The following is a 71,366-nucleotide window of genomic DNA, read 5'->3' on the forward strand; positions in this document are numbered from 1 at the left end:
ATAGTCATATTAACCACTTCAGAAAAGTCTTCTCCGGAGCTGTAGAATTAACTTGACCTAAACCTACTAAAGCCTTGTTCGCCTCCAGGGCTGATGACATCAGGATAAAGACAACTAAGACAGCATCCTAGTCCAGGGCAGTGGAGCCTTGTCTACACCTGGTCCAGGTCAGTGGAGCATGTCTAAAGGTCTCTTTCTTGCCTATGGTTCCAGCTCCTCTTTCTCTCCCTGTAACACAGGGAACACACCTTAGTTCTCCGAGAGTTTGTGTTGGTCTTACCTCCCATCTTTGATTTGATGGCTTTTTAAGTAAGTCTTTTTCCTTGGCCCAACAACCTGTACTTGAGTCATTGGCTTTTTGAGTGGTGTAGTACCCAAACATGGTTTGGTAGCAGTATTTTAAATATGTATCTTCTATTTCTTTGTTGGGGCTCTGTAATTGTTGGTGTTGGAAATGAACTTGGGGCCTCACACATACTAGGCAAGTGCTCTACACTTCGGGTTATTCCCAGCCTGACTCTGTGTTCTGTTTGCTTCGCATAGGTTTATAATTGCTCAATGAAACATTTTTTTTTTTTTTCAAGACAGAGTTTCTCTGTGTAGTTTTGGAGCCTGTCTTGGATCTCCCTCTGTAGACCAGGTTGGCCTTGAATTCACAGAGAGCTGCCTGGCTGAGTTCATCATCTTGGAACTGAGTGTTTATGTTGATATAGTCCAGCTTGAGATGTTCTGGATTCTTGATATGGTGAGGGAGTTTTGATTGATACCTGAACATTTTTGCAGTGTGTTACAATACTCTGGGTCTTATATAAGCCTTCTACTTCAACTAATTCCCCCCCCCCACCTCCCAGACAGGGTTTTGCTGTGTAGCTTTGGTGCCTGTCCTGGATCTCTCTCTGTAGACCAGGCTGGCCTCAAACTCACAGAGATCTGCCTGCCTCTGTCTCCCGAGTGCTGGGATTAAAGGAGTGTACCACCATCGCCTGGCTGGCACACACCCTTGGGAGGCAGAGATCTGGATCTCTGTGAGTTCAGGGCTACACTGGAAACAGCCAGGCAGTGGTGGCGTACAACTTTAGTCCCAGTATTGGGAAGCACACATGCCTTTAATCCCAGGAAGTGACGGCAGGGCGGAGAAAGGTATATAAGGCCTGAGGAAACAGGAACTAAGGCAGTTCAGCTAAGACCCTTTTTGGTGAAGGCTCAGAGGATTTCAGTCAGAGGATTCGGGGAGTTGGTGAGGTAATAAATAGGTGATGGCTGTGGTTGCTCTGCTTCTCTGATCTTTCAGCTTTCAGCCTGATATCTGGCTCTGGTTATTTATTATAAGACCATTTAGCACTCGAACAACAACTCTCCATCATGATTGGGATTAGGACTTGTGGAAAGAGATTCCAAAGACACAGTTAGCCTCTTATTTCTGTGGGATGCAGAGGCACAGTGTGATGAGGAGGCAAGAGCCACATCAGACACTGAACCTGCTGGTGCTTTGAGCTTGTCTATAAGTCACCCAGGCTAGGTGTTTTATTACAGCAGGTGGGATGGGCTAAGACACAGGGGTAAAGGGTGTGTGCACTCCGTTCTTCTCTGGGGAAATTCCCTGGTGGACTGACGGGGTGGTGGTGGTGGTGGTGGTGGTGGTGGGAGGTGGGGAGTGGGGGAGGGGTGGAGGAAGGTACTTTGAGTCCAAACCTAGGTGGATAGTGCTGGCCATGCCTTGGACTTTCTACTTACTGCTACTTGGAGCAAGTAAAGCAGACTGTGATTTCCCAGGTGTGTTCTGGGGGGCCTGGCTTTGGAGGTGGCTGCATCTTCCACGCACACACCTTTCTTCTGTTGCCTCATCGCCTCTGTCAGTGAGGACCACTGAGGCTGAAAGGAGTGATGGGCAATGGTAACCAACACATCTTTCCAAATGTGCCTGTGTGAAGACTGAACCTTGGTTTGCAATTTCTAGAGTATGGAGTATGGCGACTACTTGTATTTCTCCGCATCTGTCTAATTAAAATACTGAAGAAACAGAGCTGGGGGCAGTAACTGGGAGAGCACTAGTGTAGTATGGCAAGGCCCTGGGTTGGAGCCTCCAATTTATTTAGTTTTTATTTTTGGAGACAGGTTATTTCTACATAGCCCTAGCTGTCCTGGGACTTACTATGTGGACTAGGCTGGCCTCAAACTCGCAGAGAGCTGCCTGCCTCTGCCTCCCGAGTGCTGAGATCAAAGATGTGTGCCACCTGGCTGGGTTCTTATCTTGACCAAAACAAAACAAGAAGAACAAGAAGCCAAAGCATCCCCCTCCAACAGAAAAGAATGTGGACTTGAAAACATACGAAATTTGTTTATCCAAGTGAAATTGTGTGAATTATTGGCACTTAGAGGTCACAAACTAGGCAAAGTTGTGACATGAGTTAGATTTCATTATTGGTTAGGGAATTGGCCTAGGGATCCATGGCAGGGACAGAGCTCATCTCTGAAAAAGAGGGTAATGGGCTAGATACGGTGTCACATGTGTGCAAGTCTAGCACTCAGAAGGTAGAAACAGGACCAGGAATTCAAGACCAGCCTGGGCTACATGAGAAGGATCATAATGTGTTGTCCTCTAGACATAGCTGCTCGTGTCCATGATCCTAGCACACATGGTGCTGAGGCAGGAGGACGGCAGCAAGTTTGAGGCTGGCTTGGGCTGCACAGTGAGACCCTGTTACAAAGACAAAAATAAACCAAACAAAAAAGGAAAGGACAGTATATCCTCCTCTTTAAGAATATGGATGCCGGTTGTGGTGGCTCATGCCAGTACGATTTGCTGAAGGAGGCAGAGGCAGGAGGATCAAGAGTTTGAGGCCATCCTGGGCCACATATTTAAACGGGGCTGGAGAGATGGCTCAGCAGTTGAGATCACTGACTGCTCTTGTAGAGGACCAGGGTTCAATTCCCAGCACCAACATGGCAGCTCACAATTGTCTGTAACTCCAGGATCCAACACCCTCATACAGACATATACAGGCAAAGCACCAATCGGAAAAAAAAAAAAAGAATATGGACTCTGGAACTGGAATCTCTAGGTCAGAGGTCAGCAAAGCAGGGCCTGGCCTGCTCCCTGTTTCTGCAGAGTCTAAAAGCTAAGAGTTTATTTATTTATTTTTGACATTTTGAAACACCTTTACTTCAAAGTCAAAAGAATGGCATGCCATAAAAATGATATAAAACTGTAGCTGCAGAGCTCATAAGAACCTTGAATGGAACACAGCCATCCATGCTCGTCCCACGGCTCTATTGTGAAACGACAGAGGAGCCGGGACAGACTGCCTGGATCCAAATGTCTTCATTGTTGGGCTCTTTACAAAGTTTGATGGCACTGGCTTGGGTTCAAATCGCAGCTTCTAAAACTCATATCACAATCCTGGACAAATCCCAGCATTTCTGAGTCTCAACCTCCTCACCTGTTAAATGGGGACCGCTTAATATTAATAGTCATTAAGTGGAGTACACAAATCGATATTTAAAAAGTGCTTGTAATCACGCCTGGCAAACATGTGTCTGAAAATTAGAGGTTTCAGCCTGTTGAATCAGCTAAATATTAAGGAATATTTACCTTTATTTTATAAAAATTAAATTTTTTATGGATAAAATATGATTTTAAAGTTGAACTTTGATGGAGGAGATTTAATTTCACATTTAGTACCTTAATAGCTAAATACCAAAATATTAAGCACCTACATAACTTACTTAGTCTTTTCCCAACACCACTGGGACTGTGGGCCAGGCTCTGTGAAGTCTTTGGCTTATATCAAAGTTCTCTAGGGTCTACAAGGAAGACCTCTCCAAGTCTGGGAGGCAGGATTGGGTACGGTTCAGTGCCTGGAGTTATGCTTGCATTGATTAAAATGTGATGTTTGTGCGTGCGTGTGAGTAGAGGTCAGAGGACAACTCTCAGGGGTAATCATTTCTCTCTGCCACTTTGTGAGACCAGAGGATTAAGCATAGGCCATCAAGCCTGTGTGGAAATGCCTCTACCCACTAGGCTATCTTGCCAGATCTGCTTGTGTGGATTCTGACTTCTTACATATTTGATTTTCAGGCGAGTCTTATTTGTATAACAGGGTTAGTAATATCTTTTTCATAGGAGTATTATGAAGATTATGATGATTAAAAGTGCTAATGTTCACCAAGTGTTTAGTGTAACACATGGGGTTTAGCATGCATTTCATAAGCTTCAGTTATTATTACAATCATTCTCCCAAGAGCTTGGCTTAGTGAATTACTGCTAATCAGTTACTAAGCTCCTAGCAGAGCAGAAGGTTGAATGTGTTGTGTGCTTTGAGTGCTATTGGGAGATGCTTTCCTGCTTCCCTGATGTTCTGAAATTCAAAACATCACATGCTTTTCTTAAACACTGCTTTCTCCAGGGAGCCTCCTGTTTAAAATGTTCATCTTCCAAGAGGGCGTCCTTTTCTCCTTGGTGCGGTTTAGTTGATTAGATCCTAGGTTTCTTTTCTTTACAACGGTAGCCTGGCAACAGTGGACACCCGAGAGCTGGGATTTGTGGTCAGTAGGAGACTGGGTAAGGACCTCTGAAAGATAGCGACAATGTACTAAAGACAGAAACACTGCACAATATCCTTGTTCCCATTGTAGTTTATAAGGGAAATTTCTATCTGCCTCGGGATGAATTGACACAGCCTGTATTTCCCAAGCAAGGCTACCTTTGCGGCAAAGATCAAACCTGCCCCAGGGCGCCACCTGCTGACTACGTGATTCCGCTCCCGCATTCCGGGCTGGGACAGTCCTGCCTTCCTAACACCAAGCTCATCCGACTCGCCCACCTACCAACACTCTGAACCCTTCCCCTTCCCCACGACGTCAAGGCGTCCCTTGGTCTTGGACCTAGGTGAGATACCAAGGCTGGTTTCCCAGTGACCTCGAGGTTTGGCATCCAAGCCAGCTCTCTGGCAGATGGCGGACCCTGAGGCTTAGGTTCACATTCCCTGATCAGAGGCGTTTCTTGACACGTTTCCCCAACTTGGAGCTGCGAGAATCAGGCCATCATGACCTTGACCAGTAGTGGATGCTGGAAGGAGGAGGGAGGAGTGACTCACTGCGCCGTCCCCATGCATCGCCGGTTTGAGGTCTCAGAATGCGTAGGACCCTATTTTAGTCACCAGGATTTGTCATCATCCGGCGCTATTTCCCTCGTTACCCAGGCATGGGAGAGGAACTGGGGGCAAGCCTCTGTCTCCTTGGGGGCTGTGGCGCTGTCCTGAAGGGGCACCTTGGAAAGGGGTCAGGTCTAGAAGGACGAAGCAGGTCGCAGATTTGACCCCCGGAATCTCCCAGGTTGTTTGGGCGATTTAGAGAAAGAGGAGACCCAGGAAAGAGAGCTGAGCCTTGGATCTTGCCCCCCTTGGTTTTCCTCCAAAGTCCCGAGCAGCCTCTCTTAGCTCCATTCCTCTGAATTTTCCACAAAATAAAGCCTGGCGTTCCAGGGACGGCTGGAGAGCTTGCCAAACCGACTGTCCAGGACTTCCCCTTTAAGGCTCTCGGCCCCGCCCATCACGCCGCGCCGCTTGAGGCCCCGCCCCCTCGCCCGCTTCCGTTGAGCTGGGCCGCAGCGCGCCGGCCCCGGCCCCTTTAAGGCCGGGCCCCGCCCCCTGGCTCCCGCCCCCTCCCCTCCCCCAGCCCACCCCGGGTGCCCCGGCGGGTCCTACGGTGCGGCCCGCGGCGGTGAGCCTTGGAGCCTAGGGGGCGCGGGGCCGGGGCCCGCGAGACTCCGCTGCTGCGGCGGCCTTGCGGGGCGGGGGCGGGGCTGGGCCAGCGGGACCGGGGGACCTGGGGCGCTGGGCCGGGACCGGTACGGCGCGGGAGGGGCTCAGGCGACGCGGGCCGGGATCGAGTCCCGCCGCGCACCCCAGACTTGGAGTGTGGGTCCCGGTGTACCGTCGGCGGCGTTCCCGCTCTCCCGTGTCCGGTCAGAGTCCCCGTCTAGTCGGGTTGATGACGCGTTACCCGTGCTCCCCGGGGGTCCAGGCCCCTGCGTCGGGCTGCTGTCGGCGGGTGGTGTCTGAGATGCAGCCGTGACAGCTGCGGAGGAACCCCCCGGGCCGAAACCCCAAGCCGAGAGCAGGAGGATACAGACTCCCTTTTGGACTCGGGACACAGCCGGGGGGGGTGGCCAGCGGCAGGGCGGCCGGCCCCGGAGGCCTGGCCCGGTGTGGGACCGTCGTGGGCCCACCTGCTCTAGACAGGGGCCGGAGGCGTGCGTTGGGAAAGTCTGGCTCTGGGACCACAGTTGTCATCTTCCGTCTGTCCATCAGGGAGCTGGTGGTCACCATGGCAATGCGGGAGCTGGTGGAGGGCGAATGTGGGGGTGCCAACCCGCTCATGAAGCTGGCCACCCACTTCACCCAGGACAAGGCCCTTCGGCAGGAGGGACTGAGGCCTGGCCCCTGGCCCCCAGGAGCCACAGCCGGGGAGACGGTGAGTGTCCTAGAGCCGGGGGCCCATTTCATCAGCCCACCAGCTGCTGTCTCTGTTGTTACAAGTAATAGCAGTTCCGGCTCAGCGGCACTGGCGTGAGCACCGTGCATCTTTACACAGATAACTATTTAATAGACAAAGACGCCGGGGCTTTGTGAAGGCTCCTGACTTGCCTCAGGTCACCTAAGCAGTAGATAGAGTTGGGCTCTACTCCGTGGCCTTCCTCACTGCATTTTGCCTCTTTTCTTCCTTTCGTAGGTTTCCAAACCTTTGGGAGTAGGTTCTGAAGATGAGGTAAATAAAACAAGTTTCTTTTCTCTCTCTTTCTGGTCCATGGTATTTTTTTTTTTTTTTAACCTTTAAACAGTCCACTCATACTTCACTTTGAACTCTCTTCACCAAATGAGATTTCTTCTACTCTTTTTGGTTTCCAAATTTACAGATAGATTTTTTTCTTCTTTATTGTTTCCAGTTTCTGTTTTTCTTTCTGTCTGAAATCAGTACCCCATCCAATCGGCCCTGCCCCTTTGCTGAGGCCCCCGATCCTAATGGTTCATCTCACCATCTCTCTGTAATAGTTGGTGGCAGAATTCCTGCAGGATCAGAATGCACCCCTTGTATCCCGTGCACCTCAGACCTTCAAGATGGATGATCTCCTGGCAGAGATGCAGGAGATTGAACAGTCAAACTTTCGCCAGGCTCCTCAGAGAGGTGGGTTGAGGGCCCGTGAGACCAGTGTTTTCTGTGCACCGAGGCCAGAGGGCTCCCTTCTTTGGTTTTGCTGGCCTCAGCGGACTGAGGAGACAAAGGAGGTGGCATCCAGGAGTGATGGTGGAGGAGTGAGGGGTACTTGTTTTCTATTTTCTTAGTTATCTCTTGTCTCTTTTCAGCCCCTGGTGTAGCAGACTTGGCCTTGTCTGAGAACTGGGCCCAGGAGTTTCTTGCTGCTGGGGATGCTGTGGATGTAGCACAGGATTATAATGAGACTGACTGGTCCCAAGAATTCATTGCCGAAGTTACAGGTGAGGCTTGTGGGAAAATCTGTACTAGTTGTTACGGAGTGTTTGAAAGTTCTTAATGAACTGAAGTCTTAATTCCTCTTAGGTCTAAGGTGATTTTGGCTGTAATGAGTTTTCTGACTTCTTGATTCATTTCTGTAGGACGTTAGATGTGACTTCTTGTAGCAATGGTAGGGGATCAAAACATATTAAAGAGAAAACTGAGTTTGAATGAAAAAAAAATGAGAGAGGGGAGAGGGGCATGAGAACATGAGTGAGAGCTTAGGACTGCCTCCTTATCAGAAACCTGACTGCTTCAGTCTAGTGCAGAGGAGCTAGAGATTAGATGGATGGCCCAAAGAGAGAAATCGGCACTGTAGCACCTGGAAGTCTGGCGTTCAGCCATCTTGAGTAGAATTGGGATCTGGGAAAGTAGGATTGTGGGGTTCAGAAGCTGAAGTATAGCTAGGCCGTCTGTATATCTGTAGGGTTCTCATCTGTAGATTGAACAAATTGTGGATGGAAAATGTTTGGAAAACATTATGTCTGTACTAAAAATATACATACTTTTTGAGTTTTTAGACAGGGTCTCTTGTAGACCAGGCTATCCTCTAAATCCCTATGTAACTGAGATCTTCCTATCTTAACCTCTTAAGTGCTGGGATTCCAGGTATAAACCATGGTGCCTGGCCATTTTGTGTGTGTGTGTGTGTGTGTGTGTATGTATTCATTACTTCCTAATCTGTGTAATTACTCTATACATAGCATTTATATTACATTGGGTATTATAAGTCATCTAGAGATGTTGAAATAACGGGAGGATGTGTGTGGGATATATGCAAATATATGATTTCATATAAGAGATTTGGATCTGCAGAATCTTGTGTCTGAGTTTCAGGAACCATTCTTTTGTGGATAGTGAGGAGCGAATGGTCTTTGAGGGTGAAGATCATCTGTGATGATAAAATAACATTAGCTTTGTATACTTACTGTGTTCTGAGCTCTGTGTTAGGTGCATTGAATATGTTGTTGATTTAAACTCCAGGAGAACCCAAGTTCTAACTATTGTTTTTAGAACCACTTTACAGATAGGAATACTGAGTTTTTGAGGTAGAGGACTTACTTAAAGTAACACAATATTGTAAGTGGTTTGGCTTTTTTTTTTTTTTAATAGAATAGCTTTTATTTATTCTTAGGCATTTTCGTAAACGTAAACAGTACATCTTGATCATATATAACCCCAACTCTCTGGAAGAACTCCCAACCCCCCCCCCTCTAGATACCCCAAATACGTCCTGCTTCCCTTTCATGTCCTTTGCTCTTTTTTCTTTTTGTTAATAACACTGCCGGTCAGATGTCACCTGATCTTGTTGACTTGATCTTGTGCAGGTGACCACAGCTGAAATGAGTCCATGGGTGCCATGGGCCTGTCATGTCCTGAGGACGGTGCTTCCCAGCACCCCACTCCACCTCTGCTTCCTGCCTCCTTCCCACCCTGTTCTGAGATGGTCCCTTGGTGAGGGGGATTAGGATAGATGTCCCACTGAGGGCTGAGTGCTCCCTAGTCACTTATTCTCACTCAGCACTGTGTCAGTTCTGAGTCTCTGCCTTCCCTGCTGACCACTGCAGAGAGAAGCTTCTCTGGCCAAGGTTGAGGGCAGCACCAATCTATGGCTGAGCACAAGTGTTTGGAAGGCAGGCAGTTTGACAAGGCAGTGTTTAGGTTTCTCCCTAGGGTGTCATTGGGGTTTGACTGTGGACCGAGCTGTCCTTCTGTCCTGCCAGGCCTGTATTTTATGCTCTTTTTTTTTTTTTTTTTTTTTTTTTTTTTTTTTTAAATTTTATTTTATTTTATTTTATTTTTTTCCATCACAGGCCATTTATTTTGTTCTATTCATTCACAGTTAATACAGAAAATACTTGGAAACATTTCCATATAATGTTTGACACAGAAATCATCAAATAGAAGTATACAATGTTGACAGGAGGCAGTACATTTATAATTTATAACCCCAAATGTATTTATAAATTAGAAATGGAAAGATCTACAAATGAAATTATGAAGGTTCACCAAAGTCATTTAATCTGTCAGTTTCTCATTCATTGTTATGTCTTAATAATATTCTATTGTATGAATAAGCCACATTTTATTTCTCTCCAGTATTTGATAGCTATTTGAGTTGTTTTAACTTTTTTACTATTAGCAACACACTGCTGTAAACCTTCATGTACATGTTTCATAGGTGCACATTTTCAGTAGTTTGAGGATATATTCCTAAGGGTAGAATTGTTGAGTAACAGAGTAACAATGTTTTGCATTTTGAACCAACCACCAAACTGTTTTGCCAAAGTGGCACACCGTTTTACAATCTCACCAAATCCTTGTTTTTAAGGCTCTGATTTTTGTACAAAAGCATTCAATCATTCTGTCAGACCAAACCAGGAAAAGTAAGCTATAGTTCAGAGCTGTTCTATTCCATTTACTATGCAAAGCCATTCTTGGCGTTTGCAACTCTCAGCCCCTTTGAGTATTCTTGCAGTGTTCACCTTTTCCTCTACCACTTTTTTTTTTCTTCTTTTTTTTTTCCTGGTTTATTTCTATCTATTACAAATATATAAAAAAATCCTCCATCAACGCTGCTGATAGCAGCAGAACCTTGAGAAATATACCTTTGGTTTGCCTCAGAAATGGAACACATATTGCACTGTAAAGTTTATAAAATTGGCGCAAAACATTGTGATAATGTTACAATACCAGTTTTAAGAGTTCAGTGACTAATGGGGAGCCGATGGGATACATGCAGCACTGTGAAAGCGATCTCACTTAGCCAGCTGTACACGTAGACTGTAAATCTACATTCAGATCATTTCTGAACTAAGACTATCATCTCAGTTTATCTGTTGAGGTCAACCAGGAAACCCTAGAATATACCTTGATTTTTGCAAAAAAACAAAATAGGGGGAGGGGTTTCTTCAGCATCTCAGTTCACGAGTAACAGTATCCTAACAGGCAAAGTGTTCTCTCACTGTCAACATAGAATGAACTGCTGCTGGAGGTCAACTTGGGCTTTAATTTGCATTAGCACTTACATGCATAGTAGTCCAAGTTGTTGATCTCATGACTTTAAAAAGTAACTCTAAAAAAGTAAAATGGCCCTTCTTGGAAGACTAAAGAAAGACATCCAGCCACAGTTGTAAAAAGTCTCATCAAAACAATATACCCTTTTATGAATTATACCTCAATTTAAAAAAAAAAAAAAAAAGTAGCCCCAAATAAGAAGCAGCTCTGAAAAAGAAAATATAACTTAAGATATTTGAAAAAAACAACGTGAATACAGGTTCAAAAATAATTAAGATACATTTTCTTAAGGCTACCTAGAATTAGGCTTTAAAGAATTCTACCATTTCAAGTTTACCACTAGTTACTAGATACCTATTTACAAACAAGATGTTCACTTTTTTTGTTCCTTTATCAAGAGAAAAATCTACCTTCAGACTATGAGGATGGTGATGGGGAGGGACTAGAAAACAAGATTCAAACAATCCCATGCAAATATCACATTTTTCAAATGGAAGAACTCCAAACTGCACTAGAAGTTCCAATCACTAAGACACTTTCCATTGGAATGATTTAAGTACAACTACATGGCACCAAGGTTTAGGCCTAATATAGGCCTGACAACCAAGTCCTTGTTTTCTGGAAGAAAGGCCTCAAAAGTCCCACTCAATTCCACATAACAATACTTCAAAGATCAATTAGGTTTTCCTTTCCTTAATATTTTTGTTTTTGACTTCTAATCTTAAAGACTAGATTAAAACTTAGCTCATTTCCCAGAAGGCATTGCTTCCCTTTGCTCTATGAAAGAGTCCACCAAGACCTCTTTCTCAAAACCATCTAGCCCCCAGCCTCCAGCCTGTGCTTGTGATGCATCTTTCTCAACATCCTGAAAAGGTAATGTAGGTAAAATATGCTCATAAACATTAAAGCTAGTTGTTAGAAAGACGTAACTAGCTTTATAATTTAAGTTTTAAAACATAAATACTTACAGCTTGATCTGCACTGACAATGATTGTCGAAGCCTAGAATTCAACATTTACAAATTGTCATTCACACACACAAAACACACTATTATCACACAAGTTGTGTCTTGAGAGAATCTTCTGCTTTTTAAATCTTTGGCCTCCCAGTCAATCCCAAGTTCAACCAACTTTAACTAAAACTTCACTCAGAATTTCACCAAGCTTTTCACCCACACATTAATGCTTGTCGTATCTTTCATCAACTGTCAAAATCTGAAGCCTGCTCAGAGATCGCCAGGTATAGGTGAGTTGAGACTATTGATATTGATGGATATTAATGACCAGTGATTGTTAATTCCTGTTATTTTTTGTGGTTGTGTTGTGTTGTCCTTCTGTGGTGTATGTTGGTGTGGGATTATCTATTGCTTGATTTTTCATGGATGTGTTTAGCTTCTTTGGGTTGAATTTTCCCTTCTAGTGCTTTCTGTAGGGCTGGGTTTGTAGACAGGTATTGATTAAATCTGGTTTTATCCTGGAATATTTTTGTTTACTCCGCCTATGGTGATTAAGAGTTTTGCTGGGTATAACAGTCTGGGTTGGCATCCGTGGTCTCTTAGTGTCTGCATGAGATTTGTCCATGATCTTCTAGCTTTCATAGTCTCTATTGAGTAGTCTGGTGTTATTCTGATGGGTTTACCTTTATATGTTACTTGGTCTTTTTCCTTTGCGGCTCTTAATATTTTTTCTTTGTTCTGTGTGTTTAGTGTTTTGATTATTATGTGGCGAGGGGACTTTTTTTTTGGATCCAGCCTATTCGGTGTTCTGTAAGCTTCTTGTATCTTCATAGGTATTTCTTTCTTTAGGTTAGGAAAGTTTTCTTCTATGATTTTGTTGAATATATTTTCTGTGCCTTTGAGTTGGAATTCTTCTCCTTCTTCTACCCCTATTATTCTTAGGTTTGGTCTTTTCATGGTGTCCCAAATTTCCTGGACATTTTGTGTTACAACTTTTTTGTCTTTAGTGTTTTGTTTGACTGACGAATCTATTTTCTCTATCGTGTCTTCAGTGTCAGAGATTCTCTGTTCCATCTCTTGCAATCGGTTGGTTATGCTTGTTTCTGTAGTTCCTGTTCGTTTTGTCAGGATTTCTATTTCCAGCATTCCCTCAGCATGTGTTTTCTTTATTATCTCAAATTCATTTTTCAGATCTTGGAATGTTTCTTTCATCTGTTTAATTGCTTTTTCTTGGCTTGATTTGATTTCTTCCCATTTTTTTGTTCATTTTTTCTTCCATTTCTTTAAGGGAGTTTTTTTATTTCCCCTTTAATGGAGTTTTTTCATTTCCTCTTTAAGGGAAGTTTTTATTTCCTCTTTAAGAGAGTTTTTCATTTCCTCTTTAAGGAAAGTTTTTATTTCCTCTTTAAGGTAGTTTTTCATTTCCTCTTTAAGGAAAGTTTTTATTTCCTCATTGAGGGAATGTTTTATTTCTTCTTTAAGGGCCTCTATCATCTTCTTAAAGTCATTTTTAGGGTTGATTTCTTCTGTTTCTTCTGTCATGGTATGTTTAGGTCTTGCAGGTGTAGAATCACTAGGTTCTGATGTTGCCATATAGGTCTTTATGTTGTTGCCTGTATTTTTGCTCTGGCGTCTACTCATCTTTTCCTCTGTGCGGTGCAGGTGGTGTCTGTGTCTGAGAGTGCCTCTCTTGTTCTAATTTTTAGTCTTGGTTTAGTAGGGGTTCTTGGTTAAATTGGTGCTATTGGGCTGTTTCTTCAGGGACAGCTGATTTCAGTCGGTGAATTATATACTTATGATTCTGGTGATCTGGTTTAGTGGCTGGGTAGCGCCTTCTTCTGTGTTCCCAGGTCACGTTTTATTCATTTGTCAACTCCTCAGCTGATCTTGTTTCTTCAGACTTCAACTGTAGGCATCTGAATCCTCTCCCAGATGGGTTTCAGCTGAGCAGGGTAGTCTCACCAACACCTCCAAGTTGTTGGGTTTCACAGGATCAGCAGTTGGGCCCTGGGTTGTCCCCAGACGGAATGCCCAGACTTGCCCTGGTTCCGACCCACAGAGATAGTCTCTTCCCAGGTGTTGGGGCTAGGGGCGTCCCTGCTCCAAGCTGCGTCCGCCCCTCTCCGTCCCCGTGCCTGTCCACCCCTGTGGCCCGCCGCCACAGGCCCACCTGCGTCCACTTGTCTCTGCTGCCGGGCCTGTATGTCCCTGTCAACGGCCGCTGGGTCTGTCCACCTCCGCGGGCCGCCAACGGGCCTGTATGTCTCTGCCGGCTGCCACTGGGCCTGTATGTCCCTGTCGGCCGCTGCCACCGGGCCCGTCCACCTCCGCAGGTCGCCGACCTGCGTCCACCCCTGTGGGCCGCCGCCCGGCCTTTCCACCTCAGTCTGCTTATCTCTGCCACAGGGCCCGTCCACCTCCGTGGACCGCCACTGGGCCTGAATGTCTCCGCCAGCTGCTGCCGGGCCTAAATGTCCCTGTCGGCCGCTGCCACTGGGCCCATCCACCTCCGCGGCCCGCCGCCACAGGCCTACCTGCGTCTGCTTGTCTCCGCCGTATTTTATGCTCTTTCTCTCTTGGTTGCACACTTGGTTGTAGCCTGATAGGTGTCTTTGGGGCATCGTCTGCTCACTGCCTCCTTGCGGATTGGTTTTTCTCCCCCATGCCTATCAGATTAGGGCAAAGGGGAAGAACAGAGACTTCAGCCTTCCTCTTCCTGATTGCTCACTGAGAGAAGCATTGTTTGCCTTTTCTACATTGAGAAATCCAAGGATGAGAAGAGATACGAATGGAGAAAGTTACAAAGATTCTAGCCTCTCAGGCAGTCACAGTGTCCTGAATAGTTGATGGTTTTTGAGCTAATGGGACTTAGTGGACTTCTCCTCTGACTGCTCCTTACACTCCTGAAGGTAGGGATTCCTCCTCACACAGGAGAAATGCCCCAGAACCCAACAACTAGTCTAAGCTGTTAGGTCATTTCACCCAGATTCTCTTTCCTAAAGTAAGATCGGCAGACAGTGTTCTAGGGTTTGCTATTAGTTCTAAGCTGAGATTTGGAAACCTCTTACAAAGTGTCAGGAGGAGACATGATATCCAAACTCATGCCTGTTTGTACCCAGGTGCCATGCCTTTCGAACTATTATTCTAAAACCTCAATTTTAGAATACTCTCAAGTCTTCCCTGTGGAATTGCCTCAAGCCAAAATCTGAGCTATCCAATGACCCTCTGCTGGACAGAACCTTTCAGGTGTCCACACAAACCTTAACCTTAAGGGATACATCTTAGTATAGAGAGAATTCTGTTGGAATGGGTGGACATTAGTCATTTTCCATAATTTAAAACTAACAGACAAAACAACACAAAACAAAACACCAAACCGTTTGTGCAGCAAGCACAATGTGAGCCCGATTTTATTATGATTAATTGCTTCCTGCCCATGAAATCTCCCCGAACTCACCAGTGCGAGCAGCCTTAGAGAAACGTGTCAGACTTGCCCCACCTGTCTGGTTGTCTTTGGAGAGCTCATCTGTTTTGCACATTCATTTGCAACTATGCCTGCTTCACAGAGAGAGCCCGGATGTGGGTACCTGGGACCGTGCTGTATAGAATTGGTCTCTGTAAGATCGTCCTGTTGTAGTAGGCCTTTAATAGTGAATGAATGAATGAATGAATGAATGGAGATTTGGGAGCAAACGCTAAAACAAATTGATTTTCTAGGAATTCATATTTTATTTATTTCAAAGATTGATTATTATTTTCTGTGTAGGGGTCTTTTGCCTGAATGGTTGTCTGTGCATCATATATATGCACTACCTGCAGAAACCAGAAAAGGGTGTCTAATCCCCCAGCACTGGAGTTTGAGACTGTTGTTAGCTGCCAAATGGGGCCTGGAAATTGAACCCAGGTCATCTGGAAGAACCCTTAAGTAAGCCAGTGCCTCTAACCACTGAGCCATCTCTGTAGCCCCAAAATTCATGTTTTAAAACATCTTTCTCAGTGTTTGTAGCTGATATATCAGGTATAAAAGTTAACTATTGTTTTATGGATAGGTAGATTTAAGACAAAATACTATACTTTTTAAGGTCTTTTTTTTTTTTTTTTTTTTTTTTTGGTTTTTCGAGACAGGGTTTCTCTGTGTAGCTTTGCACCTTTCCTGGATCTCACTCTGTAGACCAGGCTGGCCTCAAACTCACAAAGATCCGCCTGCCTCTGCCTCCCGAGTGCTGGGATTAAAGGCGTGCGCCACCACTGCCCGGCTTTTAAGGTCTTATTAATTATTTTTTGGTGTTTGTAAGACAATAATCTCACTCTAGCCCTGGCGTCCCTCCAACTTGATTTTGTATGCCAGCCTGGCTCGAATTTGTGACTGTCTCTGCCACCTGTTGGGATCATTGGCACTTGCCTTACACATGGCTCATTTTTTTTTTTTTTTTTTTTGTTGTTGTTGTTTTGTTTTTTGAGAAAAGGTCTTACTATGTAGCCCAAGTTGTCTTTGAACTTATAGTTCTGCCTCTGTATCCCAAGTGCTGGAATTATGAGCATGCTTTGTAGCTTCTCTTTATCTTTTAAATTCCCATGTTTAATATTCTAGAATTATTCAAAAGGAACCTTGAAGGTCATCTTACTTTGGTTGTTTTTTATATGGAAAATTTTATAGTCTTATTGGTAATTATGAATAAATAAATAGAAAGAAGACACACAAGAAAGTTCTGTGTTACTACCTCAGATTCTCCCAATGGTGATCAGGAGATCCACTCTGGTACAGTCTGTAGAGCTCATTGGTTTTCTTCAGGTTTGCATGCTACTATCTGTGTGTGAATAGTTTTATGCAACTTTATCAGATGGGTAGATTTGCATAAGCACCATCTCAGTCAAGAGCTAGTCCATCACCATACAAGACCCATCCCCCTTTTTTGGTCTGTCATACTGTTGAAGAAGCCTCTATTGTGTTTTCTGGCCAGTCTGCACCTTGGACTTACTCAGATCTGGAGATAAAACTCAGCCTACAGGTATTCTGAATTAGACAGACTCAGTTGATATACTGTGTGTATTACTCAGGGTTCTCTAGAGGAACAGAAACTTACAGAACACACACACGCGCGCGCACACACACACACACACACACACACACACATAGAAAGGGGATTTATTAGAGTGGCTACAGAACACACACACACACACACACACACACACACACACACAATTTGTGTGTGTGTATAGAAAGGAGATTTAGTAGAGTGGCTTACAGGCTGTGGCCCATCTAGTCCAACAATGTTTACCAACAGGAGGTCTAAGAATCCAGTAGTTGTTTAGTTCATGAGGTTAGATGTCTCAGCTGGTCTTCAGTATATGCCACAATTCCAAAGATGGAGGTTCTAATGTCAGTAAAGGAATGGGCTTGCCTGTGAGAAGGAGAGCAAACAAAGAGAGCAAGCTTCCTTCTTACATGTCTGGAATAGACTAGACTTCCAGCCGTAATATACAGGCAGCCAGTAGAAGGTATGGCCCAGATTAAAGTTAGATCTTGGCCAGCCTGGGCTACCAAGTGAGTTCCAGGAAAAGGCGCAAAGCTACACAGAGAAACCCTGTCTCGAAAAACCAAAAAAAAAAAAAAAAAAAAAAAAAAAAAAAAAAAAAAAAAAAAAAAACACCAAAACAAAAAACAAAAAACAAATAAAGTGAAAAAAAAAGTTAGATCTTCCCATCTCAAAAGATCTAGATTAAAAGTAGGTCTTCCCACTTCAAATGATTTAATTAAGAAAAAGTCCCTCACAGGTCTACCCAGCGTCTTGGGTTTTAGTTAGTTCTAGATGTAGTCAAGATGACAACCAAGAATAGCCATCACAGTGTGTGAGGTTCATAGAGCAGCTATGAAATACAAGTTGTGCTGTTACAGGAATTGTAGGAAGCAGTGGCAGAAGGTGGTTGGTGATAGCTGCTCTTCCCTGAATAGAGGAGGAGGAGGAGGAGCTGTGGAATATAGGGAGCAACAGTCTCCATGATGTTAAGGTTTGCCCTCCCCAGACAGTCATGGTAGCAGCCCCTTTTGTTACTGTGTTTTATTTTTGCAGAAACCCCTCTGAGCTGTCTGTTATTATCTGTTTTATAGATAAGTTAAAGTAACTACTCTGAAGTTCACAGTGAATGATGTGTGGAGCTGAGGTTTGAATGTGGGTAACCCTAGGCTCACTCTAGAACCTACACTGTTTCCCACAGAGCTCTCACTGCTCAGAGGAGGGGGTTCTGAGTCCTTGACTTTTCAACTTGCAGGAGTTGTGCTCAGTGAGAAGTATGATGCAGACATGAAAGTGATATCTAGATCGTTGGCTCTAACTCTGCTTACTTATTATATGTGACCTAAGACAATCATTTTCTCCCCTTTGGCCTTTATTGCTTCAATTTCAGCTGTGTCCAGATGGATCTGGTTTTCTGTAAGAATTTCTCAAAAAGGCTGTGGAGCCAAATGTTGTTCATTTGGTTTTTTGTTTAAATCGAATTCCTTTGTTGGGACAGGTTCCCAGTGTTGGGAAATTCAGGGTCTTGAGAGCAGTATGTATGACCCAGAGCCAAACTGTGGTAGGTCATTGTTGCTATTACTGTTGTGAGGTGCTGAGGATTGAACTCAGGCCCTTTCAGATGCTAGGCAGGCATTGAACACTGATGTGCATACCTAGTCCACAGAAATGGTTTGTGACTTTGTGGTCTCGGGATCGCTAGAGTGAGAGTAAGGAGGAAATGGAGAGTGAGCAGGGAAGAGTGGTTCTTTTTCAACCAGGACTAAGGAGCAGGGAGGTGTTACTGAAACCTGTTTTGATATTAAACATTTGTTTTTCAATCTTCACATGTAAGCCACAGTCTAGTTATAGTAAGGGAAGAAAAAATGTTACCTACAGGACCTGAGATGTGGCCTGTAGCTGTTGAGGGTCTTTGAAATTAAAACACTGGATCTGTAAACCCAAACAGTTGCCAACTGTACTTCCCCCTCCCCCCTTTGGAGAGCCAGCAGGTGCAAAGCCACACTAGCTAACTGTACTTTTTATTATGCTAATTTTGCATGACTTCCTCACAATTAGGTGTGTATATTCTGAGACCTTTGGTTCTTTTTTTTTCTTTAAGATTTTGACATTATTTTCTCAGCTTTTGAGATTGCTTTGTTGAAATTATTCAGGCCAAGTCTTAAGTAAAGTGGAATGTACGTCAATACTAAGGGTGTGAGAAGCCTTCTCAGGGTTAAAACAGGGCAGTCAGATCTTCCAGTTGGGGATTGGATTACCATGTGTGTCAGCAACTGGGATGTAAAGATGGGAGACACAGAGTAGAAGGCCGAACGTGGGCTGCTGCCTTCTCTGCTACCTCGGCAACACTAATCTGCTCGCTGCTTGGTAGGCCAAAGTCCAAGGAGTTGAGAAACAGTTCAGCGCCCTCATCCAGTGTTTGTTCCCATGTTCATGGTGCCCTTTGTCCCTGGAGTTTCTAAGATAACTTGAGAGTTTGACTGAAAAACATGGCCTCTTAAATGAATCAAATGGCTCTTGCCTATTACCCCAGCTGCGACAGAAGATCTTGAGTTTAAGGTCAGCTTGGGCTACATAGTGAGACCCTATCTTAAAAAACCTCAAACAGCGAGAACACAGTGACAAGAGCCAGAAGAGTGTTTATCTCTGGGTGTAGGGGCCTGAGGCATCCTATGAGGATGCAAGCACCCTTGACTTCCGTGGGCAGGGGGGTAGCTGTGAGTGTTGTGGTGTGCCCAGGTTTGGCACATACTTTATTTATACTTCATATATAGTTCCCGTAAGGAAGCCCGGATGCTCCCTACCTCTTACTGAGGACTGTAGACTTCAAGGAAAAGGATTTGGAAGGATGAGGAAGGGAAAAGGAAGAAAGAGGAGGGAAGTTGGAAAGTAAAGGGTGTGTGTGTGGGGGGGGTGCGGGCGTGGGCATGGTGGCTCCTGACTTTTATCCTAGCCATAGGCAGGTGGATCTCTGTGAATTTGAGGCCAGCCTGGTCTACGTAGTGAGCTCCAGGACAACCAGGACTATATAGAGAGACATCCTAATTACCTCTATCCCCCCAAAAAGGAAGATGGAGTTTATATGATCAAAACTCATTATATGGATGTGTGGAAATGGTGTATTGAAGCCCCAACTTTGTACAACTGGTATACACTAATAAAGATTAAAAAAAAAACCTTTAATTTTATTTTATGTGTATTTTTTTCCCTACGTGTCTGTGCACTACTGTGTGCTTGGTTCCCTTAAGGTCAGAAGAGGACACGGGGTTCTCCTGGAACTAAAATTACAGTCGGTTGTGAACTACCATGTGGGTTTGGGAATTGAACCCTGAGTCATCTCTCCACCGACCTTCCTTTAAAGATAGGCTCTTTCTATAGCCTTCAACTTTCCAGTCTTCTGGTTCAGCCTTGGGAGTGCTGAATTCTTTCCTGATCCTCCTTAGGAGGTCTCCTGTTCCCAGCTCTCCATCAGCTTCCCTTCAGCCCCTTGGGAATGGCTCAGCCACTGAAGAGGCTGTTAGGGTGGAGGAAGGACTCTCAGGACTCCACAGGGTTCGGTTTGGTTTGGTTAAGTGGGTCAGTGAGTCTGTACTACCTTCTCTTTCTCTGACCTTACACTGAAGCCTTGATGAGTTCCACAACTGCTCTTTCTTTGCAGACCCCTTGTCTGTGTCCCCTGCCCGATGGGCTGAGGAGTATCTGGAGCAGTCTGAGGAGAAGCTGTGGTTGGGAGAGCCGGAAGGAACATCTACCGCCGATCGATGGTAAGTCCAGCATCTTCCTTGGGTGGCCATGAAGAGAGTATAGTTTGGGCAGTTTTCCATCCTCCTCCATCCACATTCTCACCAGCTTGCAGTTTGTTCTTTTCTACTTCATTTATTAACTAGTGTTACTGGTATTTCACTTATTGGTGAAATAAGTAATCCTAACTGTTCCATTAGGAAGTTTTAAGTGTCTTGATGGGCCGTGTTTCCTTGAGCATGCTCTTCTTTTCTCCCTCCCTGCAGAGCTGTTTTGGGAAAGGAAAAAGTAAAAAGACTTTCCCACTTCCACTGAGATAGCCTTCTTTATCCTAACTTGGAGCTTGTAGCTCCTTAAGGTAGTGGGATAGCATTATTGTTCTTCCTCCAAGAATTCTGTTTGCTGTAAGCCAGGATTCGGAAGGAGCATGGGCAGTGGGGTGGATGACTTGATCTTTCTTCCTCGCCACAGGTATGATGAATATCATCCCGAGGAGGACCTGCAGCACACAGCCAGTGACTTTGTGTCCAAGGTGGATGACCCCAAATTGGCTAACTCTGAGGTGAGTAGCCTCCTGCTGCTGTGCTCAGCAGAGCTGTGCCTGAAGGCAGAAGCCTTCTTTCCCTCATCCTACTGTGCTGTAAAGAGGGGAAGAGATTTTAGAACTGTCTCCCCTCTGGAGAACGAAGACTTTGGATCTGGCTGCATCTTCCCACTATTTCCCTCATTCCTTTATCACTAACCCTTTGTCTTTTCTGTGTCTTCTCAACTCTGCAGAGGCAGAAATCCCCCTGTGTTTGATCGCTGTTGTTTTTTTTTTTTCAGGGTCTTTAGTATTATCTTGATGCAGCTAGAGATGTTCAGGGAGGGGCGAGTGCAGGGTCTCCTTGGGCATAGTTGAGAGTGTGCACCTAGAAGTCCTGTCCCAAGGTGCCTATGTGTGTCTCTGTGCCCCAGTTCCTGAAATTCGTGCGGCAGATTGGCGAGGGGCAGGTGTCCCTGGAGTCCGCTGCAGGGTCGGGCCGAGCTCAGGCAGAACAGTGGGCAGCAGAGTTTATGCAGCAGCAGGTAGGACATTGTCGCTCGCTCCCCAGCCCACCTCAGACTGCTGCCTGAGGCCGGATCAGTGTGCAGTGGGAAGGGATCTTATAGACAGTTTGCCTTGTGGCAGGCATTTAGACCGTGAGTGGGTGGGGAAAGAGTCTGACAGCGTCCAGGCTGGTGGTGGTTAGTGGGTTTTCCGTCACTCTGTGTTAATGGGAAGGAAGTTGGTGGAGGTGGCACTGATCCTCCTTTGTCACAGGACACCTCAGAGGCCTGGGTTGATCAGTTCACAAGACCAGGAAACAACACGTCTGCCCTTGATGTGGAATTTGAACGAGCCAAGTCAGCTATAGAGGTGAGAGCAGCTGGTGTGGACCCAAGCGCTCCAGGACCATGCCTTCCCTCCATGGAGAGTATGGCTTTATTAGTGTCAGAGGCGATGGGCATTGTGTACTGGATCATCTGTGTCGGAACTGCGTAGGTGTGGGATGAGTGCTTTTTAAAAAATGCAGATTCTAGCTGGGCATGGTGGCACACACCTTTAATCCCGGCACTCAGGAGGCAGAGGCAGGCAGATCTCTTGAGTTCGAGGCCAACCTGGGCTACAGAGTGGGTTCCAGGAAAGGTGCAAAGCTACACAGAGAAACCCTGTCTCGAAAAACCCAAAAAACAAAAAACAAATTCTTGGACATCATTCCAGATTCCTGCAACAGAATCTGGGGGTAGGATCAGGAATTTGCATTTTATAAAAGCTTCTCTGATGATTGCTGAATACATTGAAATTTAAGACCTATTGCCCTAGGGACTACATCCCAGTAGAGTGGAGAGTTGGGGGTGGTCACGAAGCACCTCCTTTCTCTATCTGCCTTCCCTTCCTTACAGTCTGATGTCGATTTCTGGGACAAGTTGCAGGCAGAGTTGGAGGAGATGGCAAAACGGGATGCTGAGGCACACCCCTGGCTTTCTGACTATGATGACCTCACATCTGCTTCCTATGACAAGGTAGGAGCCCTGGCTTTCCAGGTTCTAGAATTTGAAGAGTTTCCACGTGGCAGCTGTTACTGTTTTTGAGCCTCTTTCTATGAGAAGAAGTCTGATTGACACCTTGGCTCCTGCTATCCAGTAACTGAATGTGTACTATGTTCTTGAGACTACAAGGTTAGTAAGAATACCTTTGCAAATCACACAGTGACAGAATGCCCACAAGGGAGGCTCACACATGATGCACTAAGAACAGAGGAGTAGCTAGCTCCTCTTTGGAGGTTGCACTGGTGTAGCTAGAGTTTTCCTGCCTGGCCCACAGTCAGGACAAATCTTTGTCACCCGCCAGTCCCACAGCCACTCAGACCCAACCAAGTAAACACAGAGACTTATATTGTTTACAAACTGTATGGCTGTGGCAGGCTTCTTTCTAACTGTTCTTATAGCTTAGATTAATCTATTTCCATAAATCTATACCTTGCCACGTGGCTCGTGGCTTACCGGCATCTTCACATGCTGCTTGTCCTGGCGGTGGCTGGCAGTGACTCCTTCTGCCTTCCTGTTCTTTCTTTTCTCCTCTCTGTTAGTCCCACCTATACTTCCTGCCTGGCCACTGGCCAATCAGTGTTTTATTTATTGACCAATCAGAGCAACACATTTGCCATACAGAACATCCCACAGCACACTGGGACAATTTATCTGTTGCTGACCCTTCTGCTGGACAGTGGTAGTTGATGGATCATTCCTCTGTCCACACTGTGACATGTATTTTTTTAGTGCATGAGTTCAGACACCTGCTATCCCCCACCCCCCAAATATTGGGGATCAAACCAGGGGTGGTGTGTGCTAGGAACGACCAGCTCTCCCACTGAGCTACATCCTCAGCTCTCATTGAAGTTCTGATCTCTTCCTGTAGGAATCAGGCTCTTGTCCTGATTCAGGATTTCAAAGAATTACATTGAATCATTTAAACAGTAGGAAAATTTTCCAGTAGTCTGTGGTGAAGATGTTTGGATTTTGCATGTCGTGTGTGCTTTTGGCTTAGATGTTTGTGATGTTTGTCTCGCTGTGAATTCACCTGCTTGTGAGTTGCAGGATCACTGGGGACGTGGCTGATGATTGAGTCTCTGAGTTGAGGCATGTGAGGGAAGGAAAAGAGAATTGCTTGGTTTTCACAGAGACAGAATAGGAACTGAGTAACACCCCTTTCTCACCACAGATGTGGAGGAGGAAGACCCAGATCCTGAGGTGTGAAGCTGGGTGGTGGAGGTGATGTTGACGTAGGGAGCTGTGCAAAGTGGGAGACATCCAGGGGACTTTAGGGCTCAAGAGCGTCAGAAAAACTGACTGCCAAGAAATGGGACTGTGCTGACCCATCTGTTCTGGGCTTGCCCAAGAGTGGTCTTGTGTGGTACATTGAGGGGCTGCTTACTTCTAGGGACCTCTCCTTGTTACTTTGCCACAGTATAAATTCCTCTTACAGAATAACCTCACTGTCCCATTAATCATTTGATATATTGTTAATTTATAATTGACATTTCCATACATTTGATAGATGAAGACATAAGTCCTACTTTCATATGGGTAATATTTCTTCTTAGTGTTTATTACTTCGGTATTTATTTGGTATGACATGCTAAGCAGAATAACTTTTTTGTTTTTTGAGACAGGGTTTCTCTGTGTAGCTTTGGTGCCTATCCTGGATCTCGCTCTGTAGACCAGGCTGGCCTTGAACTCACAGAGATCTGCCTGGCTCTGCCTCCTGAGTGCTGGGATTAAAGGCGTGGGCCACCACCGCCTGGCTGCAGAATAACTTTTTAAGCTGAAAGCTTAATTTAGCACTTATTTTTTCCATATTTATGACATGCTGGGCCAAATATGCCTTTAAATTAAAAGCCTGAAAATATAATGAGGGAACCAGGTATGATGGTACACACCTGTAATCCTAGTACTTGAGAGGCTGAGGCAGGAGGACTATAAATTAGGCTAACTTGGGGTTAGTGAGATTGTGTTTCAAAATCTCAACATCTTACAAAAAAAAAAAAAAACTATAATGAAGTTATTAGATCCATGAACCCTATTTAAGTCAGTGATACCTTGAAATATTGCAAAACTAGGCTTCAAAACCCTTGTCCTAATGCTTCACAACAGTGCTCCACTTCTTATTCACTATTAGTGAAAAGTGAAGTTCTGTCTGTCCCTAAGCTAAGTTGTACTGAATTATACGGAATACTTGAATAGTGTGGGTATGAGTTCATTGTCAAATAAACTCATGGGCCTTTTTATGCTTTTTATTTGTTACTTATTTTTTTTTTTTGCATGTGTCTCTGGAGTACATGTGTGTGCTGAGGCCAGATATTAACATGGGTGTCTTCCTTATTGCTTCCCACTTTCCTGTCTGGGGCAGAGTCTCTCACTGAACCCAGAGCTCACTGACACAGCTCTCTTCTAGCTGGCCAGCTTGCCCTGTGGATCCCCTCTCTGAGTGGACCGTCATACCTGCCTGGTTTTTATTGTGGAAGTTGGGGATCCAGGCTCTGGTCCTCCCGCTTGCCTGCAAGTGTGTTGTCCACTGAGCTGTCTCCTCACCCCTCTTTATACTTGTTTATAATTAAACATTTTTATTGATAACCCTTAGATTTTCCAGAGGCTACATACAACTGTAGCTTAAAAGGACGCTGTACACTGTTCCTAAGAGAGTTTCTGGGATGTAGAGACTCTCTGAAGCAGTGCTCTCTCCACAGTGTGATCCTGTGCGGTTTTAGAACAGCCCAAGGCAGGGGTCAGACACTATGTCTGGCTGGGCTAGAGCTTTCAGAATGCGAAGCAGTGCTCAGCTTTCTGTAGGCTGTGAAGCGTTCTTTCAGAGTATTCTTTTTCCATCTATGCACAGGGGACTAACAGTTAATTCCTCTTTGAGTAATTGATGAGACCTTAACAATGAAGGTAACGGGTCGAGAGGAAACTCATGTTTGAAAAATGATGGCATCCGTTTGTCCCATTGTCTCCTAAAGACATGTGAGAACATTCATCACTGCTGACTGCTACCACAGGCATTGTACTTTAAGGAAGTCGCTACAGCCACCACTAGTGAACAGTGTTTTAAGACCTTCAGTAAGGCTGTCAGCAGCTTTGAGGCATCAATTACTTTCATTAGGAAGTTATATGTGGTAACAATCTCTGTTTCCCACAGAGTGGCTTAAAGGATGGATGGATTGATGATGGGCAGCAGTTAAGGTTGAGTGTAGAATATTCTATTGAATTCAGATGGTCTAGAGTGTGAGTGGCCTGTGGAATAAATGGGTTTGCCACTCATTTGTAAATGGTTCAGTAGCTGAGAATTGCTTTAGTATTTTTAAATGGCTGGAAGAAGTCGAAAGAGTAATACATTTTGTAATACCTAAAAATTTAAATCTAAATTTCAGTGTCCATGAGTAAAATTTGGTGGTGACTTAGCCATGCTCGTTGCTTACATACTGCACCTGGCTGATTCTGCCCTCCTGTGGTGGAGTTGGGTAGTTGCAGTAGGATCTGCAAGGTGTGAAGTATTTGTTGTCTGGTCATTCACCGAGAAGGCATGCTATCTCTTGCAGTAGGGTCGTTACTGAAGTTTTAATATTTCCCAACTATCCCTGTGACGAGTTCCCACAAATCCATCTCCAGCAGTGAGTCTCATGATTTGAATCCCAGCTGCAGTTGTTAATTGTCCTTGGTAGCCGATGACCCGTGGTTTAGAATGTAGTACGTCTGATTCTTTGTTTCACAATGATAATCACACAGGAGATCTTGCCTTTATTTTGTACAGTTTACTGCTAAGTTCTCCATGTCTGTGCTGTGTTTGAAACGGTGTTTACCAAACTCTGTCTGGTGAGCTACATATGGTCTTCGTTCTTTTTTGTGATGGTAACTGTTTATTTCCCCCAAAGGAATATTTTACTTGTCCAAAGCCTTGTGGCTCACCATGACTTTGACCTTGCCTTGTTATTTTCCTACTTCATATCAAATGCCAGTTGGCAAAGCTTTTTAGGTGGCACCATAACTTTCTCAGTTGAGAACCCCCCAGATGGAAGAGAGCAGTGTCTTGTAGAAGCATTCCCTGCCAGCCAGATTTTGGGGTCCAAGTTGTATTTAAAATCTAGAAGCCTGAAATGGTGACTTATATCTGTAAAGTCAGCACTTGGAAGGTGAGGCAAGAAGATAGCTGTGAGTTAGAGGCCAGCCAAGGCCACATAGCAAGACTGTGCCTCAAAAGCAAAAGAAACAACCAAACTCAGTTATGGGGAATCAATGAAGCACTTCTGATGTACCCAGCCAGTTTGTGCGGTCCCCTAAGTTGGGCAAGCCTTGCCTTGAAGGCGGAGCCCCTGACTCACGTCACACCCACCTCATCTGCATCACACTAGGAGTAGGGCACTGAAGAGAACTCTCACTGTGATCAACAGCTGCTGCTGAGAGGCATGCTCTGTCCAGGGGAGAGAAGGTTCGGATATGGAAGTGTAGGCATGGGAAGACTTCCTCAAATAAGTTTATAATCCCGGCATGGACACTTACAGCCTCATCCCTATTCTCAGCTACTGTAAATGGGAGACGGATGGCAGCCGAGCTGATGCCCACCTTTGTTTTGTCATGGATGGTCTTCATAATTCGGAGACTTTGCTACACTTGTGTGGAAGGACGCCGCCTTCACCTTCTCCACCACGGTGGCCGTCGTTGTCCCAGCCCGGCTGCCCTGGCTGTCTGGATTCCCTCTTAGGAGTTCCTCCACTCAATTCCTTTCCTTCCAGGGGTACCAGTTTGAGGAAGAGAACCCCCTGCGTGACCACCCTCAGCCTTTTGAAGAGGGGATGCATCGACTTGAGGAGGGAGATCTGCCCAATGCTGTGTTGCTTTTTGAGGCTGCTGTGCAGCAGGATCCTAAGCACATGGAAGTGAGTGGGGCTTCGTCCAGGTCTGGGGGAGGCCCAAAGAGGCATGAAGATGGGGTGTGGTCTCCTCCGGGGTGCAGGTGAGATGGTGAGTGGGGGAAGCCAGTGGAGGAGAGGACGCAAAGTCAGTGATGGAATTGTCAACTTCTCTCTAGGCTTGGCAGTACCTGGGTACCACCCAGGCTGAGAATGAGCAAGAGCTCCTGGCTATCAGTGCCCTGCGGAGGTAAGTGTGCTGCTGTGATGGCAGGTAGATATAGGCTTCTGCAAGTAACCTTTAGCCTAATAGGCACCAGAACCAGCTCCTTGTCTTTTCTGACCGCTAGCATACAATTGAACCTGCCATATTGTTCTGAGTCAACATGGCTCAGTAATGGCTAGAAAAATGGGTGGAAGAGGCTTGATTCTGGTCAACTTAGATTAGGACATTTATTTATTATTTATTTACATTTTATAAAATCTTTATTGACAAATAATTCATATAGTATACAATTTGCCTCTTTGCACAATTTGATAGACTTTAGTCCAGCATCCTCATAGGCCCATGACACCATCTCCTCTTTCTATTTTAGAACATCGCTCTCCTCAATTTCATACACACATATAATGTATGGTGATTACATTCCACCTTATTTTTTTTAAATGAACATAATATTTTCAGTTGTAACCATTTTTAAGTTCACAATTCAGTGGCTTGAATTACATTCAAGATATTAATTACACTCATGATATTCATTAATTACACTCATGATATTCATTACATTTAATATTCCCTCGAAGGCCAGAGGAGCCTTGTCTATATTAGGCTGAGAGGCAGACGTGAGGCCTCCATGAGTGCGTTTCAAAGCTTGGCTGTGGACCCCTGGTGCCGAGGGCTGCTGGTGTCATTGGCAGATTTTCAGTCTGCTCGTCTTTGTCCCTTCAGGTGTCTGGAGCTAAAGCCAGACAACCGGACAGCGCTGATGGCTCTGGCTGTGAGCTTCACCAACGAGTCCCTGCAGCGACAGGCCTGTGAGACCCTGCGAGACTGGCTGCGCTACTCACCAGCCTATGCCCACCTGGTGGCTCCTGGGGAAGAGGGGGCGAGCGGGGCAGGACTGGGGCCCAGCAAGCGTGTCTTGGGCTCTCTGCTGTCTGAGTGAGTGCATGGGGTTCCTGGGATGAGGAGGGTGACGTGAGGCCGAGTAGGAACATGACCTTGATTTGGGGAGTTTTGGTATGCTGAGATCCAATGGTCTAGGAGTGTAGGGGTTACTCAGGGTCATCTCGAAGGAGGTCAGCATTCCGCCGTGCAGTGCTGTGATGAATCAAGGCAGATGGTGAGGTGGAATTGGGGTAAATGAAATGACTGACACATTGATGAGTCTTGGGAATGTGATTGACTTTTGAAGGGATTGTGTGGAGGCTAGGAGTACAGATAGACCCATCTACCTACCTGTCTGCTTTTTCTTCTCCTTACCTAGCTCCCTGTTCCTTGAAGTGAAAGAACTCTTCCTGGCAGCTGTGCGTCTGGACCCTACCTCCATTGACCCTGATGTGCAGTGTGGCTTAGGAGTACTCTTCAACCTGAGTGGGGAGTACGAAAAGGCTGTGGACTGTTTCACGGCTGCCCTCAGTGTTCGCCCCAATGTGAGCCTCAGGGAAAGAAGAGTCATTTGCACATGGGAGATTTCATGAAAGCCTTGGGAAGACTGGGAAATGAAAGGGGGTTCACGGGGAGAGCAAGAGTGTATGGACATGGGACAGGGGTTTGCATGGGGTGACCTGGTGAGCACACTGGGAGCTGCTGAGGGCAAGAGAGTGGGTTAGTAACCGACATTAACCCAACAGTAGTGAAGCAGGTGACGAGATGGGCAGAAGTTGATCCAGGCCCGGCTCATGTCCCAGGCCTCTCTCTCTGTCCCAGGACTATTTGCTGTGGAACAAACTTGGGGCCACCCTGGCCAACGGGAACCAGAGTGAAGAAGCCGTGGCTGCATACCGCAGAGCGCTTGAGCTACAGCCTGGCTATATCCGGTCTCGATATAACCTGGGCATCAGCTGCATCAACCTTGGGGCTCACCGGTGAGTATGGATTCCTGTGTGAGCAGATGAACCTTGTCTTCTTGGCTTTGCTTTCTAATGTTCTGATCCTCCCTCCCCATGCCCCATCTGCCTCATCCACTGTGCTTCTGCTCACTAGTTCTCATTCCTCTTCCCTACAGTGAGGCTGTGGAACACTTTCTGGAGGCCCTGAACATGCAGAGGAAGAGCCGGGGCCCTCGGGGTGAGGGGGGCGCCATGTCCGAGAACATCTGGAGTACCCTGCGATTGGCGTTGTCTATGTTAGGCCAGAGTGATGCCTATGGGGCAGCTGACGCTCGGGATCTGGGTGCCCTCCTAGCCATGTTTGGCCTGCCCCAGTGACAGTGGGACGGGCTGCCCTGTGAGTGTCTGCCTAGAGGGGCTCTCGCTCTGGGTGTGACTCCCTCTCCTTCAATGGGCCTACCAGGGGGTTGGGCTGATGACCACAAGCGGTACGACCTCTCAGGAGCTGCCTCCTCGATGTAGGGGTGCATAGTCTGTGTCCTAGGTCCTACATAATTGTAGGGAATGAGCTGTCTCTGTCCCTTGGTAATTCAAGGGCTGTATATCCAGCTACAGATCTCTTTCTGCTCATCATGCCCTTTCTTGGTGCTGCTTTTTGGGTAGGACCCAATGACATGGGGAAATTGTTGTCATCAGCTGCCATAATTTATGATAGGGTCTACCACATTTGTAAGTCTTTCCTTACCCTACTCTTACTGGGAATTGGTGGCAGTCCAGCTTCTTCAGGCAGTTGTGTGTAAGAGGTTCTCCTGAGCAGTTGTGTGCTGCTGTGTGGGATGGATGTTCGCAGTTGGCCTGTTAACCGCAGCGTTGATGCGACTCCACAGAGCCGAGCTTGGGACAGGTGCTCATGGTTCTGTCTCTCGTGGGAGTGAGCTGGGATTCTCTGTGGATGGACACTGACCAGTGGATGCTCCTGTGGTCACTGGTGTCCTCAGGGCCGGGCTCATCACTGCAGGCTACGAGGGAGGGAGGCTCATTGGTGGAGTGAGCCCAGAATCTGAGGTGGGACAGTAGGGGGTGTGGTCAGTACTGCAGTCCCCTCTTCTCCTTGAGAAGTAGGAACTGAACAAACTCTTGTAGCAAACTGCCTCAGATGTTGTATTCTTGCCAAATTCCCAACAAAGGGAGGGGTCAGAGTTACCATAAGCCTTCCTGAAACGTTTGTAGGGGACGGCACTGAAAAATCCCCTCCCCCATATTACCTCCACAAGGCGAAGATCAAGGGACACTGAGGGAGCAGCTGGATCCTTCTCCACTGTCCTGTGTGGGGACACACAGGCCCCACAAGTGACCGCTGAGCCTCTTGCCCTGTCTTCAGGAGCTAATGATCGGAGATGTTTTTTTTAAGCTGCCATGGTCCCCAAGGTTCCATCTTGAAATTTATTTTTCTTTGTATGCATATGTGTAAATGATTTAAAAATAAAACTGTAAAATATTTGTATGAAGAATAAATTGAGCTGATGTGGGCAGGATTCTGCTGCTGGCTGAAGTTGGGGTGATGGGAGGCTGGTCAGTGTTTGGTAGATTGATGTTCTCTGTCTTCTAGATTTGCACTGGCGTACTGATTACTTATCCATCCCTCCAGAATGGATATTATTGAGTGTCAGCAACCTACCATGGCTCAAAAGTGTTTTAACATTCACTTTTTTCCCTCCCTCTCTCCTACCCTCCCTCCCTTCTTCCTTCCCTCCCTCCCTCCTTCCCTTCTTCCTTCCCTCCCTCCCTCCCTCCTCTCTTTCCTCTCCTTCCCCCCTTTTCCTTTTCCTTTTTTTTTTTTTAACATTTGTGCTGCTGTTACAAAGAGAATTGTGTGGTGCTGTGTAATCTTGAGTCTTTTTGTCTTCAGAGCTGTGGATTTCCTTCTGCTCTTAACCTAACTGGAATTTAACCAGATGCTATACCCCTCCTGGTTGTGCAGGTCCGCATGGTTCTGGGGTGGGGATGCCATCACCATAGCCCATGTGGGTGGTGGACTGCAGTGTGCGTTGTGAAATCTATATGGCTGTGGCCAGTGGACCTGCATGGGTGGCCACTTTTTCTTCCAGGTCTCCACCCGGCTCTCCTTTATGTGTCCCTGCCTGCTCATTGGCTAGTGGTTGTCCTCAGGACTCTGTCTTTGTCCATCATTTTGAGGAGCCCTCATCTACACCTGTGGGTATGACTACTATATAATGCTGGTCCAGCCTACATCTCCACCCCAGGTCTCAGACACTTTATATACTATGTTTTTGTCCCCTGCATGAGGATATTTCCAGGCACCGTGGACTCAGTAAGTTCAAATTAGTTTCCTTCCAAAAATCTTTTGTGTTCTTGGAAATCTTAGGAGGAAACAGAGTAGATCTGCCCCTCTCTTGTTACCCCACAAGAACCTGTTAGCCCCCTAGTTCTGCAGTACTGGCCTGCTCCATGGCTCATGGAGGTCTTCTGGGATTTAGGCCTTAAATTTTTTTTTTTTTAATTGAGTCTCATCGTCTTTTCAGGATTACCATGGAAACTTATTTTGTTTCCTCATTCACTCCTGAGCACTGGGGCTGATGTGGCACAGTGGCATGATATGGTGTCTGACTGCTGCCTGCACAGTTGTGGACACACACACACACACACACACACACACACACACACACACACACACGTTTGCTCCACGCCTGCTGAGTGAGCAGTGTGCACTGGAAGTGTGTTAAAGAATCAAGAAATGCTGAATTGTGGAGGCGATGATTCCGTTCTTCCCTGTTTGGGGAGGATGGTTGAACTTCCTGGTCACTGAATCTTGTTCCCCCAAGGGAATGTGCCTTGAGTCAAGAGCACACGTAAGGGCTTATTTTTCCTCAGAGCAAAGCCTCAGTTTGAGCCACACTCACTCACTTTCTGAGCAGAAGGGAGAACCCCAGTCCCGGAGAGAGAATTCCACAGCCAGTGAGGTGCATGTGCGCAGGGCAGCCTCAGAGCTCCAGATCACATGCTATTGAGGTTCCTGGCAAGAGCTCTGTGCAAGCAAGTGGTGGCTCTGGGGACCAAGGCTGCAGCTGGCCACAGAGTATGTGCAGGTAGTGAGGGCCTGATGCTGGGTACCACAAGACAGCAGGGTGGGGACACAGACAGAAGGATGTGTTTGGAGTGAGTGGCCAGCCACTGTCTTGACCACTGCTGGTTTTACAGAGACACAGGCATCCAGGTGGACTGCTTTCTAATACTAGTTTTTATCACACATAAATTTATCCCTAAACAATAGCATGCTTAATTTTTAATGTATTTTTGAGAATTTCATACATAGATTTTGATCACACTCTTCCCCACTCCCAGCTCCTTCCAAATTCTCCCACCCACTTACCTATCCAGCTATTCAGAAAATGCAGTCAGAGGGTTCCAGGTAAGATGGTATATTAGAAGTTACCTGCCCATCTTCCAGAGGTTACCTGAGCCTTATGGGTAGAGATTGATACAGACGGTCCATTGAGGGCTGGGCACCTCAATAGCTACTTATTCTCAGTGCTTTGATCAGTTCTGAGTCTCTGCCTTACCTCTGACCACTGCAGAGAGAAGCTTCTCCAGCCAAGGTTGAGGGCAGCACCAATCTATGGGCATAAGCATAAATATTCAGGAGGTGTTTGACAGCATGTCCATTTAGCAAAGCAACAGTAATGGATCCTTATAAGACCCTATGACCTCCAGACTTGTGGGCTTTTGACCAGGTTTACAGTACCAAGCCTGAATTCCTTCTTGTAGAACAGACCTCAAAAACAATCCAAAACACCAGGTGGTGGTGGCGCACACCTTTGATCCCAGCACTTGGGAGACAGAGGCAGGTGGATCTTTGTGAGTTCGAGGCCAGCCTGGTCTACAGAGCAAGTTCTAGGACAGCCAAGGGTCTTACACAGTGAAACTCTGCCTCAAAAAGCAAGTAAACAAACAAAACTACAAAACCCACTCCCAAACAAACAAACAAAAAAACAAAAACAAGAAAGCAAACAGCAAAAAACAACAAAACCGTAAAAAACCCCAAAGCTGTTGGTTATCCCCATAATCTCCATGCCACGATTATTGCACCAGTGAGCACATCTTGCCTAGCAGGCTGGTACTGTAGCACGCAGGAATGACTGCAGAGATACTACGTTTTTTACTCTCTGAGTGGCCTGCATAGCATCTTCCAGCCCTATTACATATATTTTCGAAAGTTTCAAAGCATTTTCACATGAAATCAGTTTTCTGGAAATTTTTACAATTAAATTTTTAATTTAAAAATTATCTTGGACACTAGACATTGTAGGCAGTCTTGCATTTAAAGAAAAAAAAAGAAAAAGAAGAAGTGAAATCATAGACAATCCCACAAACTCATGCATCGTCTCAGGATAAAACACCTAAACAGCTGGTATTTCTGGTGGCTCGCAGCGTTTGGCCTGTTCTGACCTATACTTTAGCTGAAGTGTGCCAAGCCATCTGGGAACTAAATTCCCAAACTGGAAATAAGAATTCCCAATTCTTCCTGAATAGCTAGAAAATGTCACAAGTAAACTTTGTCTTAAGTTGACATTTCTTTGTAACTTGATAAAAATATGCATGTGGGGGAGGGGCTTATAAGACCCCACTCGGAGCTCTTAGAAGTTAGTGTTTGCTGGGGGAGGGGAGTCATTTCCCTCAGGGCTGGAGCCTCTGGCAAGTGCTCAAGTGTCAGGAAGTAAGTGTGGTCCAGGAGAGCAACCCTAACTGAACCCACTGGGCCCCCCAACCTCAAACAAACAATAAAGGACATGAGAACAGGAGAGGGGCTTGTTGGGAAGGAAGAGTCACTATGATTGGGATGGATAAGGACACCTAGATTATACATGTGTAAAATTGCCAAATAATAACAAATAATCTTAAAATTCTAGAAAATAACATCACTTCAAGAGGAAGAGTACCTACTTCTCTTCAGTGTTTGACCACACAGGTTTCACTCTCCAAAAAACTTTTGCCACTAACACCTTGAGACATCTAGTAGGCAGCGTAAACTATCAATCATTCCTACTACACAATGCGATTTTTTTTTTTTTGAGGTTTGCTAGTCATCTCAGACTAGTTTTGAACTCATGAGACTCTTGCTTCAATTCCCTTGAGTGCTGGGATCACAACACCTGGGTACTTTTGATGAATCAGAAAGTGTCCTAAGTTGTTTGGATTGTGTTACAAGTGAGTACGATGTCAGACGACTTTCAACACTCAAAAGGAAGTGAGCACCAACACTCTTTGACTTGGGAGCCACCGTGGCACATTTTGGTGATGGTGGCATCATCATCCTCCTCACCATCGTTAACACCATCATCATCATCACTGTTGTACCCAGAGTCCCCTAAAGACCACCAAGAGACCGAATCCGATGCAAAAGCAAAGAGTCTTTGTATTGTTATGAGTTAACTCTGGACTCTCTGTCTAACGCAGCAGCAGAGCAGGAGAGACCCTGCGTAGCAATGGGGCAGGGTTTTTAAAGCAAAGGAGGCTTGGGGTCTCAGACTACATAGGAACAGACTCAGGATTGGTTTATGCAAGTGGCAATCATGTTAGTAACTTTTAATTGGCTGGGGTTAGTTGGGGGTTACAGTCACCATTTTTGGGCAGGCTGGAACAAGGCCCAGGCTTTGTCTGTGAGCTGCCATGAAAGCTGGCTGGCCTAGCACATACTGATTGTGGGGGCTGACTCAGTGGCCCAGGCTCTGTCCTTGACCCATGCATGTAGCTCTAAGTTGGTGAGGGGTCCCAGACAATAAACAACTGGCTGAACCTTGAGCGGTCAGATTACAGGCAGCAAGGGAGCTACTGCAAGGACTATGTCTTTTGTTCATGGCCCTCCCAGAAACTGCTTGCTTAAGTCTCAGGAAACTGAAATTGAGGCCTGATCTCTGAGAGAAGACTGAGCAGCCTGTTATGGCATCTGCCTGGTCCTTTCAATCACCACTACTACCATCACCAGCAATCATCATCATCATCATCATCATCATCATCATCATCATCATCATCGATACCACCACCACCACCACCACCCCCCCGCCCCCACCGCCACCCTCAATCACAATCATCATTATTCACTTCTTCTTCCTCATTTTCATTAGCAAATTTGAGTCACATTTTAGTGTGAAATGAGAATCATCTCAGTTTCTTCGAGAATTAGGCACCAGTGGAGCAGAAAACAACCATGTTGCAATAAGAGGAAGGAGAGCACATCAGTGCAGAGGTCCTGTTTGGAACAGCCTACCCTAGATCAACAGCAGATGTCACCAAAGGACCTTAAGATCAGTTAAGAGACTTGGTGCTGTTGTTATTAGAGCCCGATTTCTGCTTCACCTCCCAAAGATTCTTCTGGTATGAAGTTCTGGTTAAGAACACAGTCTCAGGTGTGTAGCTGGGCATAGTGTGTGATCAAGTCATACTTTTTGAGGTTATTGTGAATGGGACTTTGTTCAATGATAACTTTCTCAGCTTGTTGGTATATAGAAAGGCTACTGGCTTTTTCTTTCTTTCTTTCTTTCTTTCTTTCTTTCTTTCTTTCTTTCTTTCTTTCTTTCTTTCTTTCTTTCTTTCTTTCTTTCTTTCTTTTTTGACTACTGGTTTTTCTAAGTTGATTTTGTTGGCCATTCCTAGAAATTTTCTGGTGAATTTTTGGGATCTCATATATATATATCATCTGTAAATGGGAGTAATTTGATTTCTTTTCCTGTTTGTATCCGTTTAATGTCTGACATCAAGAGATGCTCTGGCCTAAGTTTCTGTGCTGTACATAGTCTTTCGGTGTTCATCCCTGGCTTTAGGGAAGATGTGTTTCTATAACTGTGTTCTTAGCTCTCTGGGGAAGGGTAGTATCTACTATTCTGTATGTCCTCAAGCATCAGTCTTACTGATGAAAATAGTCAGCTCTTGAGTTACCAGGTCTGAAAGTCTGTGGCTTTTGCAAGAGAACTTTTAATTTCAATTATAGGCTCACAGGGTAGTGAAAAAATGGTACAAAGAGTGCTTTATGAATGTGTGCTCTTTCTCCCACAGAGCTACATTGAATATAGCTGTGACGTAATCAAATGAGGGAGTTAGCACTGGCCTGTCACTGTTAACTAAACTGTAGACCTAATACCATTTTCACTTATTTTAAATAGCCTTTCTGTCTCTGTGTGCTTGCATATGCATGCACACAATCACTATTGGTTTGTTTTCTCTCCCATTTTGATTGTTTTAGTCAACCATCTGAATCTAAGCACCATAGAATGAATATTATTCTTTATTTCCCTATTCTGCCCCAACCCTCTTATCTCCTCCAACTAAAAACTTATTCTCCACCTCCACAGTGTTGCTGTCTCAAAAATTTTATATAAATGAAATTGCATCATATGTAATCTTTCAAAATAGACCTTTTTTGTTAATACAATAATCTTGAGGCCTGCCTAAATTCTTGTATGTATCAGTAGTTATTTCTTTTCATTTCTGGGTAGTATTCCATTGTATGAAATAAAATTGCTAAGGGTATTTGTGTACCGGCATTTTATGAATGTTGTTCCCCCCCCACCCCCAGGACTAAGGTTTAGGAGAAGACAGGGTTCTGTGTGCCTGTTCCCTGAGCAGTTTCTGATCACTTCTTGACTCTAGGTCTCTGTAGTAAGCTCCCTGGAGAGGCCCATGAAGATGAGATTGTGAGTGGATGTGAAGTCCCCAGGGTCTCAAGTCCTCGGCATTTCTAAACTGATAAGTAATTCTGTATCTGTAGGATTTCATTAGAATGTCATCATAGGGGCTGGTTTCTCTGTGGACCACCCCTGTGGGCATTAGGATTACTTGACTGTCTTGTGAATCCAGCTGGAGGCATGAGAAAAGAGGAAGATGTGCATTTGGAGCTTGTCCAACTCCTAAGTCACCAGATGAGGAAAATGGCCCTTCAGCTCAGGGCACAGGCAGATGTCATTGCTTCTGGGATGGGCAGAGAACCAAACAAGCTTAAGTCTTGCTTCCCAGATATAAACAAAGGCCATTGCTCTACCTCTAGACTAGGTGCAAGAAGTCATCCTGAACCCAGGAACCAATGCTAGTGCCAAGCAAAGTCTTCTGACCACAGAGAGAGAAGCACAAACAGCTGTGTAGATCAGCCATAGACACACTGCCTGGCCCAGCAACTTTGAAAAGAAATGCAGTTTCTGCAGAGTTCAGGACCGTCCACAGTTTTAGGCATCTGCCACAAGTTAGGAGTCAGTAACAGAGGTCTGAGATGTGGAAACTAAATAACACACCCAGAAACAATGAACCTAATAAGTTGGATGTTAAATTAGGAACTATTTAGAGATCAGTGCAGATGCAACCACAGCATCCCGAAGCCATGGGACGCAATGGAAGCAGTGTTGAGAGGATTTTTAACTATTCATGTGTACATTAAGGCACCTTCCCCATGGAATCTCAAATCAACAGTGTAACTGCAGGTTTGGGGTGACTAGGAATTGAAGAGCCAACTAGCACAGAGACAGAAATAATAGCATAGAGCAAAGATAAAGACACTATGAATAGAGAAAGGAAAAGGAAAGCTGTAGGAAACTGAAAACAAGTTTGTTTTGTTTTAAGGGTCCACAGACCTGATGGATCTCTAGCTAGTTGAAGGCGACGGTTGATCTTCATCGTCAACCTGACTGGGTTTGGAGTCACCTAGGAGACACATTTCTGGGTATGTCTGTGGAGGTGTCTCTAGAGAGGTCTGACTCACTGTGAATGTGAGCAGAACCATTCCAAGTACTGGAGTCCCAGACTGAACGAAACAGACAAAAGAAGTCAGCTGAGCACCAATTTCTTGTGCCTTTTGTTTGCTGGTCTCCCTAGGTTTGATAAGCACACACTGCTGTGACACCCTTCCACACTTCTGTGATGTTGTCTTCTAATTCTTTCTCTTCATTTTCTCAGTCAACTGACATTCCAACCATTTGTTCTTCTGTGATATCTGTCCAACTTTTAAAGTGTTCTCTTTAACATACTGGTAATGCGTGGACTTCCTTGCCGTGAGTATGAACACAGCAAGTAGCCTAGATTGTGGGCAGCTACTTTGGAAGTACAGAACAGATGATGAAATGAATTAGAAGATAAAGATCTTCTAATCCTTTCTACCCTGTCTACCCTTTTGCTTTTATTCTTTGCAGTCTCTTGCTAGGCCAAAGCCCTTCACCAGTCCCTCCCTACTGTCTGCCATGCATCGAGGTCCACTGAGGCTCCGGTCAACTTCAAGAAGGGGCTCACAGGGATGCAGTCAGTTCCTCCCTCACAGGGATGCTCCTGACGATCTCTTCACAGTTGATTTTGGCTCTAGTGAGTTTACCGTTTTGGTGGGAATAGGAAACTGGCTTAGAAAACAAACTATCCCAGTTAGGAAGACATATTTGAGAATGCAATACTTGAAGTCATCTTTTTGTTTGTTTGCTTTTTTGATACAGGGTCTCATTATATAGCATTGACAGGCCTGAAACTTACTATGTAGACCACTCTGGCCTCGAACTCATGGAGATCCACCTGCCTCTGCCTCCCAGTGTTAGGGTTAAAGGTGTGCACTACCACACCCAATTGTAGTAATTTTTGAGTTGTTATATGAAATGTAATTATAGATACATGCAATTGAGATTTCCTACATCCAGTGCCCCTTTACCTCTGTGGCGGGTCAGCAGCGAGCCTGCCAGCTTAGGAAACTCTGAAGACACTAAGTCTTTCGGAGAAATTTAGGATTACATGGCACACTCCCCTGCCAAGTGCCGACCAGCAAGGCCTCCTCTCCACTATGCTTATTGGGCAGCACCCAAGAGGCAGGGTGCTTTCCTGTTCGTTGACACAGCCATTCTCACTCAACTGCTGTGGTTTCTAAGAGGAAGGAAAAGTTGGCTACACCCAAAGAAGTGGCAGCGGTTGCCTTTGTATTCAGGAAAAAGCGAGCATCTGTGGCAGTTAGCGTGGACACTGTGTACTATGTTACAGCCAGGCCGTGCCTAATTGTGGCAGTTAGCATGGACACCGTGTACTGTGCCGCAGCGGGCCAGCCAATGCCTAATTACTAGAGTTTGGATTATAGTCTGGGAGTAAGTTGGCTGTGGACAGGTTCCTGTTCTGAACTGCAAACCCTACGGTTTATGTGCGAAAACTGCCCTGTTGTTCTGCAGAAAGCTTGGCAGTCCCTGCTGGAGCCAAGTCCAGGCTGGACTCCAACAGGCAGAATGAATGCACAGACCCTGTTTAGTGGGGTCAGCCAGAGGATGAGATACCTCAAATAGGAGAAACATTGGGCAATCAGTGACTGGAGAAAGCATAAAATTTTTATCTTTTTTTTTTTTTTAACCTATGAACAAAGCGTAAGATCAGGAGTAGGACAGAATTCTACTTTGCCTCTGTGGGAGGAGGGCCTTAATTGGCCTCCCCTCTGGTCACCTCTGTACATCCATGGCTGGAAAGTGAGTCTGAAGAAGACTGACCGGAAAGTCTTTTCAAAACTTGTAAAAGGGGGAAAATGAGGAAAGGCTCTAGAGAGACTGTGCTCCACGTGGGGGCCACAGAGCGAGAGGAGAAGGGCACAGAGAGATTCATTCTGGGCCGGGAGGGGCAGGGCCAGCGGGATAGCAAGGTTAGGCATGCTAACAGTTACATCCTGCCCCAGGCTGTGTTCTGTCATGTCTTCGTCTATTAAATTCAAGTTACTGGAAAGTATCCAATGAAAGATGTAATATATGAGAGCACAGCACATGTTTGGCATGTTTGAGAGACTTACTTGGAACTCATCTGGACCCAACATCTCCCTGTGTCTGAGCACAGGCCACTCACCAGGGCTTCAGAAGCGAAGACAAAGATGAGCCCTGGCGGCTGCATTACCATCTATGAAATCTATGAAATCATATCCTTAGCTGTTCACAAAAAGCTTCAATTACAGAGACCTGTTGAGTAGGACCAAAGTGTTTATTATTGGAGAACTTATGTAAAAAAGGGGCCACAGTGCACCATGGCCTTATCTGGATGCCACCGTGGCCGTCTCTGGACCTCTAGCCTGGACCATCGTGTAGCTTGTTTTAGTACAGGCACACCGATTCATCCATCGAGAGCGTAGAGTCTCTGAAGTCAGCAATATGAATTCTGGAGTCCTCCATTCCCTCCTCCAGGAGTTTCACCTTTCCCTGGTGGTCCTCTGAGCAGTGTGAAAAACAACCAGAAATAGCCAATTTAGGGCTGCGTTATATTTAATAAGACCAAGCTGTCAGATAGTCTCATGGAGCCATGAAATTCATGGGCAAGGCAAAGCAGCATGCCTAGGTCACCAGGCTGGTGTCTGGAGAACATGAAATGCTCAGGAAAGAAAAACTGTTTAAAGGGGTCCCAGGTCACAGGGCATATTCCAGATCTACCCTGAAAATTGTAATGACTTTAGAACAGGGATCCCCATTTCCCTCTTCGATTAGGGGCCTGTACATTATGTAACTAGGCCTACTTTGGATCTTAAAAGAACTAGGGGGTGATTCTCCAACTCCAAAGCCTGCTTCACGAAAACCCACACTTCTCAGAGCATTCCTAATATATTGTAACTCTAGAGTATCAAAATTTGAGCAGGTCAGTGTCAGTGGTGTCTTTTAAACTGCATTTCTCTTATTTTTCTTTCATCTGAATGAGCCCCAAACACCTTTTCATAACCCATGTGACTGTTGTAACAGGGAACCACAAACTCCAATGTTTTTACATCCTCTCTCAAATCACCCAGAAGTAACAAAGATGATGTGGGAAGGGAATCTTGGCTGAAACAGGAAGTAATGAATATGCCCAAATCTTGTCTTTAAAGGAAGGATTGACACTGAAGAGCTCAAATATATCTCTCCAGGAGCAGGACTAGGAATAAATAATAGGTAACAGGAACAAGTACTTCTAGAGGCCGACCTCCCTTTAACCTGTCTTTGGCATATGGAAGCTGAAGACAGGACTGAAAAAGAGAGTCTCTTGTTCAAAACAGTTCAGATTTTCAACACAGTGACTCCAGAGCAGAGAGCCAGGCATGGGGCGCCATGCTGCCACTGAGTCCCATTCCCTGGACAGCAATCTTGGGCATACCCAGATCATGCACTCCACAGAATGAAGCCTTGGAAGAACTGTAGGCCAGGTAAGCCCTTCGTTTCTGTAAATGTATTCTAGGTCCACTTAGAATAGACAAGGTTCCTAGGTGAGAAGCAAGGGGATGGGATAAATCTGTTCCTAGGAACCGGGTTAGAGTCATCCTGAAGGTAACAGTCTTCTTTTGTGGCCTTGAGAAAGTTCTGAATTAACTACTTCATGAGGCTGTGCAAACTCTACAGTCCCTTCAAACACAGACAGCCCCAGAGCCTGAACTTGAGAGTGTTCTGGGTAATTGTTGGTTGTGGCAACTTCAAACTTTATTACATTACTCTCTTCAAACAAAATGTTTCAGCAAAAGAATATTTTGCCATTGTCTGTTACCTTTTAGGTTTTCAACACTTTTTTTTTGTTAAAGCAAATGTTGCAGTTTGAGAAATACTGTCACAATATTTAAATCTTAATATATATCTGAGACTGTTAGAACTGCTGTGGACAGGGATCACAAGGCTGTCACAGAAGTGTCAGAGCAAAAAAGCAGAGTCTAAAATAGGCAAACTATCATTCTATTTCTTTCTGGATGGTCCCCCAAGGTCAGACCTCTCTCTGATGACCAAGACCACAGTTTCTCAAAGCCCTATTCCCTTGATTTTTCTTCTATACAAAGTCTGTCCTTCCTTGACATCTGTCCCGGAGGGCAGACTCTTTTCTACACTGCATAGGTGGTCTCTCAAGCAACTTTGTCACCACATTGTTTGGTGTACAGTGGCAGCTGGTGACAGAGCCATCTGCTAGGGAAGGAACAGTTTAAAGACGGACATGAACAGTGTCACACGCACGTGTGCAGAGGAGATAAGAGCCAGGGTAGAATTTCAGCCTCGATATTCTTCCTTTCATAAAATAAAGATGCAGCGCCTCCTGGGTCTCATGGCGTTGGCATCTTCAGAACATGGAGACAGCCGAGGTTTCGAAGTAGGACTCAGGAGTGTGCTATGTAGACACCACACACCTCAATGTTGAAACCCCCTAGGTGGTGATTACAGACACCAGGCTACGTCAAGGAGGGCGAGGGAGGGACCTCCATCTGATCCCTGCTCTCTCTCTTCCTACTCTCATGGCCCCCATGGGTAACATTCACATGTGCTCGTGACTGAGACAAAAGTTGAGTGAGAAAAATCATTATTCTGAAACATCTTTACATAGATCCTCCCCTGAAGTCTCTGGGGAGCATCTCTCAGATAACCAGATCCCCTCCACCTTCGTGGTTCATGAGTATCCCCAAATCCCGGTTTAGTTTTAGCCACAGTTCAGTCCTCATCTACCTTAGTTCTTGGCTCTGTGACCTCACTGGCCTTACTGCCATCATAAATGACACCATGTCGCCTTGGCACTTCAAATCCAAAGTCACGTGGTCTGAGAGTTTAGAGAACAGGTGTCATCATCCAGAAAATACAGTGAGGACAGGATGTAGATTCAACATCCCAAGTATTGGCACCTCTAAGCCCTGCCCACAGCTTTTGGCATTCCAGGCTCCTGGTGTTTCCTAGAGTTACCTTGACACTTTGGCTTCTTTCTGCATTGATGAATCAGCAAGAGGAGGAGACAAAAGAGGAAGCAAGGTCCCAGGCTGAAACCCAGGATACTTGTCACAAAGAAGATCCCAGGCCCAGGGTTTGAATGGACTTCTGGAAGGAACATATTTTAAATATGGGGATGACAAGGAGGATCCTGTCTCTACTGATGATGCCTGTGGGTATTCAGGGTGATGAAGTCACAGCTTCAGGCACAATGGGAGATTGTGAGAGCCTGGTAGCCTCCTTGAAGGAAACAGGTCACTGGGCCTTAGAAGGCTAAATTTGTTCCTGGCCCCTTCTCTGTCTGTGTTTCCTTGGTAACCCTGAGACAAACAGCTTCCTGAGCCACATCCCCCATGCTCTTCATGCCTCTCCACAAGTGCAAACGCAATGAGACCAGCTGATTATGAGCTGAAGCTCCAGAATTCGCGAAACCAAACAAATCTCTCCTTAAATCATTCATCTCAAGTACTCAGTCACACCCAGCAGGGCAGGCTCCCATTTCACCTAGTACTGAAATGTGTCTGCTCCAAACAAGCATTTTTGAAGGGACGTCTTTGCACCTCTCTCATACATTAAGCTTGCCAAAGCAACTCACAGAGAGCTACCACAGCAGAAGTGTTTTCTCTCACAGTTAAAGAGGCTAAGGGGCCTGAGGAGATGGCTCAGTGGATGAGAGTGTTTGCACTGCAAGCATGAAGACCGGATTTCTAATCCCCAGAACCCACATAAAGAGCTGGCACAGCTGCTCATGCCTTTGACCCTAGCATTGGGAGGCAGGGACAGAGATTCTGAAAGTTTGCTGGACAGGCAGCCTGGCTGGAATTGGTGAGCTTCTGGTTCAGTGACAGAGCCTGTCTCAAGTCCATAGGACAGGCATCTTACTCTGGCTTCCACATGTGTCCACAAAGCAGCAGTTGTAAACTTACAAGCATGTATCCCCTGCCCGCACATTCCACACAGCCTCACACAGTCCTGAATCATAGTGTCAGTATGCCACATTCCCTCCTGATGTCTACAGAAGGATACTTCGTGCCTCTTCCCAGCTTCCAGCATTCTGTCCAGTGCTGTCCAGCAATTCTGGGCTAGTTTTGGCTTATGGAAACATTATTCTGTGTCTGCCTCCATCTTCACACGGCATCTTCCTTTGTGCAGAACTTACCTTCACACGGTGTTCCTCTCTCTGTGTCTAACTCTCCTCCCCTTGTAAGACTGTGATTCATTGGACGATAGTTTACCCTTATCCATTATGACCTCACTTTTTACAGCTATGAAGATGCTGTTTCCAAATGAGGCCACAATCTGTAGTTCCAGATGACAGGAATTTTCTGGGGCACATGATCAAGCCTAATACATATTTCACTTTTGAGATGCCAATGAGTAATTGTCACTTACTGAACTTCAATCCCCAGGGCCGATGTCTCCACTAACCAGATCATTTCATTCTTGCATCCTCTTCACCCTGATTGTCTGTCTCACCATGAAAGTAGCACAGGACTACATAGCATAAGAAAGCATAGCATAGGATAGCACAGCACAGCACAGCACAGCACAGCATAGCATAGCATAGCATAGGATAGCATAGCATAGCATAGCACAGCATAGCATAGCATAGCATAGCATAGCATAGCACAGCATAGCATAGCATAGCATAGCATAGCATAGCACAGCATAGCATAGCATAGCACAGCACAGCATAGCATAGCACAGCACAGCATAGCATAGCATAACATAGCATAGGATAGCATAGCATAGGATAGCATAGCATAGCATAGCACAGCATAGCATAGCATAGCATAGGATAGCAAGCATAGCATAGCATAGCATAGCACAGCACAGCATAGCACAGCATAGCACAGCATAGCATAGCATAGATAGCATAGCATAGCAATAGCATAGCACAGCATAGCACAGCACAGCATAGCACAGCATAGCATAGCACAGCATAGCATAGCACAGCATAGCACAACATAGCATTGCATAGCATAGCATAGCATAGCATAGGATAGCATAGCATAGCATAGCACAGCATAGCACAGCACAGCATAGCACAGCATAGCATTGCATTGCATAGCATAGCATAGGATAGCATAGCATAGCACAGCACAGCACAGCACAGCACAGCACAGGACTCCATAGCATAGCATAGCATAGCATGGCATAGCGACTCCTTGCCTCTTCACTGAGCTTTCCCCAGCCAGAGTTCTCATCCCAAGACAGGCTCAGCCTCCTTAGATAGCCAGAGTAGAAATATACACAGAAAGTACAAAAAACAAGGCATTCCTTTAGTTATCCATGAATACAGAAATCTTGGAAGCATCATAAATGATATAATCTAAGTGAATTATGTTCATATTTTTTTATCCCCAGTACAATTGGTACCAGGAGCCTTGGATCTGCAGCAATCCGTGCTTAGAGTGGATGTTCTCAGAAAGCTGTAACTGAGGTGACCGGATTCATCCTGAGTGTGAGCAATACTACTTCACAGGACAGGGTCTCAGACTTAATAAAAAGTGAAAAGGCAAAGGTTAGCTTAGCATGAGCATTTCCCTTCTCTACTTTCTGGTCGGCACTACTGACCAAGCTATTCCTTCTGTGTTACCTTCCCCACCTCAGTAGACTGTATTCCTCCAAACTGCGAGCCACAGCAAACCTCTCTCTAACGTTGCTCCTTCGTCAGGTGTTTGGTGTCCAGCGTGAGAAGAAAACAATACACACACAATGCACGAACGGTCCAGGACAGGCTGGGAACCAAAATTTTGAGCCCCAAGTAGTAGAGTCTCTGGATATTTTTAAGCACTTCACAGCTGTGCAAATGGAGGCACTAGGCCTTTGTATCCATGCTGGAAAGAGCCACCAGACGAGGACAGTCCCAAGCACATCCACACACACCATCCTCTATAGCAATTGGGTGTCTGTTTCACTGCAGCGCCCTCTGATTTGCTTGCTTTGTGCTTTAAGGATCCATGACTTATTAAGCTCTGAGCGCGTACTCTTATTGGATGTTGGCATGCTCCTTATACGTAGAAAACTTCCAACAGGAGTGTTAGCAGGACAAGCTGCAGGCCCAGCCCTACATTTGGCACTTGGCCTCACAGCCTTTGCTTACTCCTTGCCTTCTCCATCACCTTCTACATTTTCCTCACACTCTGTGAGTGCCCTTGCTGGTCAAGGTGGTCCACCTGATGGGGTCACTCAGATTCCAAAACTCTGGTCACCATGTATACTTCTCAGGTTGTAGGAGTTGGACATTTATTAACAAAATGAGGGAAGGGAGGGTCACCAAATAGTTAGAGAAGGAGAGGAGAAACTGTGTGGGCCAAAAATAGTAACTAACTAACTAACTTCTGAAGATGGAAGAGGAAGAAAAGTATTCTTTAAGTGAGGTAGAAAAACTCACTAGAAACCACGGAGACCAGAAGTAGGCAGCACAAACATTCACTGAGTGTTAAAAGAGTAGACATGCTAATTTGGATTATAGGGAAGCTATCCTTTTGATATACAGAATAAATAGAGACACTTTCTGATGAGGGGAAATGTCAGAGCTGTGGTTAACAACCTGCCCTGACAGAGGGCTGAATGAAGTTATTCAAATGAGAGGGGGTTGTCTTAGGGTCTCTATTACTGTGAAGAGACATCATGACCATGGCAACTCTTACAAAGGAAAAACATTTAATGACGGTTCATTATCATCATGGTGCAACCTGGTGGTGTGCAGGCAGACACAGTGCTGGAGAAATAGCCAAGTATCCTCCATCTTGATTGGCAGGCAACAGGAAGTGGTCTGAAACACTGGGTGGTGTCTTGAACATGTATGAGACCTCAAAGCCACTTCCACAATGACACACTTCCTCCAATAAGACCACGCCTACTCCAAAAGGCCATACCTTCTAAAAGTGCCCTTCCTTTGGGGGGCATTTTCTTTCAAAGCACCACAGAGATGGAGCAAAAGGACATTGGGAGCATCTACAGTGAGGAGAGAATGGCATGGGTCAGCACAGAAGCCCGTGGAACAGGCTACCCTGGTTCTCTTGAATTTAAAGAACTATGTTTGCCAGTTGAAACCAAAATGTAATGTTACTTGGTATGGTTCTCAATCTATGTAGGGGAATATTTAAGCAATTATTTCATAAATGACCTCAAAAGGAAAACTTCTGTGTGCTGTCTGGTTTTATGTCAACTTGACACAAACTAGAGTCATTTGGAAAGAGAGAACCTTAATTGATAAAATGCTCCTACCAGACTAGTCCATGGGTAAGCCTATGGTACATTTTCTTCATTAGTGATTGATGTGGGAAGACCTAGCCCATTGCGGGTGGTCCATCCCTGAGCTGGTGGTCCTGGGTTCTATATGAAAGCAGGCTGAGCTATTCTTGAGGAGCAAGCCAGTAAGCAGCATCTCTCCATGGCTTCTGCATCATCCTTTGCCTCCAGGTTCCTGCCTTGACTTCCTGGTTGATGAATAGAAATGTAAACCGAAATAAACCTTTTCTTCCCCAAGTTGCTTTTGGTCACAGTGTTTTATCACAGTGATAGAACCCTAACTAAGACATTATACATTCTTGTAAAGGAAGTCAAGTATCTTTACCTGCTGAGCCATCTTGCCGGTCCAGATTGCTGAAAAATGTTCTGGAAAGCTGCAAGAAAGATGTCAAAGGGGAAACGGAAGAATTAAAAAGAGAATGGACAGAAAACAAGTAGTAAAGAGTGAGATACAAGCCCCGACATACTGATGTAGAAGAAACTCAAAGTAACAAAATTGTTGTTATAAAGGATTTGCTAATAGATTCACTTAGGAGACATTAAGTCACACAAAGTAGAATTTAGCTAAGGGAGTGCTGGTTCTGAAATATGTCAGAGATAAATAATATGCTAACCAGGCCTGTTGGAGATAAGCAAAAACATGCTAGAATGCAAATGTTTGCTCACCAGGACTGACCATCCATCAGATGCATCCCCAAAGAGCATGCTTCCACCAGGCAGCTCAGAGGGGTAGCTCTGCTTACCTTGAGCATACACTAGGACAGTGAAGAGGAGAGAAGAAAGTCCCCAAAGGAAGCAGAATCCATGCTTGGACACTTTGGTCCTCCTGTCTTCAGGTCCCAAGCTTCAGCTTCCTCAGTGTGGGAAACCCTACCAGCCCTTAATATGGCTCCGGCAACAGGAGAAGGCTTATATAGCCCCACACTCTGACATGGCCGTCTTCCGGGAGCCAGCTGAAACTATTCAGTCTTCATAAATAAGCTGCCCATTTTCAGACAGGAGTACACACGGCGGGATTGGATGGTGAAGGTGGTCATGGCGGCGACGACATGTGTACATGTGATGAAGACCGACATGAGAACCTTGCTGCGTCCGGAGAAAACCTCCCAATTAGAATCTACGATTACATCCAAATGACTTCTCACCTCCAGTCTGAGCCTGACATTGAGTTTTTGTCTTCTTTTGCTGCCCTGTGGACCCACACCCATTTCCGCTTAGCTGTAGTTTTTCTTCTAGTCCTGGTTGTCTACAGAATGCTGTCTTTCAGCCCGGGTTGTTGCCTTCTCACCTCCTGGGAAGCCGGCCCTCTAATTCCACTGCTGCAGCAAGACACTGATACAAGTGTAGGTGATCATGATGGGAGGATATTAGCATTGAGAGAGAACAGAAGTATGCACAGCCTTCTCAGAGACATCAAAAGGGCCTCTCAAGATCTCTCTCGAACTCTTCTGTGACATCCTAGTGAACCAGCTGCTTGGAAGAGCAACGTTCCTGTGAATGTTTCATGGCGAGCAATCTTATTGCTTCCTGACCCCGTGAGAAATCTGGTTCCTGCTGGGTGTGTGGTTCAGCGGAGCTAGAACGCCCGTGTTCGAGCTCTTGAGGTGCAAACCCTGCGGCTCTGTGCCTGGAGACCTGCTCCTCTCCGTGTGGCATTGGGCCCGGATGCTGTTGCAGGGTTCCCCACCTCCCTCCACCCTATTCACCCCTACACCCCATTTCAAGCCCTTCCAGTCAGCATCCCTGCCCCTCCTCTCTGGGAGACTGCACCTTCCGAGAAGAAGCAGTTCTGATCTTCACTCTCTCATTACTTGTCTTGGAACCTCAGGTTCATGGAGGTTTGGCTACAAGCCAATGCGCCTGTCCTTTCCCAGGCTTTGCTTTCAGAGGTGTTGGTAGACTCTCAAAATGTACACAGTATTAACCTTATGATGACATTGGTCTCTCGAGCGAATGAGTTTCTTATTAGGTTAAAAAGGGATTTTTCCTCCCAGGGAACTTTTTCTAAGCTTGTGTTAGAGCATGTTAAAGTTCTCAGCACACATGAGTTGGTATGTGTCTGAGTGTTCCTGCCTGCATGTATGTCTGTGTGTATGTCAACATTCATGCTGGCATGCATGTCAGCGTGGGCCTCCTGCCTGGGTCGGCAGCTTCTGGTGAGTTGTGAAGCTCCCTGCACAGCTGTGAGACTTAACCCTGGTTCATATCGGGTTCAGTCTCAGGCTCATTGCTTCTACTGTGAGCTGTGGAACGGCTTGTGCCTGTTGGCTTCTGGGGCAGCTCGGCCCTCCTCCCTGGGTCTGCAGCTCCTGCCATCCTGGGCTGTGGAGCTCCCAGTGCGTCTGTCAGCCTTACCCCGTTCTGCGTCCTCAGCTTGCACTGTGAGTTGTGATACATCAGACTTTTGCAATTCTGTGCTTTGAGGATTTTTTTCCCCTCCAGAATTTGCCTTCCTTAATTTTCAATCAGTTGTTATCTGTTTTTTTTTTTTTTAAAACCCACACCATTTATCAATTCAATAAAATAAGCTGAGTTAGCCCCAGTGCTTCAGGCCTATAATCTAAACTACTCAGGAGGCTGAGGCAGTAGGATCATAAATGCAAGGCCTGCCCATGCCAGCTTAGTGATATTCTGTCTCAAAAAGCAAAAGCAAAAGCCAACACTAAGTGTGATGGTTTGAAAGAAATGGCCCCCACAGGGAGTGGCACTATTAGGAGGTGTGGCTTTGTTGGAGTAGGTGTGGCCTTGCTGGAGGAAGTGTGGGTGTGGGCTGTGCGGTCTCCTTGCTCAAGCTATGCTTGGTGTGACACTCAGTTCACTTCCTGCTGCCTGCAGATGAAGATGTAGAGCTCTCAGCTCCTTCTCTAGCCTCCTCATGTCTGCCTGCATGCCACCGTGTCTCACCAGGATGATAATGGACAAAACCTCTGAAACTGTAAGCTGCCCCAATTGAATGCTTTCCTTTATAAGAGTGGCCATGTAAGCCGGCGGTGGTGGTGCATGCCTTTAATCTCAGCACTCGGGAGGCAGAGGCAGGCGGATCTCTGTGAGTTCGAGGCCAGCCTGGTCTACCAAGTGAGTTCCAGGAAAGGCGCAAAGCTACACAGAGAAACCCTGTCTCGAAAAACCAAAAAAAAAAAAAAAAAAAAAAAAAAAAAGAATGGCCATGGAAGGAACATCAAAATCATGATGGGAAAACGTACAGAGACGGCCAGCCAAACTCATGGAAACGCACGAACTGTGGACCAACAGCTGTGGAGCCCCCATGGTGCTGGACTAGGCCCTCTGGATAGGTGAGACAGTTGTTCAGTTTGAACTGTTTAGGGGGCCCCCAGGCAGTGGGATTGGGATCCGTCCCTGGTGCACGACCCGGCTTTTTGGAGCCCAGTGCCTATGCTGGGACATCTTGTTCAGCCTTGGTGCAGGGAGGAGGGGCTTGGACCTGCCTCAACTGAATGTACCAGGCTCTGCTGACTCTCCATGGGAGACTTTGCCTTAGAGGAGGTGGGAATGGGGGATGGGTTGGTGGGGAAGTCTGGGGGGTGGGAGGAGGGAGGAGAGGGGGATCTGTAGTTGGTATGTAAAATGAATAGAAAATTTCTTAATAATAATAATAATAATAATAATAAAAAAGAGTTGCCATGGTCGTGATGTCTCTTCACAGCAATAGAAACCCTAACTAAGACAGTCCCCTAGGGTAGAGGCCAGCCAGCTCCTGCCTGGCTCTCACAATCTCCCATTGTGTCTGAAGCAGTGACTTCACTGCCCGGAGGTGCCCTCCAAGCACCAGAAAGGGGCAAAGCAGCCCATGTCCTTCTCATACTCAAGACATGTTCTTTTCAGGGATCCACTCAAGTCCTAATCCCGGGGTCGTTTTTGTGGTCAGTGTCCTCGGTTTCATTATGGGACACTGCGTTTTCCTTTTTCTCATTATTCTGGCGATTCATCAGTGCAGAAAGAGAAGAATGATCCAAGGTAGAGAACAGCAGGATCCTGGGATGCTGAGAGCTGTAGGCAGTGGGTGGGAAGAACCAGTGGATGTGGGATAGGATCTATCCTGTCTTCCCAAAATTTCTGGATGGTGACATTTGTTCTTTAAACTCTAAAACTCAGTGATTTTGGGTTAGAAGTGTCAAGAAACATAGTGTCATGGTAAAAGTATAATTAGGGCCAGGAGTAGAATATAAGATTATGAATGAGGGTATGACTGGGCAGGAATTTTAGAGTTGTCTAGAAGGCATGAAGAAAGTGGGGATTTGATGGTCTGAAAGCAGACTAGAGAGCTCAGGGGAGAGTCTATGTGAAGGCATTTCAGGGTGTGAGTTTTCTCATTGAACATTCTTTTTTAGTCATGGCTACATGTGAATATTATCTCTATGCAGCTGCAGGCGAGGATGACCATGGTGGCCATGAGACAGGGAGGAGAAGCAGTTGGAGTCAAGAGGAGGTCCCTCACCTCTCGAGTGTGGACTTCAGTCTCCTCAATCATGTGGAAAGATTCTCAGAGTGTGCACGGTATCTGCACGTAGCGTTCTAAGTCCTACCTCAGAGCTGTGTCCATGTGCTGAAGATGTCAAGAGATCTCTGTGATCTCCAGAAGACATCAAGTCCTCTGTTTTCTAGAAGAAAACATTTCAAGGCTGAATTTCTGCCCTGAGCCTTATCTAGCATTTACATGTGTGAACTATGCTCATGTCCTGTCCTTAAAATGTTCCTTGTTTGATGACTCAGGGGCTAAGCTGTGACAGTTCACTGAGTGGTATGATATCAAAGTTGGTCTGGATATGTGCTAGGAAGTGTGGGGAAATGACTCTTGAAACAGGCGTGGCTGCGTGTGGAAGGGCGCTAAAGGGAACACTTTGGAAAGCTACACCTAGGAGTCCTAGGAGAAGGATGGCACAGAGTTTTTTCTTATGATAGAAGAAAAATGACCTTTCATCAAACTGTTTACGCTCTGATTTTTATTGTGATACCTCTGTGACAGCCTTGTGGTCCATAGCCATAGCTGATCTAGCAGGTTCAGATAAGTATTTGTATCTAAATAATGTGACAGTATTTTTCAAACCAATGTGTCAGGTTGGAGGAAAAAAATGTAATATTAAATGGTGGCTGGCAATAACAAAATATTTTGTGAAAGATATTGGGATCTGGCACACACTTTATTCAAAGAAAATAATACATTCAAATGTTGAAGCTGATTTGTCTAATAACAATTATCCAGAATGCTTTCAGGTACAAAATCTGGGATTGTCAGTACTTGAAGATACTACAGGGTTTACATAGCCAAATACCTCTACAAGATAAATGGAAGTAGGCGACAAGTTTCTCACGGTTATAAAACAAAAAGTCAGTGTTAGATGCAGAATGACCCTATTTTGCATCCTATGAAAAAGTTCATCACTTTTCTACATTTCTCACCCTGTTCTTTTCTTAGAGGAGATGAGGTTATTTATAGAAGTCAAGTGTCTGCTGGGCCTGCAAGTCTCTAATGAAGTGTCCTGTCTGTGAAGTGGATAAGCTGGACATCCTAGGGCTACTCCATGGCAATGGGATCCAAGCGGCAGCACAGGACACTGAGCCTTTAGGTCTTACATTTATAATCCACCCTCTCTTCCAGTTGTTAAGAATCCATAAATGGGTTAATCCATTGATGAAATCAGAGCACGCATGACCCATTCACCTCCCTGGGCACACTGCTGTGCTGGGGAAACAAGCCTTTGGCAGATGAGCTTTGTGGAGATATTTAAAGCCCATATCTTAACGTGCATCCATTCAAGGGCCTCTATAGAAAGTTAGGGTTATCTCTGTGATTTGCTGGAAAGTCAAGATTTGTTAGCTGTCCTCATAGACTAGTTGGGAACAGATCACATACTTTTCTGTCACTAGTTTCGTGAGATTTTGCATGGGAAAGCAAGGTATTTCCAATTCTCTCCTCTGATTCTATGTCCCTGTTTGTATGGACAGACTGAGAAACATCTCTTTGGAGTTCCTGAGTTGGCACCAACCTCTAGGACAGACATTACTGAGAAAATAATCTGAGCTCACTTTCTCAGGACCTCCTCTTTGTGGCTTGCCCATGGTTCAGATGTCTCTTGCTGTCTTTGGGTTGTAATATAACGAGACTCTAAACTTTCTGTTCCTGTTTGTTTTTCATATTGCTCAGAGGAAGAACTGATGAAGGAGAGAATCCTGAATAAGGAAGAAGGGGCTGGAAGTCTGTTCACTGAGCTAAGAGACCCTGGGGTGTCATCGAATGAACCAGTGTGGCTGTCCTGAAACCATCTGAATTATGTTCCAGGCTAGGGTTCAGAGACCACCACAGTGGTGACCAGATCTGCCAACACTGCATTGTGTCCTCTTTTTGCATAAACTATCCCATAATAAATACGGTGTCCTTCCCATACCACTCTGTGTAGTTGAGAAATCTTTGCGACCGTCTAATGACTGATAGAGACTGATTTTATAGAATTGGTAAAGCAGCCTCTTGACACATACATGTATTTCCTCCTCTTCAGAGACATTCTGGTGGGGAAGATATCAGATTTCCATCCCAACGAGCAATCTTACAGTGAAGACGATCGAAGAGTCTAGAAATGTTCTGTGATGATTACAACATTGTTTCTCCTGTAATTTTGGCCTTTCTCTCAGTGAATCTCAGTGATTCAAATATGGTTACATGAGGCATGTTTAGGAGTCACAACTTTCTAAGAAAGATATAAGTAAAGCCAAAATATAAAAACTCAGACACATGATTAGAATGCAGAAATACAGAAGTTAGTTGGAAGCAGGACATTTTCAAGCTATTATTTTAAAATTTGGGCCGTGGGGCAATTATATTTCAATTTACTTCTAAGCCCAATGGATTCTTTTAATGGTTGAGTTACTGGGGCACAGTGCCGCGGATGTTCTCATTGAATAGTAAACACAAACCTCTAGCTCTCAGTGAAGCCTGTCTCACACATTCTCAAGACCAGCACTTTTATTATTCACTTAATTAATTATTCCCAGCCCAATCACAGTGTCCCTTCTCTCTCTCCCTCCTCTCCTCCCAGTCTCTCCCTACATCCTTCCCCCTGCCCTGCCCCCATATCTGCTCCTTCCCCTTCTCTTCAGAAAAGAAACACAAGTATTTCATTTCATTTTGTTGATGAATTAATTTACTCTTTTTTGATAATGATGACTGAACTCAGGCTCTCACAAACCATGTAATCACTCTACTATGGAATGACACCCCTCCAGCCTTGTGATGTTTTAAAATGAAAGCACACAGGGTTTAGTTGAGAAAACTATTTCAGGTGACTTTTTCTTACTTCCTCTGGCCATAAGAGGAGATCAGAAACTTCCCTTCCTTTGGTGGGCTAGAGCAGTGCTTGAAGTGGACCACAGCCCACTGCTAGGCTAGTCTACAAGGATGCAGAATATTTTTTTGTTTTGTTCAAAATGTTATAGCTGCTATGAAGGTGGGAACGCCTGCTTGGCTCATCGCCTTGGAAATGCTCATGTGCAACATCTAGGAAAATATTGGCAAACGGTCGATTATATGTGAACTGATCTCCATTTCCACCATTGCTATTCTCCACCATCTTGGAATGGCTTGTCTGAAGAAAAGAAGTGCTTTTCTAGGTGGGGAATAAAGGGAAGACAAACGACAATGGATGAGTAGAAAAGCCTCTGCTTGTCTCTCCACATTCTACTCCAGTGTGTGTCCATCAGTGGGAAAGGAAGGAAACAAGGCAGTTATTTTTCTACTGTGGTGTGGTTGGTGGGATCATATATTGGGCAGAGTAAGATCAGTCTGGCTGGCGCTCTGAACTCCCTGGGAGAAGTCATTCGAGTCGGCATATCATATAGGTGTAGAAGTAGCTTCCACAGACAGAATGGCCAAACTCTCCAGGCCACCCAATAACAAGGAGAGTGGTTGAATTAGTGGATAGACTTGAATTAGAGCATAGACTTGCTATATAATTTCTCATGGCTCTCCCATTACTTCTGTGTGTTTTTGTTGAATTCTCAGTCTTTATTTTTTTGTCCCTCCCCACAATGCTTTTCAGCTTTTCTCTGTTCCATTTCATTTAGTACGTGAGCAGTTTACCATCTTCTCCTTCAAAACCACCCTTAAGAGCTCGTGCCACCTACTCATCAGTTTGCCCCTGTTTGGTGTTAAAGGAAAGGCAAAAAGGGTTAGAGCCGGGGCAGGGTGTGACCAGCAGAACCGTCACCAAACCACGATGTCCCACAGCTCTTCTCTCTCGGCCCTTCCACAGGACGGGTTTCTCTTGGCGTCTCTTTCGTCTTCCCCATGACTCTCACCTGCTCATCTTGACTTTTTTTTTTTTATATCTGTTGAAAGGTTGTCACTTCTGTCTTCTACAAACATCTTCCTGTCACGGGAATAGACATGCGACAGGAGAGGAAGCCAGTTAAGCACTCCTTCCCACAGAGGCAAAGCAGAACTTTGTCCACGTCAGATCCTAGGTTTTTTTTCTTCATGGCCAGGGAATCAGAGACACTTTGTGCTGCCTACAGTCTCTATTTGGCCACTCTTGTTTCCCTGATTCTCATTTTTGCCGTAGCCTGGGTATTAGCTGATCCCACCAAACAGGATCTGTGTTTTGCCTATTAGGGATCTAGATTAACTTTGTGTTTTTTACTGGTTCCAAGGGCAATGCCCAAATTTCAGCCTAGAACCCTTATAGAGTTTTGTTACAGAAACAGGTCACTCTGGATTTTGTAGGTGCAGATAGGAACCTTGTGCACTGAGTTACCTTACTGCTTTACTTTTACTTTTACTCTTTACTGCTAGGAATATAGACCCAGTTAACAAATTGGTCATGTGCTGAACTCTTGAAACACAGTACACAGATGACATCAACTTTTGCTTCTGTTACGTATAATCCATGCATGGTGCTTCCTTGGATGCAAAGCAAGTGTTGTGTTTTAAATTTCCATAGAGTAAATTTTTCCTTCATGATACAAACCACCGTGTTTACAAATACAAATAGGTGTTTGATGGACAGAAAAAGACTCTGAACCTCTGGTGATATCTGGTAGATGGTAACAGAAAGCCCTTGCTGATCTCCACTTTGTCTGAAGTTGTGTGTTATGCATATCTTACATTGCTTTGGAAGAGCTATGCCATCTGCAGAGTTTCTCTAGCTAGAATAATCACCATTGAACCATCACAAAGGGACACTTAATTTTAGAATTTGAAATCAAACAATTCATTGATAATATCTGATGAAGTTTGGTTCCAAAATGACAACTGCTTTTTACTGTTTTCAAAATACATCTGCACAAAGTAGGAACATTTGTTTTCTATGCCCCAGCTCCCTTTTTCTGCAAGAACACAGAACTAACAGAGATACCCTAGCCTTCAAAAGAACCCTGGAAGAATAGTAACAATTATGTGAATAAATAATCAACAAATGAACCCCATTGGAGTGAACATTTTCTCTGAGTGGACTGATGCATAGGTTGACCTGGAGACTGGATTGCAATGGGTATGGCAGGCGTTGGGGAGTGAGAGGAGGCTGCACTGGAGAAATCCAAACTGCATTCAGGACAAGTTCTGAAATGCAATCATTTTCCAGCTTCTCCTATGGCTTGTTCCACAGCCACTGAAGGCTGTGGCCACCAGCCCAACTACTGACTGTGCCCACAACTCTTCACAGAAGTAAGAACATTGCTTAGCATTGAGATGCTAAGCAATAAAGAAATTGGAAAGTGGCATAGACATAAAAAAAACCAAATTATTGAGTTGGAATATCAGTTTACCAGGGAGGCAAGATAAAAGAATAGAAGCAGAAATATTGCTGATGTTCTAAAGGATACAGAGGCAGAAGCTACCTATCAGGTCCCAGAAGAAAATAAACAGATGTGCAGTAAAAATAACAGAAGAGCTAATAAGAATAGGTAAGGAAATAATAGTATATTTATAAGTATATTTGTATTAATACTATAAATAAGTAAGTAAGCTAATAGAAGTAAAACAAATATCTTGAGGTCTTAATTTGGAAAGAGCCGCAGAGTGCTAGTCAACTAAGATAATCAGAAGAATCACATCTAGGCCTACCAGAGGGAGAATACAAATGCATCAAAGCAAAACTTCTAGAAAAGGCACGGTCCTCTGTCTGGAAACCACAGCGGTCACTGTGGCTTTCATCACACCCCATGTGGCGTGCTCTGGCCACAATTTCATCAGTCTCTAAATATTTCCTAGTTTAACTTCTTTGATCCTTGGGTTAAAAGTGTGCTACTTAATTTCTGCAAATTTGTGGATTTTGGACTTGTGCTTCCTAATGATTTCTAACTTTATCCCACCCATCACAGCTGGAGAAAATCCACGATCTACAGAGTCCATATTCCAGAAGCTTCCATGAATGACCGATTCATGCCAGTGCTGAATTCTATGGACAGCACAGATTTGCCATGAAATACCCTATAGAGTGTAACAGGACTTGGGAGCTGGCAAAGACTATGGAAGACACAGCATTATCTTGCCATGGGTATTCACTGGTCACTGTAGGGAAGACTGTGTTTAAATAAGCATTGGGAAAACGGCATACTTGGAGGACATTATAGGGTAGAGTTACCCTGTGCCAGTGGGTTGATAGTCTCTGGGAAAAGTGACTTTAAGCATGAGACAACTTCTATTGTAAGAAACCTCCAGAAAGGGTAGCCTGGGTTGATCTAAATATGGGGGAGAATGTTGGCTAGGACTGTGTAATGGATTAGGAATGTAGAGACATTAATTCAAGGGAAGTCCCACTATTGAGTGCTATGGTTTCAATGTGTCAATCCAAAGGCAATGCTTTGGAAGCTCATTTCCCCTACATCACTAGAAGGGGGTCCTAGAAGAGGTGATCATACTGGTGGGCAAATACCATTGTGGCAAGAGTGGGTAGGCATCCTGAGTGGGTCGTTATAAAGCCAGTCAACTCTCCTGTATCTCTTTTGCATGCACCCCTGACCTCTTCTTTGATAGAATGGCACATCCACAAAGCCCCCAGTAGGGATATACCCAGCTCTGGACTTCCCAGCCTCAAGGACAGTGAGCAGAGGAAATCTTTACCAATTACCCATTCTGTGACATTTGGCCACGGTAGTAGGAAATGGATGAAGGCGCAGAGAAAGGCTTTGTGCCGTACCAGGTAGGGTTAGCCCATCCTTTTGCCTTTCTCTTCACTTTCTTTTGGGAAATGCTGCTGGGACCAGGGAGCATGTTGTGGGGGTGCTCAAGGCACCCAGGATATTCCTGTTGTGCTCAGAAGGGAGATACCACTCTCATCTTGGAAAATAGTGTTTTCTCCTCATTGACCCATGTAATGGGGGAGGTATTCCTGTCCTTGGATAAGACACACGTTTCTGATGAACACCAAGGCAAGGGATGGCAGGGATTCTAGGAAAGAACAGAAAATCTTTCTTGAGGAATACATATTCCTTCTTGATTTGATTCTCAGATTTGAATGTTAATCACTTAAAACTAATCCTAGAATTGAGAAGTCTAAAGCAATATATTGGCTCCTCCTTATGAATATAGGTATTCCAATGTAATACGTTGTACTTTCTGAATACATAGAAAGCTACCTTCTTGACTGGTATGGACAGCCAATTTTGTGTTTTAGGTCCCCTAAAGAAAACTACATAGGGGCTGAGGAGGTGTCTCAGTGGGTAAAGGGCTTCCTGTGCAAACTTAAGGACCCGAGTTAAGATCTCTACATCCATGTTAAAGCTGTGTGGTACAGGTCTGAAATCTTAGTGCTAGTGTGTGTGTGTGTGTGTGTGTGTGTGTGTGTGTGTGTGTGTGTGTATGTTTGCATGGGTGTGCAAACAGCTTGCTAGCCTGCTAGTCTAGATGATATGGCGACTATCATTTATCCTGTCTCCAAAAAAGGTGGAGAGCAATAAGAGGAAGACATCTGATGCCAATTTCTGACCTCACGTATGTACACAGGGTGATCATACCTACACACACGTGCACACATCATATGCACACACAAAAATATTAGGAAAAAAAATCCACAGTAGGAAGAAAGCTATCCTTGTTCTTGTCCCAGATAGGATGAAGCTTGGCCAATGCCCACTCAGACCCTCACTTGCCCATTGTCACCGAAGCTGTGATGTCATTGCCATGGTGACCGAGGAGGTAAAGGAGCTGGGGCAGAGAATTCTATGTCTTCCCTCCTGTCCCAATGGCAGAGATAGAAGCAGGGTTCAGTGTGTTCCCGAACGGTGTCCCTTGGCTCTATGCGGTGTTTGTTATGCTCTTCGCATTTTTCCTTTTCGTCATGCCTTTTTTGCTTGAGATAGACCAACACATCAAGAAATGTAAGTACCATGACTTAAGAAAACAGAGGAACTTCAGGGAGAGAATGTGTGCATGAACATGGGGCAGGGTGGGCACCTGGCATGCTGTCGGAAATGAGAATGACCTGTTTTTTTCTGTGCTCCAAGCTCATGCAGCCCACGGCTCACAGGTCATCAAAGTTGTAACCTTATGATAGAAAAACTTAGTGGGCTCAGATCGGGGCTGCGCTATGAAATCTGTGGCTTAGATACTTGTTGAGCAGGAGGAAGTGTCCCAAGCCCCGATTTATGACTTGTGTACCCCAGTACAAAGACGTGGGGGACCCCGAGGACTCTGGACTGTGAGGGAGGGTCTCTATTGGGCTCTGACCTAAGGCGTTCTGTTTTAGTCTTGCTCAGGTGCCGATGTTCTCTGCGCAATGCTTCCAACAAAGATAAAGGCAATAATGAGTTGAAGATAGACCATCTGGGAAGGCCAAGTATGTATCCTCTGTCCTTCACGTCTGGGAACTAATCAGCCCCACAGTCTATGTGCTAATTAAGGGGACTGTCTGCTAAATCCTGGCCTTGGTAGAGCAGCTTCTATGTTCTTGGTATAACTTCTGCCAATTTTGGTCTAAGGGCTCTGAGGCTTTCTCTGGATGATCTTTTGTTTCCTAAAGCAGAGGCTTGTTTCTGGACTCTCATTAACTTTGTAAAGATTTACCATCAGCTAGAAAGCCTATGGAACGAAGGTCTGTCTTTTGCTGGGTGATGTCTTGATGGTCTGTTGATCAAATTCATGTAAATATCAGTGACATTTCCTTCCTGTGGTACCAGAGACTGAACCCAGGGTTTCACCCAGGCTAAACATACAACTCACTACTAAGTTATGTACTCAATGATCACAGTTCCTGCCATTGTGTGTATTATGGGATTTGCTTCTTCCATGAAGACGGTCTCTGCCCTCCTTACCACTTCATGATTCTTGTGATATCACAGAAAGGGAACACACTGGATTCTGAATTTTGCCATGACAACCATGTTGGTGGTTCTTGTTTATATGCTCTGTAGATACTCTGCCCAGGTTTCTCTCACATGAAATTGAAATGTCTGTAAAACATATCATTTTGCTTGGAAATAAGCAAAACAGGTTGAAAATAAGTTTCCATATGAACAAATGACTGGATTTGAATTTTTTTGCTTCTAAATTTAAGAGAACACTACTATTTATTTGAAAATTTCACATTCCCAAACATACCCAAAATACGTTAGGTGTGGACAGCTGGAATACCTAGCCCCAGTGTGCCACTGAATTAATGAACACATAAAATTGTAATGAATATATAATGTTTTTGGTTAGGTTAAACGAATTACCTCAGAGTTCCCATGAAGTCACTAATTCCCAGTCACTTGTTCAAAGGCCTCCGCTACTTCCGTTCAGTCTCTACCTGCCTCTGCTAATGTCCCTGGCTGCTCTAGAGCTCAAGGTGAGTATTTCAAAGAAGACAAACGGGCGGCTCTGCAATGAGAGTATTTCCCTTATGGCAGGCAAAGAAGTCCACTGATCACCTAGGGCCTTCTGGAACTGAGCAAGAGGTGATGAGGCAAGTTCAGCTGTTCCTTTCAAGAGCTCAGAGACTGAGTGAATCGCTCCCTCCTACTCTTCAGCTTTAAAAGCATTTCTGAGAATTGCTGGTGCTCTCCAAGGCTGACTAAACCTGGGCTCCGTGGGCCATGCTTGCGTTTTCCTTCTTCCTAGTATTGATAATCATAGGCTAACCTATTATAAATGAGCCTCTCAGATTTGAAAGTTAGTTCTTTGGATAGTCACCTATGCTTTGTGCTAATACTGTATGAAAACCAAAGTGTAAGGAATCTGAAGAGTTGCTAAGAATGTGGACATTTGGTGACATTATTTTACAATGTCATTGTCTCATATATGGACTTTATGTCATTTTGTGGGTTAGATGGGGTGAGAACTACTCCAGATTCTCTTTTCAAAAACACTTACTTTTATTCATCTGGGTGTTTTGTTTTCATGTATGTCTGTGTGCTGCGTGTATGCAGTACCCATAGAGGCCAGAAGAGGCATTTGATCCCTGGAACAGGAGCCAGAGGGCTGTTCACTAAGTGCCAAAAGGACTGGAGCTGCTAAGTTAGCTATGATATTTTTGATTCTCAGATGAGAAAACTCTGTAGTTATAGAATAAAGGTCCCTTTGGTAATTCTAGAATGTAGGTAAAAGCACCTACTTATGGGCAATTTATAAACATCAGGATCATCTGTGTATTTATTTTGGGAGTCAGGAAAAAAAAACAAAATCACTGAGGAATAAATATTCTGATTATGTTTTCCTCCTTTCCATTTCTTATGTATTATAGCTTGAGAAATAATTTCTTGTGGCAAGTATTTACCAGATCATAGGTCAGTAGTAGCATCCTGACATATCTTCACAGTTTGATGTGCAGAAATAGTTAACTTCCATACATTATTTCAGCTCTCTACAATAGGTGCTTTCTAAGATGGGGGTTCTGCCTAGTTATGGGTATGTATAATCAAGCACTTTTCTTGTTCTTCCAGATGTTTTCTGATGTCATCAGAGAAAGGAGTTATGGGAGAGAACATGGGTTAGGAGAAGTTCCATCCCTGTTTGGGAGGGTATCAAGGGAGCCCAGAACCTCTGAGATCTGTAGCCCTGGAGCCCTGGTCTAAAATTGACTGAGCTAATAAGGGTCATCTGTGACATCAAACCTCAGCCAGGAGAGGGATTCTGAGACATCCTCCTTATTTACATTGACAAGATGGCAATAAATATCTTGAGATTCTTAGAAAAGTTCTGAGTTATGAGGACAATTTCACTGAATTTTCTGGCCCCTTTCACTCAATTGCTTTTATTTACCCCAAATTCCAACTTGATTTCCTGCTTCCAGGAGAGCTTCTAGGCGAGTGAATGGCATATGGCATCATCTGTTAGAGAACCATGCCTGGAATCAGTCTTCTGGGGGAAAGATCAGCCATTCTATGACTCAGGAAATTCTGGACAAAGGGCTATAGCTTCCCTCTCTATATTAAAGACAGTCATACAACAACAGTTCCCGAACATTCCAAAATGTCCTTTCCAGGTTCTACTGTTGTCTTATGCCATGATCTCCTGCAGCCATCGAATAGAATGTGGTTTCATGGAGACAGATGCATAGGGAAGGGATTGCCATAGGCTTCATTTACCCAAAACATCATGGACCCTATATTAGTCAAATTTCTATTAGCTATTTAAAATACCTATATAGTCAGCTTATACGAAGAAAAATATTTTGGCTTACCATTTTGGGAGTTCTAATCCATGATGAGTAGGCCTTCATCTTTTTTTTTCTTTTTTGAAGATGTATTTATTTATCATGTACACAGTGTTTTGCCTGCTTGTATGCCTACATGCCAGAAGAGGGCACCAGATCTCATTATAGATGGTTGTGAGCCACCATGTGGTTGCTGGGAATTGAACTCAGGACCTCTGGAAGAACAGTGCTCTTAACCTCTGAGCCATCTCTCCAGCCCAAGCTTTCATCTTTTTGATGCAGTGTTTGATGGAGAAGCAGATGGTGGAGCAAGATTGATGACATCAGCACTGGATAGCAAGAGAGAGGGCCTAGGAGAGACTGAATAACCACAGCTAACTGTCAGAGCCAAAGGAATTCTCTCTTATGCCATAGGAGAAAAAAATCCAGAAACTGAAATTACAGGATGAGCCACCTTGTCTGGCTTCATCTGAACCTTTTTGTTGTTGCTATTCAAAAGGAAATTGAAAGTAAATCAGAGCATAGGCCTGTATACTCTCTGTTAGTGATTTACTAGTAATGATAAGCAAGAATGCTCAGCAATAGCATTTACATTTCAATCACTAAATATGAATTTTATCTCAATAAATTTACAGTTATTTAATTAATCTTCAGACTCTCAGAGATCTCCAGGCTGAAGACAGTGAGACCTATAGACAACTTGTTTCCATCTCCTGAAGCCAGACGTAACTTTGGGAGACCATTTTCTGTTGCTTCTTTGTTTAATTACTGTCTTTCCTAGTGTCCCACAAAGAAATATCCAGTAATTTTGCTCCAAGATGACCTTTGACTTTTCTGCCTTGAACTTTTACTTCCTCCATTGAACAAGAAGCTCACAGAGCTTTGGGCATATTTTGGATTCTTAGGTAGTGTTCTGGTGGTGGTAACATTTTTGTGCTTTGAGTTTGCACACCTTGGGAAGATATACATGAAAAAGTACACACAGTCCTCCTGGACAACAAGCCTTGGGTGTAGGCAGAGATTGTGTGGATAGATAATCATTCGTGAGTGAGTCTCCACTGGGTGCTTTAGGGAAGGCTGAGCTGAGAAGAATTAAGATCATTGTGTGCCTTGGAAAGTGGGTGCTGAGACAGCGATCTTGTGGTTGTCAGTCTCTGGGGAAATTGACTTGAAGCTTAGGGCAATTTCTAATACAAAAGTTGTCATTAGAAACAAGAAGAGCTGGGACTGGTGAGATGGATCTGCTGGTAAAAGCACTCAAAACCACAAGCCTGACATCCCAGAACCCATGTAAAGGTAGAAAAAAACCAACTCGACTAAAATGTCCTTTATCTTTCATATGTATGTTGTGACGTGAGCATGCCTGTGTTCACATATGCAGAACACACACACATATACACACACACACAAACACACGAGAGAGAGAGAGAGAGAGAGAGAGAGAGAGAGAGAGACAGAGACAGAGACAGAGACAGAGAGAGGAAGAAGAAGGAGAAGAAGAGAAGGAGGAGGAGGAGAAGAAGAAATGAGGAAACTGGGAAACTGAGTTGATCTAAATTCTTGTTATCTGGGTTTGTGTAGGAGGTAAGGAATGTATTATTGCATGAAGGGAAGTTAACGCTCTTGTTCCAGGTGATGTTGCTTAACCTCTTGGCTGTATTCCAACTCTGCTTTGCATGTTCTGGTGATGTTCAGAGGAGCCCAGCACCTGATATTGTTCAGGGTAGAAGACAGCCTAACCCCCTAGCGACACATATGACTAAGGAGACATTACTGCAGTCAGTGTCCCACTGACACACACGTTTCTGATATGAGTATGCACCCAAACAAAGAATACAAGAGTTTCTGTGAAGGGCGTGGAAATTCTCTTCAGGATCATTTGTTCTTCCTGGTGTCTCTATAATCTGACTCTTGAGCTGAGGGGTGTGGGGAAAGAGGCAGTACCTTTTGCGTATATATCTGATGTCAATGGAGGAACATATAATATTTCTGGATTGGCTATTCCTGGCTCTTGTTAAATTTAGCTGTTCTAGTGCTTTAGTAGTTAGGGGCTCTTACAGAATTGACGCTTACTGATATTACCTAATATTTTCTCAATTGACCAACATTATTTTTATTTCCTTTCCTCCATTCCTTCTCCAAGTTACTTTGATCATGGTATTTTATCACATTAGTAACCTAAACTAAGACAGTGACCTTCTCTAAATGAGAGAGGAAGGTCAAGTGGGTATAGCTGTCTTTGCTAAGACTTCAAAAGTTGAATTAACTTTTCCCCTTTTTGAAAGCTGACTGTACATGTGATGAAGTTTGAAGAATCAATTTAGACAACAAAAATATTTGCATTTGTGTGACATATTGTACTTGATGGCCATTGCCTTTATTCTTAGGATTTACTTAATTTATATTTGTATGTGCATGTATGTGTACACGTGGATTTACTTGGGTGCTCATGGAGGCCAGAATAGGACATCAGTTGGAGCTGTAGTTACAGGTGGCTGTGAGCTGTTGATATGGGTGCTGGGAACTTGTGGTGGTTTGAATGAAAATAGCCCCCATAGGCTCATAGGGAGTCGTACTACTAAGAGGTATGGCTTTGTTGGAGGAAGTGTTGTCACCAGGGGTGGGTGGTGGGTGGGAGGTGGGAGTGGGGGTGGGCTTTGAGTTTCAAATGCTCAAGCCAGGCACAGTATCTCTCTCTTCCTGTTGCCTGCCAATCCAGATGTAGAACTCTTCGCTACTTCTCTAGCACCATGTCTGTCTGCGTGCAGCTTCCCACCATAACACTGATGGACTAAACCTCTGAACCTGTAAGCCAGCCCCAATTAAATGTTTTCTTTATAAGACTTGCTGTGGTCATGGTGTCTCTTCACAGCAATAGAAACCCTAATTGAGAAGGAACTAAACTTCGGTCCTTCAGAAAAGCAGCGAGTGCTCCTAGACCCTGCCTTTAATAATTTAGAATCTCCTCCTCCTCCTTCCTCCCTCTTCCTTTGAGGCTGATCCTCACTGTGTAGCCCAGGCTGCCCTTGAACTATAGAGATCCACCTGCCTCTGCCTTCTGATTGCTGGGATTAAAGGCCTGTGCCACTCACTCTACCTTGATTTTTAAAAATAAGTATGTACTTTCAATAAATTATGTATCAGATATGAGGGGAATGTACTCCAGGATTATTTTTTTCATTCTTTTTCTCCCTCTGCACTCCCCACTCTCTCCTCTCTTCTTTCTGTCTTATAAAAACACAAAGTGAATGGCAACAGAAAAATAAAAGCTCTGTCTTTTAAGGTATCAAATTTTACGATTCTCCTTTTCTCTTCAGAAAGATGGGAGTGATTCAGCTGGGGAATTGTTACTGCTGGATCTTAGCTTACCCTTGTGACTTGGGGGAAAAGCTACCAAGGCTGAGATTACCCACATGGGAACTTTGAGGAATCAGGAGAGAGTCTCATAGAAAGACTCAGCCTGTCATCCGTCAGTAACTGACTTGGGACTTTATTTGGCCCCCTCTCCACCTCTGGTAAAGTCATCTTAGCTGAATGTTTTGAAGTGAACTTCTCCATTTCCTGTCTTCTGGTTGTGTAGTTCCATAACAACCGTCTATAACAGTCATCTCTTGTGATGTTTACCAGGCAGCATGATACCGGGAATGTGGCTTTATTTGAATATAAATGTTTTGAACCATTCACTGATATTTGGAAACATTCGCAAACAGAGTCCATGAAACTGTTTTTTTTTTCCTTCCCCCAAATGGGTTCTGTCATTCTGCTGCACTCAGCAGCGAGTCACATGTCCTTGTGTTTCAGGATGCCTTCTCCAGGCCCCTGGGAGAGAAGCTCCCAGAAGAGAGGCAGCTGGAGTGAGAGAAGACAGCTCAGTTCTGGTGGAGATGGTAGGAGAAAGGACCCAGGAAGTCTGCCCAGTGACATCAGTTTGAGGGTCATCCATGTGAAACATCTGTTTGACGTCTGTGAGGTGTCCTGACGTCCTGTCTCAGGAAGATGCCTCTAACATCCTCATTATTTGTACTAAAATAAAAACGATAATAAAGATTTTGGGCATCTCAAAAAGTATTATCAACTGTTTGCCGAGCTTCTATCCTTTTTTTCATCCCCGCAAATCAAACTCCTAGGAACACGTCTGCTGTGGAGATGAAGCCTTATGGAGTGACCTGTGTTAATTTCTTTGCCCCAAACAATACTTTACTTAGTTTCAAGAACATACCTTTTTTTTTTTTTTGAGACAGGGTTTCTCTGTGTAGTTTTGATGCTTGTCCTGGATCTCGCTCAGACCAGGCTGGCCTGGAACTCACAGAGATCTGCCTGGCTCTGCCTCCCGAGTGCTGGGATTAAAGGCGTGGGCCACCACCACCCGACCTCAAGAACATGCTTTTTAAAATGAAGGGTAATTCAGCCATACGTTGTGCTTTTAATTTTCCTGGAAGCAAGTTGTAGCTTTGTGGCTGTTAGCCAATGAAGTTCTAGCAGAAATAGTCACACTAAATGACGTCACTGGTGGATAGAAAAAAAAAAGCTTTCTTTGAATTTGGGCTGAAAAATGGCTACAACTGAGATCAACTCAGAAAACCTGCTTTTCTAGCCAGGATTCTCAGAATGTCTTATAGAGCAGAGGCTGTGAACTTACTACCCCCATTCCCAATTTGGTCCTCTGTGAGTGATCTATACTTTCTCCCTAACACTTTTAAAATAATCTAATAGATTGCCCTAAACCTTTGAACCAGAGATTCAGAAGAAAGTCTCAGGAACAAAAATCATGTATTTTTCACTTTTCAAAATAATGTATGTGTATGTGCATGTTCTTGTGTGGAGGAGTTCAGAGGAGAACCTCAAGTGTCAGTCCTTAGCTTCCCTTTAGCTTAAAATTTATTTATTTATTTGCGTGCGTGCGTGCGTGCGTGTGTGTGTGTGTGTGTGTGTGTGTGTGTGTGTGTGTGTGTGTGTGTGTGTGCCTGTTTACCTGTATGAGCAGCACATGTGTGCAGTTATCCACAGGGTCAGAAGAGGGCATAAGATCTCCTAGAGCTAGAGTTATAGTGGTTGTGAACCATTTCATATGAGTTCTGGGAACTGAACCTTGATCCTTTCCTAGAGCAGCAAGTGCTGTTAATAGCTGGGTCATCTTTCTAGTGCCCACCATGTTTTAAGACAGGGTGGTTTCCTGTTTACACTTGCATGTGCCAGACTAGTTAGCACATGAAAATTTTTCATGTCTCTACCTCCCTTCTTGTGGTAGGAATGCTGGGCTTATCTACATGCTCCACCATGCTTCAGCTTTGATGGGTTTTGGGGATCCAATTATCCACTGAACCAAACCCACTTAACTCCGGGCCTACTTTTCACTTTTTAAACTGTAGTCTTATCTGGTAGTGCTAGACAATACGTCCTTTATCTCATCTGTATTAGTTAGGTTCTCTAGAGGAGTAGAACTTTTAGAACTATATATATATGGGTTTATTCAAATGACTTATGGGCTGTGGTCCAGCTAGTCCAACAATGGCTATCTACCAATGGAAGTTCCAAAAATCCAATAGCTGTTCAGTCTGTGAGGCTGAATGTCTCAGCTGGTCTTCAGTGTATGCTGGAATCTCAAAGAAGTAGGCTCTCATGTCAGCGAAGGAATAGACTTGCTAGCAAGATCAAGAGCAAGCAGTCAAAGAGAGTAAGCTTCCTTCTTCCAGATCCTATATACAGGCTGCCAGCGGATGGTTCAGATGAGAAGTAGGTCTTCTCGCCTCAAAAGATTTGGATTAAAGTTATGTCTTTCTGACTCAAAGATCCAGATGAGAAGTAAGTATTTCCACTTCAAATGAATTAATCAAAATTTCCTCACATGTATGCCCAGCCATTTTTTGGTTTTAGATAATTCCATACCTGAGAATAGCCATCATGCCATCTGGATCTTCTGCTCATCCTGTTGCAATCATGTGTATCTGCTCCAGGGAAAGGCAAAGAACGTGGATGTACTGGGAAGTGGCCCACCTCATAACTGTTCACTGGGGACAGCAATCACTTGATGACAGTTGTAATGAACGTGAAGTATACAGAGGATGCATATACTGAGACAAAAAGATTACTTCTTCTAAGAATAGAATAGAATTTGGTGCACTAAAATTATCTTATCAATAAGGAAGGGAATGAATAGATGTGTACAACATAGCGTTTCCTAGGCCATGTGTCTATATTACATCTCATCCATCAGTGGTCATCCTTGGTTTAGATTGTAATATGGCGTTTAGCATATTTTGCTAATGATTCAATGTAGTGGTTTGGAAGAAAATGGCCCCCAAAGGGAGTGGCACTGTTAGAGGTGCGGCTTTATTGGAGTGGATGTGGCCTTGTTGGGGGAAGTGTGTCACTGTGAAGGTGGCTTTAAGGTTTCATATATGCTTAAGCCACATCCAGGCTCTCAGCCCACATCCTGTTGCCTTTGAATCAAAACGTAAGGACTCTCAGCTCCTGCTCCAGCACCATGTCTGCCTGCATAACACCATGTCACACCATGATAATGGACTGTAAGCCACCCCAACTAAATGGTTTTCCTTTACAAGAGTTGTTGTGGTCATGGTGTCTCTTCACAGCAACATAAATCCTAACTAAGATAAATTGTCTGCATTTGAGTCTAGGTTCTTCATTGATAAACCTGGAGGTCACCACCAAATTATTTTCCTGAGCCTTGCATTTATTTCAGTTACTAAAAGTGAGAATTCTAACTGTGCCTACTTCATAGTTATCATCCTTTAAATAAAGTGGAACATACAAAGAACTTGGGAACAGGATCGTAGTAGTTCGAATGGGAGGCAGAGATGTGAACATCTACTCACCAGTTGATGACACTGATTAGGGAGGTTTAAGAGATGTGGCCTTGATGGAAGTAGTTATTGGAGGGGGCAGGTTTTGAAACTTTTTTCCCAACATAATATTTTTATTGATTATTTAGGAATCTCACATAGTGCACCGTGATCACACTCACTTCCCAGTCCTCCCAGGTCTGCCCTCCAACCTTTTGATCTGCCCCCCAAGGAAAAAAAGAAGAAGAAAAGTCCAATTTGTGTTGCCCATATTTTCACTGGAGCATGCTCTAACTCCTGGTGGCTAGCCCCTTAAAGAGAACTGATTCTTCCCCCACCCACAGTCCCATCGGAAGCCATCAGTTGTGGAGAGCTACACTTCAGCATCCTTATCACAGTTTTTAAGCGTTCTCTTTTAGGGCTTCCTGTCTAGGATTTTACTCTTTGGGGCTGGGGTGAGGTAGGGGGCTGTCAGGAAAGTCTTCTGTGTTTCTTTTTCTCAACCGTGAGTCTGCATTCCTTGATACCACTGCAAAAGAGGCTTCCTTGCCTTTTACAGCCAGCAGGAGTATGGATCACGGACTTCCACATGGTTTCTGGCAACAACATGGACCATGAACATCCACATGGCCTCTGGCGTCAGCATGTGATGGGAACCTCAGCGTGGCCTCCAGTGGCAGCAGGGATCATGGACATCAATATGATTTCCGTAAAGCCTTACACCACTCCCAACTCTCTCTCTCTGCTCCCTGATGTGCTTGAGGACAGGTGCTCTCAGTTTTTTGTTCTGAGCACCATGCCTGCCTACTGCCAACCTCCCTGACAGAATGGATTCTCTGGCACACAAAGTCCAAATAAACCCTTCCTTCTGTGAATTGCCTTGGTCATGGTGTTTTATCACAGCAACAGAGACATATCTCATACAAGGACTTTCCTCTAACACTGCTAATAAGGTTTGATGCTCAGGTTAGAGGAAAGCTTGAGTAATCTCACAAAATGATACAGTTTAGGTCCTTGCTATTACTTTCTTGTTTTCAAATAAAATTTTATTTTTAGATTTGATGTTTTGAGACAAAATGTTTAGATTTTTGATGTAATTGATAGTACTGAGTGTTCCCATGTACCTTTCATGCCACTACTTCTAATTTTAACATTTTACACAACCATGCTGTTTCTCAAAAGTCAGAAAGTAACTTAGATATATTATTCCAAGCTAAATACATGTTCTGTTCTATTTATTACCTCTTCTTTCCCTGGATTCTTTATCCATTCTCTGTTTAACTAACCTTTTCCAGGGCTATAGATTTGTGTCATGTATATCTTGATGAAAAAATCTGATATTTGCAAGTTGAATATCAGTTGCCTATGAACTAATAAGCCTGAGAATAAATTGTTCTGCTAGAAATAATAATAATATATTTGCTCATACTTAGCATGATAGCTAGGAAGTTTATCTTCACATAAAAACGCCAGTAGGTATTATGTTCTATACTATTGGCTGCATACTGCAGAAGTAACTAGGATTTAATTAATACTTTTTTTTTTGTTTTCGTTTTTTTCAAGACAGGGTTTCTCTGCATAGCTTTGTAGCCTGTCCTGGAACCTTGTAGACCAGGTAAAGGGTTCACAACACGCCCCCACGGTCGGGTGTGTTTGCATATGCCTGGCGGACACTTCCGTCTTGCCAGTTCCAGGTCAAGATAGCCATTTCCGGGTCAAGGCGTCTCGCGTGACCAGGACCTGTGACTTTGCATGTTTATGTAGGCGCACAGTGTAGCCATGTGA

The 71,366-nt window shown here is 44.6% G+C and overlaps 1 protein-coding gene and 1 long non-coding RNA gene across 7 annotated transcripts; one reads left to right on the forward strand and one right to left on the reverse strand.

The window, feature by feature from the left end:
- The first annotated feature begins 5,666 nt into the window (after positions 1-5,666).
- Pex5 (peroxisomal biogenesis factor 5) lies at positions 5,667-30,770 on the forward strand. Of its 6 annotated transcripts, none has more exons than XM_028892297.2 (16): positions 5,667-5,721; positions 6,312-6,474; positions 6,733-6,768; positions 7,053-7,185; positions 7,365-7,496; positions 20,180-20,285; positions 20,734-20,824; positions 21,220-21,330; positions 21,566-21,661; positions 22,189-22,308; positions 27,072-27,215; positions 27,368-27,438; positions 28,138-28,350; positions 28,676-28,841; positions 29,119-29,276; positions 29,417-30,770. In XM_028892297.2, exons 2-16 carry the CDS (start codon positions 6,328-6,330, stop codon positions 29,616-29,618), a joined length of 1,926 nt encoding a protein of 641 aa, XP_028748130.1. In that variant the 5' UTR covers positions 5,667-5,721; positions 6,312-6,327; the 3' UTR covers positions 29,619-30,770. The 6 variants fall into 6 exon arrangements, with proteins under 6 accessions (XP_028748130.1, XP_037060042.1, XP_028748132.1 ...); XM_037204147.1 differs by having other exon boundaries at positions 22,213-22,308; XM_028892302.2 differs by lacking the exon at positions 5,667-5,721 and adding an exon at positions 5,826-5,965.
- Positions 30,771-40,204: 9,434 nt separating this feature from the next.
- LOC114708814 lies at positions 40,205-43,564 on the reverse strand. The gene is made up of 2 exons (XR_003736848.2): positions 42,914-43,564; positions 40,205-40,449 (listed from the first exon to the last, which is right to left on the reverse strand). It is a non-coding gene; the product is annotated as an uncharacterized LOC114708814 (long non-coding RNA).
- Between the last annotated feature and the right edge of the window lie 27,802 nt (positions 43,565-71,366).

The sequence above is a fragment of the Peromyscus leucopus genome, chromosome 3, assembly GCF_004664715.2.
Source record: "Peromyscus leucopus breed LL Stock chromosome 3, UCI_PerLeu_2.1, whole genome shotgun sequence".
Taxonomy (NCBI): Eukaryota; Metazoa; Chordata; class Mammalia; order Rodentia; family Cricetidae; genus Peromyscus; species Peromyscus leucopus.

What these genes read in the sequence shown, in the direction of transcription:
- Pex5 (XM_028892297.2), top strand. Translation starts at nt 6,328, where the DNA reads ATGGCAATGCGGGAGCTGGTGGAGGGCGAATGTGGGGGTGCCAACCCG. An exon ending in GAGCCACAGCCGGGGAGACG is followed by an intron (nt 6,475 to 6,732) that starts GTGAGTGTCCTA and finishes TTCCTTTCGTAG; the next exon opens with GTTTCCAAACCTTTGGGAGT. An exon ending in TCGCCAGGCTCCTCAGAGAG is followed by an intron (nt 7,186 to 7,364) that starts GTGGGTTGAGGG and finishes GTCTCTTTTCAG; the next exon opens with CCCCTGGTGTAGCAGACTTG.